The sequence below is a fragment of the Oncorhynchus keta genome, chromosome 31, assembly GCF_023373465.1.
Source record: "Oncorhynchus keta strain PuntledgeMale-10-30-2019 chromosome 31, Oket_V2, whole genome shotgun sequence".
In the NCBI taxonomy this organism is placed as follows: domain Eukaryota; kingdom Metazoa; phylum Chordata; class Actinopteri; order Salmoniformes; family Salmonidae; genus Oncorhynchus; species Oncorhynchus keta.
This window is the reverse complement of record NC_068451.1, coordinates 21,333,411-21,405,499: the sequence shown is the minus strand read 5'-3', so window position 1 is coordinate 21,405,499 and position 72,089 is coordinate 21,333,411. Positions and strand designations below refer to the sequence as shown.

Genomic DNA, 72,089 nt, shown 5'->3' with positions numbered 1-72,089 from the left:
ATTTCACCTTTTATTTAACCAGGTAAGCCAGTTGACGACAAGTTCTCATTTACAACTGCGACCTGGCCAAGATAAAGCAAAGCAGTGTGACACCAACAACAGAGTTACAAATGGAGTAAACAAATGTACAGTCAATAACACAATAGAAAAGCCTATATACAGTGTATGCAAATGAAGTAAGATTAGGGAGGTAAGGCAATAAATAGGCCGTAGTGGGAAATAATTACAATTTCGCAAAGAAACACGAGTGATAGATGTGCAGAACATTAATGTGCAAGTAGAGATACTGGGGTGCAAAGAAAAAAAAATATATAAATAACAATATGGGGATGAGGTAGTTGGATGGGCTATTTACAGATGGGCTATGTACAGGTGCAATGATCTGTAAGCTGCTCTGATAGCTGATGCTTAAATATAGTGAGGAATATGAGTCTCCAGTTGCTATGGTGACCAGTGAGCTGACATAAGGCAGGGCTTTACCTAGTAAGGACTTACAGATGACCTGGAGCCAGTGGGTTTGGCTACGAATATGAAGCGAGGGCCAGCCAACGAGAGCATACAGGTCGCAGTGGTGGGTAGGATATGGGGCTTTGGTGACGAAACAGATGGTACTGTGATAGACAGCATCCAATTTGCTGAGTAGAGTGTTGGATGATATTTTGTAAATTACATCGCTGAAGTCAAGGATCGGTAGGATAGTCAATTTTACCAGGGTATGTTTGACAGCATGAGTGGAGGGGATGCTTTGTTGCGAAATAGGAAGCCGATTCTAGATTTTATTTTGGATTGGAGATGCTTAATGTGAGTCTGGAACGAGAGTTTACAATCTAACCAGACCCCTATTTATTTGTAGTTGTCCACATATTCAAGTCAGAACCGTCCAGAGAGTAGTGATGCTAGTCAGGCGGGCAGGTGCGAGCAGCGATCAGTTGAAGAGCATGCATTTAGTTTTAATTGCATTTAAGAGCCGTTGGAGGCTACGGAAAGAGAGTTGTATGGTATTGACGCTTGTCTGGAGGTTAGTTAACAGTGTCCAAAGAAGGGCCAGAAGTATACAGAATGGTGTCATCTGCATAGAGGTACATCAGAGAATCACCAGCCACAAGAGCGAAATCATTGATATATATTATTATACAGAGAAAAGAGTCGGCCTGAGAATTGAACCCTGTGGCACCCCCACAGAGACTTCCAGAGGTCCGGACAACAGGCCCTCTGATTTGATACACTGAACTCTATCTGAGAAGTAGTTGGTGAACCAGGCGAGGCAGTCATTTGAGAAACCAAGGCTGTTGAGTCTGCTGATAAGAATGCAGTGATTGACAGAGTCGAAAGCCTTGGCCAGGTTGACGGCTGCATAGTAGTCTTTTGGCGATTATGATATCATTTAGGACCTTGAGCGTGGCTGAGGTGCACCCATGACCAGCTCGGAAACCAGATTGCATAGTGGAGAAGGTACGGTGGGATTCGAAATGGTTGGTGATCTGTCCAGATTGCCTAGCCCAGCTGATTTGTAGGTGTCCAGATTTTGCAGCTCTTTCAGAACATCAGGTACCTGGATTTGGGTGTAGGAGAAATGGGGGAGGCTTGGGCAAGTAGCTGTGGGGGGGTGCAGAGCTGTTGACCGAGGTCGGGGTAGCCAGGTGGAACGCAAGGCCAGCCATAGAAAAATGATTTTTGAAATTCTCGATAATAGTAGATTTATCGGTGGTGACAGTGTTTCCTAGCATCAGTGCAGTGGGCAGCTGGGAGGGGGTGCTCTTATTCTCCATGGACTTTAGTGTCCCAGAACTTTTGGGAGTTTGTGCTACAGGATGCACATTTCTGTTTGAAACAACTAGCATTTGCTTTCCTAACTGCCTATGTATATTGGTTCCTGACTTCCCTGAAAAGTTGCATATTGGGGGGGCTATTCGATGCTAATGCAGTATGGCACAGGATGTTTTTGTGCTGGTCAAAGGCAGTCAAGTCTGGAGTGAACCAAGGGTTATATCTGTTCCCTGTTCTACATTTTTTTGAATGGAGCATGCTTATTCATGATGGTGAGGAAAGCACTTTTAAAGAATAACCAGGCATCCTCAACTGACGGGATGAGGTCAATATCCTTCCATGATACCCGGGCCAGGTCGATTAGAAAGGCCTGCTCACAGAGGCTTTTTTAGAGAGCGTTTGACAGCAATGGGGGGTGGTCGTTTGACCGCGGACCCATGGCGGATGCAGGTAATGAGGTAGTGATCACTGAGATCCTGGTTGAAGACAGCAGAGGTGTATTTAGAGGGCAGGTTGGTCAGGATGATATCTATGAGGGTGCCCTAGTTTACGGATTTGGGGTTGTACCTGGTAGGTGCCATGATAATTTGTGTGAGATTGAGGCCATCTAGTTTAGATTGTAGGACGTCCAGGGTGTTAAACATATCCCAGTTTAGGTCACCTAACAGTACAAACTCTGAAGATAAATGGGGTGCAAGTAATTCACAAATGGTGTCCAGGGTGGAGCTGGGGGTTGAGGGGGGTCTGTAACAAGCGACAACAGTGAGAGACTTATTTCTGGAAAGGTGGATTTTTAAAAGTAGAAGTTCAAACTGTTTGGGCACAAACCTGGATAGCATGACAGAACTCTGCAGGCTGTCTCTGCAGTAAATTGCAACTCCACCCCCTTTGGCAGTTCTGTCTTGGCAGAAAATGTATACACATACATAGAGGCATTTTTCAGCTATGATTTTACCACTCAGAATCCAGAATGGATAAGACAATGGGGCCAACACAGGATGTAATACACCCTTACAACAATCTACTTTTTGTTCTTCTTGACTTGTTATCTGGTGAACTGCTACTATGTGTCAAGAAAAGAGCAATTAGGGGTTAGTGTGCTCCAGTAAAAAAGGGCTGTTTTAGATTAAAAACTATTTCCGTGTGTCCTCGTTCATAGGGCCATGAAAGGACTATTCAGTGGTAGAATTGAGTTGGCACTTTATTGGCCCAAACACCCATAGACCCACAAGGTTGAGGTTACTCATGGACAGTAAAAAAAAATGTTTTTGCATCAATGCATTTTGTCTTCTAACTGTCCAAGAATAGGATCCAAAGTGTTAGGAAATATTTGTTCCCATAAATACAAAGGAGGATGTCTCTCGTCATACCTCTGGCCCTTTAGTCAGACTGCCAGACTGTGCACCACAGAGCCTATCAGGAGAGAATTACATACAGGTCAAGGGTGCCAATTGAAAGTCTAGGGGTGTGTCTGTCCCTTTTGCATGACTTTCTCTTTACAGAGAACCCCTGTGGTTCAAGTCAAGAGCGACCCTTCCCATTTCAATCTGCTCTGCGCATGTCTGAAAGTGACAGAGCCAGCAGCCAAGAGAGTTTTTCACAGTATGTCATAAAAAATTTGTACACTTATAAATGTATGTAAAATGCTAATATGTATTAGATCCAGTACAATGGAATAACTAAGAACTGAATTTGGATACAGCGTGTTCCGATTCCTCCTTCTCTTTCTGTCCAGCAGGGTCAACCAAAAACACTTGGCCTGATGGTTCATGCAGATACTGGGGAAGCAATATAGAAATGTATTGATCCCTTAAATGATTTTACTATTAAGTGATCCATATCACAACCCTCATACCTAAATCAATTTTGGAAAAAAGATTTTACTCACAAAAGTCGTAGGAATTTATTTTTCCAGTTAGAAATAGTAGGCTATGCATCAAATAACTATTTTCATTAGAAAAACGAACCCTCAAATGCACAATTGAATATTGTAAGTTGTCTGCAGGTGGCTTGTTGTGAATACACTCAAATATCAAGTCACTATCAGATTATGTAAACTGCGTTCTAATACTCAACATAGAAGGATTTGTCTTAATGTACAGTATATGAAAGTGATGCTATGAAAGGGATTCTTTAATGTTATCAAGCTCACTCTAACTGACAAATCACTGCCTATTATTGTGATTTAAAAGAGCATATGAAATATTGTTTTTCGTGAGGCCTACCTGTGCGCCTTCCTTTAAGCACCTCTGTTCGAACACCCTGTCCTTGTTCCATACCACATACAGCCATTTGCAGATCTTTTCAGTGTCCATGTGAAAGATGTTTATTGCGAGGCTGGAACATTTGTTAACATAAAAAAAGTAAAATGAAGGTCTGCAAGCTTACACATGAATTTAGAAAAATTAATGTAAAAATATGTGAGATGAAAATGGACAAACTAAAGGGTGTGCAATATAGAAGGGTAGTCAGTGGACATTCTGAAACTTGTTTGAGTCAAGTAGGTCACATGACCAAGGAGCTATTGAAATTCAAATGTAAAAAAAAGTTTCTTTCACATTCCCTATTCAACTAGGAAAACAAAATGTTGCTCACATTTCCACATGTTTATTAGCTTTGGAAAGCGAATGAATGTCCAAATCGTGAAAATAAGACCTGTGCAATTTTTCCAACATCATGACACTTATTTGGAGTCTGTGGCTCAAGTGGTTTGAAAGGTATTGAGGTTTGAAAGCGCGAAAATCTGTCGAATATCCAACTTGAAACTGTCTTTACCTCGGTTCATTGGGACTGTTTTTTTGTTTTCTGGTCTACATCCGTGTGATTTGAATTTTTTTTTTTTTTTTTATATTGAACCTTTTTTAACTAGGCAAGTCAGTTAACTTCTTACGGCTAGGGGTTCTGCTAGCGGCACCCCTCAAACATTCCTCTGAAAAGGCAGTGCGTGAAATTCAAAAATATTTTTTTGAAATATGTAACTTTCATAATTACAAGTGCAATACACCAAATGAAATAAACTTCTTGTTAATCTACTCATCGTGTCCGATTTCAAAAAGGCTTTATAGCGAAAGCACAGTTAGGTCAGAGCCAAGTCACAAAAACACACACAGCCATTTTTCCAGCCAAAGAGAGGAGTCACAAAAAGCAGGAATATAGATAAAATGAATCACTAACCTTTGATGATCTTCATCAGATGACACTCATAGGACATCTTGTTACACAATACATGTATGTTTTGTTCGATAAAATGCATATTTATATCCAAAAATCTGTTTACATTGGCACGTTACGTTCAGTAATGTTTTGCTTCCAAAACATCCAGTGATTTTGCAGAGAGCCACATCAATTTACAGAAATACTCATAATAAACATTGATAAAATATACAAGTGTTATTCACAGAATTTAAAGATATACTTCTACTTAACTTCTTATGGTATAGGGGACGCTTGCGTCCCACTTGGCCAAAAACCAGGGAAAATGCAGCATGGCAAATTCAAATAAATTGATATAAAAATCAAACTTTTGTTAAATCACACATGTAAGATACTAAATTAAAGCTACACTCGTTGTGAATCCAGCCAACATGTCAGATTTTAAAAAGGCTTTTCGGCGAAAGCATAAGAAGCTATTATCTGATGATAGCACAACAGTTAACAAAGAGTAGCATATTTCAACCCTGCAGGCGCTACACAAAACGCAGAAATAAAATATAAAACATGCCTTACTTTTGACGAGCTTCTTTTGTTGGCACTCCAATATGTCCCATAAACATCACAATTGGTCCATTTTTTTGTTCGATTAATTCCGTCCATATATATCCAAAATGTCAATTTATTTGGCGCGTTTGATCCAGAAAAAAACAGCTTCCAAAATGTGCAACGTAACTACAAAATATTTCAACAGTTGCCTATAAACTTTGCCAAAATATTTCAAACTTCTTTTGTAATACAACTTTAGTTTTCTTTAAACGTTAATAAGCGATCAAATTGAAGACGGGTCTATCTGTGTTCAATACAGGAAGACCAAGCTTGCGCAACTCTCAACAGTGTTACGCAGTTCCTAGTTGGCCTTACTTCTTCATTGCACAAATGAATAACCTTATCCAAATTCCAAAGACTGGTGACATCCAGTGGAAACAGTAGGAACTGAAACAAGTTCCTAAGAAATATCGTTTGCCAATGAGAACTCAGTGAACAGACAGAGACCTCAAAAAAGAAAAATTCTGAACGGTTAGTCCTCGGGGTTTTGCCTGCTACATAAGTTCTGTTATACTCACAGGCATGATTCAAACAGTTTTAGAAACTTGTGTTTTCTATCCAAATCTACAAATAATATGCATATCTTATATTCTTGGCATGAGTAGCAGGAAGTTCAAATTGGGCACGCTATTTATCCAAAAGTGAAAATGCTGTCCCATATACCTTATGAACAAATCATTATTGACAATGGCGGCCTACCCCGGCCAAACCTGGACGACGCTGGGATAATTGTGCACCGCCCTATGGGACTCCCAATCACGGCCGGATGTGATACAGCCTGGATCAGTCAGTTTATTCCAGTTCAGAAAAAAAAGATGACTTCTATTTTAACATCAACAGCTCCAACCTAGACTTTCTTTTGACAATAATTTGTACAGTAGGCCTGATCATTTTTCATCATCTATACTGTTACTTAGGGTTGCACTATCAAAAAGCCTGCGTGTCTGTTCTGTTATGCATCTGTGTGATGTGATCAATCTGTTTGTTCCAGTTCAGAATGAAAAATCATTTTTTGAATGAACAGCAACAGTTCCAACCTAGACAGATGTAAGAGTTAATGGGGGAAATAAACATGACTAGCTATTTCATTATTTGTTTTTGTCTATATTGCATATGTTTTAGGCGTAAGGGCAATAAAATGTACCAATATGGACGTATAGTTGCATATGTTCCTAAGCTTGGGTCCCAGGAAAACACAGAATTTCACATTTGGGTCCCAGGCTCAAAAAGTTTAAGAACCCCTGCTGTATGGGGGGTGTATATTTACAGGAATTTATAATTATGTTAGTATTTTAAAACTCTTGGTATTTAACGCTAAGTGGTGGTTTATTTTCCCCCACGTGTTAAATTCTACCACACATGGTGCTGTTACAGCTATTTAAGCGTTCAAGTCCTTAACATTTCATTGGGAATTACTCTGGATTAGTGAACAATGGATAAATATTAAATCTATAGGCTCCCATATAATTATCCTTTCTTTTTTGTCTCAGTTGGATGGACATCTTGTGTCCCTGCCCCTGGGCCTGAACAGTCAGCTGATGGTGTTCTGCAGTGGCCAACGAGCGGTGGTGGAGACTGCTGTATCACGCTGACCTTTGACTGGCACAGCACGGTGCACGTCAATCTCCCCAGCCCCTACTAGGGGGCGGCCTGTGTGGCAACTGCAACGCCATGCCCCAGGACGACCTCACTATGCGGGACAGTCATCCCGCTACCGACGCCACCTGGCTGGGTAAGAGCTGGCGGGGGGCCCTTGTAACTGGCTGCTCCTCTGGATGCCAGGGGACACAATGCCAGTCCTGCTCTGACACAGAGAAGAACACGTACAGCTCCCGCTGTGGCATCATAGCAGACGAGGCCGGCCCCTTTAAAGAGTGCCATGGCAACGTGGACCCTGCTCCGTACCTGGAGGACTGTTTTCGATGCCTGTTATCATTTGGATCAGCTTTAATATTCCAGATTGTGGCTTATACACATGTTTGCTTAATTTCCCATCCTCAACGAAACAAATTGTGTATATACTTTTTTTCACTCCTAATCGGAGTAAACTACAATTCAACATTCTTCCTTGTCCTACAGTTCTCTCCTGTCCAGCCAACAGCCACTATAGCCTCTGTGCCCCAGGCTGCCTGCCACCTGTACAAGCCTCTCTACATGTCGCCAGTCCTGTTCTGAGGGCTGCCAGTGTGACAAAGGCTACCTGCTGAGTGGTGACGCCTGCGTACCCATGGCCCAGTGTGGCTGCTCTTACGAGGGGCACTACTACAGGAAGAGGGAGACCTTCTACCCCCAGGGTCTGGAACAGTGTACCTGTGGGGAGAACGGAGCAGTGGTGCCGGGGAGGCCTGTAAGGTGGTAAACTGGGTGTTGGGGTGCCACCCAATTGGGCAGGCCACGTGTTTGGCGTCAGGCGACCTCCACTACATGTCATTCGGACGCAGGTTCGACTTACACGCTGGCCAAGGTGTGTGAAGACGACAAAGGCAGACTGACCGGCTTCACCGTGACTCAAGGAATTGAAAAGTATGGCAATGGGAAGGTGGCTGTCACTAACATGATCGTGTCTGTCACACCTATGCCATCATCATGGGGCAGGGGATGAGCTGGAGAGTGATTGTAAGTGAACATCTTTTTGAACAACTTTTAGATTATTGTTTTTTTTTCCTATACTTAAAATAACCTGTAGTCCACGCCAGGGGTGGTGGCCCTGGGAGTTGTCCTTTCTGTGCTCCTGTTTGGTCTTGTCCTATCCAACACAGATGGATGAGGAGCTGGTGAACCTTTCTCTCTCTCTGTGCTGGTCGGTTATGGCGACCCAGGAGGGTTGTAACATTATCCTCCAGACAGACTTCGGCCTGCGGGTGCTCTATGACACCGTGTACTTCGTCAAAGTCATCGTTCCCTCCACCTACCAGAGCAAGATCTGTGGCAACTACAACACCAAGCCAGACAACGACTTCCGCCTACCAAATGGGCAGCGTGTATGAGTTTGGGAAGGCGTGGGTGCTGGACCTCCCTGGGGCAGTGTGTGGAGGCTGCGGCGGGCAGTGCCCAGTATGTGATCATGCCAAGGCATCCGAGTACGGTAGGCTAGACTCCTGCGGCATCATGGCAGCAGACAATGGGCCCTTCCAGGCCTGCCACAATCAGGTGAACCCGGCAGCATACGTGGCCCACTGTGTGTTTGACGTGTGTGCCATGGACGGGGACAGAGGGACTCTGTGAGAGCATCCAGGCTTACGCCATCACTTGTCAGCACGCTGGGGCCCGGATACAGGCCTGGAGGAGCAGCTCCTTCTGCTGTGAGTCTGAACCATCAGATGAGATTACTGTAACCTGTTTACATGTTTAATTACTACTGTTAGTTTCTTATTTTTCTGAGTAAATACCTCACGGACACTAGAGAAGCTTAACCATGTTTAATTCTTCCCAAAGGGTCGTTACAGCTGTATTCAGACAAAAAAAATAATTTCTCACCGTCACAGGTATATATAGCCCCACTTTGGACACTCCTCCTTCTCTCCAATCCTTACATCTTATGGTTCCACTTGAAGAGGGTAACAGGATACTAAACTCTTTTTACTTCCTCCAGGGGATCTGACCTCCTGACCTCAACCCCTCCTTGCCTAATCCACAGATGTCCATCTGCTTCCCCTATAGCAATCCTGTGATCTCCTCCCATCCACTCAGCACATTCCACAGCCACTCTGTCTTTCTACAGATCTTACTCCTTTATATACGTCTGATCTATCATGTCTTTAATATCTCAAATTTTAGAATCCAACACTACTTTAACCACCCTGCAGAACATTGTGATGTAGAAGTGATGTACTGTATTAGTCTTGCATATTTAAATCCACTGTCAACTCTCTCTCTCATGGTATTCCCCTGCAGCTGTCTCCTGCCCAGCTAACAGCCATTACGAGCTATGTGCCAACACCTGTGGTACTAGCTGTGCCAGCCTGGTGGACTCCTTCACCTGCTCTTCTAGCTGCTTTGAGGGCTGCCAGTGCGACGTGGGCTTCGTCTCTGACGGTGACAAGTTTGTCTTCATGGATATGTGCGGATGCGTCTCTACGACGGCCTGTATCTGATGGTGAGGAGATAGATCACCCTACTATGTCTATTGTACATGAATAGCACTGTTCTATATTTCCAGATTGGCCAACTGGTGGTAACCAAAGGCTTTAATACTGTGTGCCAGGCCTCGGCGAGTGAGGTGTGAGAAGCTGATCTGTGCCAGTGGAGAAGTCTGTGGGGTGAAGGACGGGGTCAGAGGATGCCAACTCAAACAGGGGAACTGCATGGTCCACCCTGGTGCCAACTTCACCACCTTCGATTGCATGAAGGGGGTTATGAGGTAGCCTCTGACCAGACCTCTGCCCAGTGGTTCAGGGTGGTGGTGGATGTCTGCAGTAACGGAGCCTATCCCAATACAGTCTACGTCTTCTTCAAGTATGTCACTGTCAACAGCCAGCACAACACCTGGGTGAGTAAGGCTGAGGAACGAGGGATGAGACCTCCACAGAGCACATTTACTGTAGCAGTTTGCGCAAAGAAATGTAGATATTTTTGGTTACCTATTTCTGTAATGGACATGACTGACTGTCTTCGTCCTCTTCCTGTATCTCCCAGGTGAGTCAGAATGTGTCCCTTCCCAGCACTCCAGCCAGACAGCTGTCTGTCAGCATCGCCAACAGGACAGTGGTCATCGAGAGGGATTCTGGTGTGCGTGTCACCTACTCCATCTCCCAGGAGCTATTCGTTACTGTCGACAACCACCTGGCTGGCAAGGTGTGCGGAGCCTGCGGCAACTACCATGGTATTGTCAAGGATGCCATGACAACATCCAACGGGAAATCCTCCACAGATGTGACTGTGATCGTTGGCTACTGGTGGGTTGGGGACTTCTCTAGCTGGTAAGTGGTTGGCCTGTAGAGTATAATGATCTGTAACTCTTCTTATAGAGCAGTAGTATAACGAGGTAATGTACATAGAACATCACTACAGTATTCCCTCACTGTCCAGTTATAATATTTGCTTTAATCCTATGCCTGTAGAGACTGTATACTGTAAACTACTTGCTGAGCCTCTACTTATCCTTGTTAAATTATTAATCTTAGTAATTTGACCGTTACAATAAGCATGAAGATATGGGTATGCAGCAACGCTAAGACCATTCAACCGCTTAGTATCTTAAACAAGGAGCCTGCCGAATCCTTTTAAGGGAATGAAAGTGTGGTTTTTAATTGCATTTCTTCCTATTTAATTAAACAACATAATTACTAGACAGGTTACACTGACAGGCTGGGCCATCAAAACGCTCCCAAGCTTGTCATGCCATCACTGCTCGTCATCCCAAGGCCACTTAAAAAACATACTAATTTGATCCTTCCATCTTCAATGTTCTGTCACTTGGGTTGGTGGTGGGTTGGGGGCTTCTTGTAGCTTGCTATGGCTTAATGTTAGCCATTCCCCGCTGCTTCAATGTGCTGTTGTCTTTGTTCCTCTGTTTTGCTACTTTGTGTGCTGGTCCTGATGATAAAATGGCACCGGAGGAAATGGCAGCAGCTTTACAGGCACCCAGCTAATTGTGCTATTATGTGTTTTTTTCACACATTATTTGTAACTTATTTTGTACATAATAGTTCTGCAACCGTATCTTATGGCAAAAAAGAGCTTCTGGATATCAGGACAGCGCTCACTCACCTCGGATTAGACAAAGAGCTTCTGGATATCAGGACAGCGATCACTCACCTCGGATTAGACAAAGAGCTTCTGGATATCAGGACAGCGATCACTACCTCGGATTAGACAAAGAGCTTCTGGATATCAGGACAGCGATCACTCACCTCGGATTAGACAAAGAGCTTCTGGATATCAGGACAGCGATCACTACCTAGGATTAGACAAAGAGCTTCTGGATATCAGGACAGCGATCACTACCTCGGATTAGACAAAGAGCTACTGGATATCAGGACAGCGATCACTCACCTCGGATTAGACAAAGAGCTTCTGGATATCAGGACAGCGATCACTACCTCGGATTAGACAAAGAGCTTCTGGATATCAGGACTGCGATCACTACCTCGGATTAGACAAAGAGCTTCTGGATATCAGGACAGTGATCACTACCTCGGATTAGACAAAGAGCTTCTGGATATCAGGACAGCGATCACTACCTCGGATTAGACAAAGATTTTTTCAACAACAAGCAAGACGCACAGGACATTCTCCAAACACCCGGCTGGGCCGACATCCCCGTTATTTGCAAGAGAAAACGACGCAGGTACAGAGGACAAAGAGCCGGATGCCTCGTGAGGACCCAGAGAAGGCGAGTGGGAAAGCTGCCATTACCGTCAATACTACTCGCCAACGTGCAATCATTGAACAATAAATTAGACGAGGTACGATCACAAATATCCTACCAACGGGACATCAAAAACTGTAATATCCTATGTTTCACGGAATCGCGGCTGAATGACGACATGGATATTCGGCTAGCGGGATATACGCTGCACAGGCAAGATAGAACAGCACACTCTGGTAGACGAGGGGGGTCGGTCTGTGCATATTTGTAAAATTCAGCAGCTGGTGCACGAAATCTATGGAAGTCTCTAGATTTTGCTCGCCTGAAGTAGAGTATATTGTGATAAATTGCAGGCCACACTACTTGCCTAGAGAGTTCTCAGCTATACTGTTCGTGGCTGTTTATTTACCACCACAGACAGATGCTGGCCCTAAGACCGCACTCAGTCAGCTGTATAAGGAAATAAACAAACAGGAAACCACTCAACCAGAGGCGCTGCTTCTAGTGGCCGGAGACTTTAATGCAGGGAAACTTAAATCAGTTCTACCAAATTTCCATCAACATGTTAAATGTGCAACCAGAGGGGTAAAAAGTCTAGATCACCTGTACTCCACACACAGAGACTCGTACAAAGCTCTCCCTCGACCTCCATTTGGTAAATCCGACCACAACTCTATCCTACTGATTCCTGCTTACAAGCTATAACTAAAGCAGGAAGCACCAGTGACTCGGTCTATAAGAAGGTGGTCAGATGAAGCAGATGCTAAACTACAGGACTGTTTTACTATCATAGACTGGAACATGTTCCGGGATTCTTCCGATGACATTGAGGAATACACCACATCAGTCACTGGCTTTATCAGTAAGTGCATTGAGGATGTCGTCCCCACACTGACTGTATGTACATACCCCAACCAGAAGACATGGTTTACAGTTAACATTCGCACTGAGCTAAAGGGTAGAGCTGCCGCTTTCAAGGTGCAGGACTCTAACCCGGAAGCTTACAAGAAATCCTGCTATGCCCTGCGATGTCTTCACTGACATTTTCAACATGTCTGAAATACCAACATGCTTCAAGCAGACCACCATAGTTCCTGTGCCCAAGAACACAAAGGCAACCTGCCTAAATGACTACAGACCCGTAGCACTCACGTCCGTAGCCATGAAGTGCTTTGAAAGGCTGGTAATCACATCAACACCATTATCCCATTAGACCCACTCCAATTTGCATACCGCCCAAACAGATCCACAGATGATTACATTTACATTTAAGTCATTTAGCAGACGCTCTTATCCAGAGCGACTTACAAATTGGTGCATTCACCTTATGACATCCAGTGGAACAGCCACTTTACAATAGTGCATCTAAATCTTTTAGGGGGGTGAGAAGGATTACTTATCCTATCCTAGGTATTCCTTAAAGAGGTGGGGTTTCAGGTGTCTCCGGAAGGTGGTGATTGACTCCGCTGTCCTGGCGTCGTGAGGGAGTTTGTTCCACCATTGGGGGGCCGGAGCAGCGAACAGTTTTGACTGGGCTGAGCGGGAACTGTACTTCCTCAGTGGTAGGGAGGCGAGCAGGCCAGAGGTGGATGAACGCAGTGCCCTTGTTTGGGTGTAGGGCCTGATCAGAGCCTGGAGGTACTGAGGTGCCGTTCCCCTCACAGCTCCGTAGGCAAGCACCATGGTCTTGTAGCGGATGCGAGCTTCAACTGGAAGCCAGTGGAGAGAGCGGAGGAGCGGGGTGACGTGAGAGAACTTGGGAAGGTTGAACACCAGACGGGCTGCGGCGTTCTGGATGAGTTGTAGGGGTTTAATGGCACGGGCAGGGAGCCCAGCCAACAGCGAGTTGCAGTAATCCAGACGGGAGATGACAAGTGCCTGGATTAGGACCTGCGCCGCTTCCTGTGTGAGGCAGGGTCGTACTCTGCGGATGTTGTAGAGCATGAATCTACAGGAACGGGCCACCGCCTTGATGTTAGTTGAGAACGACAGGGTGTTGTCCAGGATCACGCCAAGGTTCTTAGCGCTCTGGGAGGAGGACACAATGGAGTTGTCAACCGTGATGGCGAGATCATGGAACGGGCAGTCCTTCCCGGGAGGAAGAGCAGCTCCGTCTTGCCGAGGTTCAGCTTGAGGTGGTGATCCGTCATCCACACTGATATGTCTGCCAGACATGCAGAGATGCGATTCGCCACCTGGTCATCAGAAGGGGGAAAGGAGAAGATTAATTGTGTGTCGTCTGCATAGCAATGATAGGAGAGACCATGTGAGGTTATGACAGAGCCAAGTGACTTGGTGTATAGCGAGAATAGGAGAGGGCCTAGAACAGAGCCCTGGGGGACACCAGTGGTGAGAGCGCGTGGTGAGGAGACAAATTCTCGCCACGCCACCTGGTAGGAGCGACCTGTCAGGTAGGGCGCAATCCAAGCGTGGGCCGCGCCGGAGATGCCCAACTCAGATGATGCAATCTCTATTGCACTCCACACTGCCCTTTCCTACCTGGACAAAAGGAACACCTATGCTATTCAATGACTACAGCTCAGTGTTCAACACCATAGTACCCTCAAAGCTTATCACTAAGCTAAGGAACCTGGGACTAAACACCTCCCTCTGCAACTGGATCCTGGACTTCCTGACGGGCTGCCCCCAGGTGGTGAGGGTAGGTAGCAACACATCTGCCATGCTCCCCAGGGGTGCAGTGGTAGGCCTGATCACCGACAACGACGAGACAGCCTATAGGGAGGAGGTCAGAGACCTGGCTGGGTGCTACCAGAATAACAACCTATCCCTCAATGTAAGACTAAGGAGATGATTATGGACTACAGGAAAAGGAGCACATCCCCATTCCATTCTCATCGACGGGGCTGTAGTGGAGCAGGTTGAGAGCTTCAAATTCCTTGGTGTCCACATCAACAACAAACTAGAATGGTCCAAACACACCAAGACAGTCATGAAGAGGGCATGACAAAGCCTATTCCCCCTCAGGAAACTAAAAAGATTTGGCATGGGTCCTGAGATCCTCAAAAGGTTCTACAGCTGCAACATCGAGAGCACCTTGACTGGTTGCATCACTGCCTGGTACGGCAATTGCTCGGCCCCTGAGCGCAAGCCACTACAGAGGGTAGTGCGTACGGCCCAGTACATCACTGGGGCAAAGCTTTCTGCCATCCAGGATCTCTACACCAGGCGGTGTCAGAGGAAGGCCCTAAAAATTGTCAACGACCCCAGTCATAGACTGTTCTTTCTACTACCTCATGGTAAGGGGTACCGGAATGCCAAGTCTAGGACAAAAAGGCTTCTCAACAGTTTTTACCCCCAAGCCATAAGGCTCCTGAACAGGTAATCAAATGGCTACCCTGACTTTTCTTTGTGTGCCCCCCCCAACCCCTCTTTTATACCGCTGCTACTCTCTGTTTATCATATATGCATAGTCACTTTAACGATATGTACATTCTACCTCAGTCACCCTGACTAACCGGTGTCTGTATGTAGCCTCGCTACTTTTATAGCCCCGCTAATGTATATAGCCTGTCTTTTTACTGTTTTATTTCTTTGCTGACTTATTGCTTACCTTTGCTTACCTGTTGTTTTCGGCGCACCTGACAAATCAACTTTTGATTTGATTTCCCACTGTGGATTGCATCTCCATTATAGAAGACATTCTGCTGTGTAGTCTTAGGAATATTGTCCTGCGCTGTTTCTCTTGAGTGCCTGCATTAGGCTGGCTCTTCTCTTAATTTCAGTCCTGAGTGTTCTGCTGATTACGTGTTTTTATTCAATGCGATCGGTGGATGTTTGTCTTGTGGCTCGCTTCCAGTGGCCTGGAACTTGGAGTTATGTCTAATTGCCTTCTCTTTAATTGCAGTGGCCTGTAAGAATGCCGTTTCTCCATCTGTACTCAACTATACAATGAAGGACTGACATTTCCTCCTGAATATTTGAATATTGCACTTTGAAGAAATCCTGCATTTCCACTTGCTTAGAGCAATAGTAACAATTGAGGTCACTCAACTTTGGTTTATCATTTCTATGTACAGTGATTTGCAAAAATGAATTTGACTGTAACCATTTAGAATTTGTCAAATCTTACTATGAAGTTGAGCACTTTCACCTACATATGATGCAATGCAAATGTTGAAGTCTATTGTCCAACTCAAATTGCTTATGCACAAATAAAGTACTACTTTCAAATACTTTCTACTTCATCAAATCTTTTGTTCACATGTCTCAAGTAAATGTCCACTTCAGCTAATACAAAATGCAAATGTTTTACTACTTTAAAGATTCACCCATTATGATTTTTTTTTTTGTTCATCTGAGTTTTTAAATGTGAAAAACATTTTAAAACTCTTATGAAATTACCCAGGAATCCGTATGTATCTCTATTGCTATTCGAGCAGGCAAATATTCGGCCAGTATATGTAGCATTGTGATAACGCCATTCACTACACTGGCATACTGTGCTTTTTTCTACTTTAACACCAATAAACCATCCGTTTAAAAATTAATTCAGAAAATCTCAACCTAGCAAACCAGGCAACTAAATGCAATTTTCTGAATGTTTTGGTTCGTTGCAAGCTGGCTAGCCAGTTCTAATGACCCAGAGTACAGCTGACAACATTACTGTAGCTTTTAATTAATTATTAAAAGAAAATAAACCCACATTAATTACAAGGTAATGGCGAGCTTATAGAACAGCTTACTGCCACAATGTGACAAAATAAAAGTAGCTCATTCTATCTGAGAATTTTAGAACTCCTGCATCTTATCACAGGAGGATTTGGTCTGTTTGCTGTGGCAGTCTGGTAACCACGACAATGGACAGTTGCAGAGACTTGAACTTGTTTTCATGTCTGCAACAAGGAAACTGACAGTCGCAGCAACGGTCTACAGACAGTCCGCCGGAGCAGTGGCAATTTTAGCATGTAAATCTTGGTGGGGCTAATTCACCAATTCTGTTAGCCGCATGCCTGCAAAGCTACTATACAATACATTAATTGCACTAGAACTGTGACAAATGGTGCCTACATAAAGCTGTCCTGACAGCGGAGCTTTCCTTTCAGGACCATAGAGTGAATCCTTATCACCGCTACACCTAGATATCAGCGGAGCCTCGTCTGGCAGCGAGATAGTTAATTCAGCTTCATTTACTGCCTTTTTAAAAACCTTTGCTGATTTGCTTAATTAAATATGGTTTCTTCTGACTCCTTGTGGATTTGTGTAACTCGACAAGAACCGCATTCTCCTTATATAACGAATACCGACATGGGTTTTGACTTCTAAACCATACACAAACATTACATTTTATGTTCAGTAAATTAATGTTTGCTCTTATCAACACTTAGAGCGAAGTATACAGTACCGGTCAGGTTACCGGTCAGTAGGTGTCCAAACTTACTCGTTCAAGGGTTTTTCTCTACATTGTGGAATAATAGTGAAGGCAATTATTTTTTTATTTTTTTCACCTTTATTTAACCAGGTAGGCTAGTTGAGAACAAGTTCTCATTTGCAACTGCGACCTGGCCAAGATAAAGCATAGCAGTGTGAACAGACAACACAGAGTTACACATGGAGTAAACAATTATCAAGTCAATAACAAAGTAGAAAGAAAAAGAGTCTATATACATTGTGTGCAAAAGGCATGAGGAGGTAGGCGAATGATTACAATTTTGCAGATTAACACTGGAGTGATAAATGATCAGATGGTCATGTACAGGTAGAGATATTGGTGTGCAAAAGAGCAGAAAAGTAAATAAATAAAAACAGTATGGGGATGAGGTAGGTAAAAATGGGTGGGCTATTTACCGATAGACTATGTACAGCTGCAGCGATTGGTTAGCTGCTCAGATAGCAGATGTTTGAAGTTGGTGAGGGAGATAAAAGTCTCCAACTTCAGTGATTTTTGCAATTCGTTCCATGAAGTATGAAGTAACACAAGTATTAAATCAATGTTATATTTATGATTCTTCAAAATAGCCACCTTTTACCTTGACAGCTTTGCACTCTTAGCATTCTCTCAACCAGCTTCACCTGGTATGCTTTTCGAACAGTCTTGAAGGAGTGTCCACATATATTGAGTACCTGTTGGCTGCTTTTCCTTCACTTTTCAGACCAACTCATCCCAAACCATCTCAATTGGGTTAAGGTTGAGTGATTGTGGAGCCCAGGTCATTTGATGCAACACTCCACTCTCCTTGGTCAAATAGCCCTTACACAGCCTAGAGGTGTGTTGGATCATTGTCCTGTTGAAAAACACCAGATATTCCCACTAAGCACAAATTAGATGGGATGGCTTATCGCTGCAGAATGCTGTGGTAGCCATGCTGGTTAAGTGTGCCTTGAATTCTAAATAAATCAGTGTCACCAGTAAAGCACCATCACACCTGCTTCATGGTGGGAACCACACATGTGGAGATCATCTGTTCACCTAATCTGTGTCTCAAAAAGACAATGGTTGGAACAAAAAATCTCAGATTTGACACTCATCAGACCAAAGGACAGATTTCCATGTCCATTGCTTGTCTTTCGTGACCAAAGCAAGTTTCTATTTATTGGTGTCCTTTAGTAATGGTTTCTTTGCAGCAATTCAACCATAAAGGCCTGATTCACGCAGTCTCTGAACAGTTCCAAATCAAATGTTATGTCACATGCGCTGAATACAAAAGGTGTAGTGAAATGCTTTCTTACAAGCCCTTAACCAACAATGCTTTAAGAAGTTAAGAATAAAAAATACATTTTAAAAAGTAACAAATAATTAAACAACAGCAGTAAAATAACAAGCGAGGCTATATACAGGGGGTACTGGTACAGAATCAATGCGCGGGCGCACTGGGTAATTGAAGTAAAATGTGCATGTTGGTAAAGTTAAAGTTACTATGCATTGATTATAAACAGAGTAGCAGCAGCTTAAAAGAGGGGTCTGGGTAGCCCACTGATTAGCTGTTCAGGAGTCTTATGGCTTGGGGATAGAAGCTGTTAAGAAGCATTTTGGACCTTGATTTGACACTCCAGTACTGCTTGCCATGCGGTAGCAGAGAGAACAGTGATGTACTGGGCCATACCCTCTAGTGCGGTCGGAGGCCGAGCAGTTGCCATACCAGGCAGTGATGCAACCAGTCAGAAATCTCTATGGTGCAGATGTAGAACATTTTGAGGATCTGAGTACCCATGCCAAGTTTTTTCATTCTCCTGAGGGGGAATGGGCTTTGTCGTGCCCTCTTCACGACTGTCTTGGTGTGTTTGGACCATGATAGTTTGTTGGTGATGTGGACACCAAGGAACTTGGAGCTCTCAACCTGTTCCACTACAGCCCTGTCAATGAGAAAGGGGGTGTGCCCGGCCCTCCTTTTCCTGTAGTCCACGATCATCTCCTTTGTCTTCGTCACATTGAGGGAGAGGTTGTTGTCCTGGCACCACAAGACCAGGTCTCTGATCTCCTCCCTTAAGGCTGTCTCATCATTGTAGGTAATCAGGCCTACCACTGTTGTGTCATCAGCAAACTTGATGATAGTGTTGAAGTCGTGCCTGGCCATGCAGTCACGAATGAACAGGGAGTACAGGAGGGGACTGAGCATGCACCCCTGTGTTGAGGATCAGCGAGGCGGATGTGCTGTTTGAACTACCCTTACCAACTGGGGGCAGCCCATCAAGAAGTCCAGGATCCAGTTGCAGAGGGAGGTGTTTAGTCCCAGGGTCCTTAGCTTAGTGATGAGCTTTGAGGGCACTATGCTGTTGAATGCTGAGCTGTAGTAAATGAATAGTATTCTCACATAAAGTTGAAGTCGGAAGTTTACATACACTTAGATTGGAGTCATGGAGTCATTTTTCAACCACTGGCAATGTCATGGCTTTAGAAGCTTCTGATAGGCTAATTGACATAATTTGAGTCAGTTGGAGGCCTACCTTCAAATCTGAAGATGCTGGAAGGTACAAAAGTATCTATATCCACAGTAAAACGAGTCCTATATCGACATAACCTGAAAGGGCGCTCAGCAAAGAGAAACCACTGCTCCAAAACTGCCATAAAAAAGCCAGATTTCGGTTTGCAACTGCACATGGGGACAAAGATTGTACTTTTTGGAGAAATGTCCCCTGGTCTGATGAAGCAAAAATAGAACTGTTTGGCCATAATGACCATTGTTATGTTTGGAGGAAAAAGGGGGAGGCTTGCAAGCCGAATAACACCATCCTAACCGTGAAGCACGGGGGTGGCAGCATCATGTTGTGGGGTTGCTTTGCAGCAGGGTGGACTGGTGCACTTCACAAAATAGATGACATCATGAGGGAGGACAATTATATGGATATATTGAAGCAACATCTCAAGACGTCAGGAAGTTAAAACTTGGTCGCAAATGGGTCTTCCAAATGGACAATGACCCCAAACGTACTTCCAAAGTTGTGGCAAAATGGCTTAAGGACAACAAAGTCAAGGTATTGGAGTGGCCATCACAAAGGCCTAAATGCTATAGAAAATCTGTGGGCAGAACTGAAAAAGCGTGTGCAAGCAAGGAGGCCTACAAACCTGACTCAGTTACACCAGCTCTGTCATGAGGAATGGGCCAACATTCACCCAACTTATTTTGGGAAGCTTGTGGAAGGCTACCCAAAATGTTTGACCCAAGTTAAACTATTTAAAGGCAATGCTACCAAATACTAATTGAGTATATGTAAACTTCTGACACACTGGGAATGTGGTGAACGAAATAAAAGCTCAAATAAATCATTCTCTCTACTTTTATTCTGACATTTCACAATCTTAAAATAAAGTGGTGATCCTAACTGACCTAAGACAGGGAATTTTTACTTGGATTAAATTTCAAGAATTGATATAAACAGAGTTTAAATGTATTTTGCTAAGGTGTATGTAAACTTCTGACTTTAACTGTAGGTGTTCCTTTTGTACAGGTGGGAAAGGGCAGTATTGAGTGCAATAGAGATTGCGTCATCTGTGGATCTATCGGGGCGGTATGCAAATTGGAGTGGGTCTAGGGTTTCTCTGATAATGGTTTTGATGTGAGCCATGACCAGCCTTTCAAAGCACTTGCTACAGACGTGAGTACTACTGATCAGTAGTCATTTAGGCAGGTTAACTTAGTTCCTGTGCCCAAGAACACTTTTATTTTACCTTTATTTATGCAGCTTTTTTGTCATTGAGATAACATCTCTTTTCCAAGAGAGACCTGGTCCAATAGCAGCAGAGGGAACAACGTTTCAGACAAAACAATGTACATACACTAACACAACATTAAACAAAACTATAAACAACAACAAAAACATTGTACATTAAAAACACAAATGTCTTGACTAAATACAGCTGACCTAAAAACAATTACACTCTATGATATGTACATCGAACAAGTGTGTAACGATTGTCGTCGGGAGAAGAGGACCAAAGTGCAGCGTGGTACGTATTCAAAATATTTTTTTGCCGAACAGTTCTGTAAGGTGCAACAAAAACACTGAACAGAAAATAGGGTAGGTGCTGAGGCCTGCATATATATAACATCACGAAAATCTAAAACCAACAGTAATGTACATCGTACCAGCTCCTTCCTGGCCTCAAAAGAAAAACAAGTCTTATGCCATTAATACAATCCTATTTTAAGCTTGAGCTTCCTTATCAAGTTCTCTGCATGCACAGAGAAGCTCAGCTTATCATCAACCCACACACCCAAATATTTGTACACTTTAACTTGCTCTATAGTATTTCCAGCCAATGTAGCAATGCCATGATTTGTAACATGCCTGCCATTTGAAAATATCATGCATTTTATTTTACCTGAATTTAGAATCAGCTTTAAATCATACAGATTCTGTTGTATGATGTTAAATGCTCTTTGAGCATTTTCAAAAGCTAAAGATAAACTAATACCACTTGAATTAAGAACAGTATCATCAGCATAAAAATGAACATCCGCTGTTTCAATAAGATCCCCAATGTTGTTGATATACAAATCGAACACCTTGCGGAACAAGGTGGTCTGCTTGAAAAATATGGGTATATTGAAAAATATTGGTATTACAGACTCGAGTCAGGGATAGATTGAAAATGTCAGTGAAGACACTTGCCAGTTGGTCAGCGCATGCTCGGAGTACACGTCCTGGTAAACCGTCTGGCCCTGCAGCCTTGTGAATGTTGACCTGTTTAAATGTCTTACTCACATCAGCTACGGAGAGTGTGATCACACAGTCGTCTGGAACAGCTGGTGCTCTCATGCATGTTTAAGTGTTATTTGCCTCAAAGCGAGCATATAAGTAATTTAGCTCGTCTGGTAGGTTTGTGTCACAGGGCAGCTCGTGGCTGTGCGTCCTTTTGTAGTCTGTAATAGTTTGCGAGCTCTGCCACATCCGACGAGCGTCGGAGCCGGTGTAGTACGAATCAATCTTAGTCCTGTATTGATGCTTTGCCTGTTTGATGGTTCGTCGGAGGGCAGAGCGGGATTTATTATAAGCTTCCAGGTTATAAGCTTCCAGGTCAGGTCAGATTTGCCAAAATGGAGGGTGAGGGAGAGCTTTGTATGCATCTCTCTGTGTGGAGTAAAGGTGGTCTAGAGGTTTTTTTCTCCTTTGATTGCACATTTAACATGCTGATAGAAATTAGGTAAAACTGAGTTGAGTTTCCCTGCATTAAAGTTAGAATTGGTCTACGGTGGTATATAGACAGCTACGAAAAATATTTGTAAACTCTCTTGGTAAATAGTGTGGTCTACAGCTTATCATGAGATACTCTAACTCAGGCGAGCAAAACCTTGACAAACCGTGCACCAGCTGTTGTTTACAAATAGGCATAGGCCGCCACCCCTTGTCTTACCAGAGGCCGCTGTTCTATCCTACTGAAAAAATCTTAAAACCCGCCCTCTGTATGTTAATCATGTCGTCGTTCAGCCATGACTCGGTGAAACATAAGATATTACAGTTTTTAATGTCCCGTTGGTAGGAAATACTTGCTCGTAGTTCATCTATTGTATTATCGATTGATTGTACATTGGATAATAGGACCGATGGCAAAGGTAGATTACCCTCTCGTTGAAGAAGAAGAATTCCTCCAGTACGGGGTGAGTAATCGCTGCCCTGATATCAAGAAGCTCTTTTCAGTCATAAGGTGGCAGAAACATTAGGTACAAAATACGTTACAAATAATGCAAAGAAAACATACACAGTAGCACAATTGGTTACGGGATCATAAAACGGTAGCCATCTCCTTCGGCACCATTATTATGTCCAACTGGGACATCAGGAGTGATCAGCCGAACGTGAAGAAGACAGTTGACTGCTCAATGGCGCTGCCCATGTTGTCACAAATGCTATAATGGCACAGATACAAAAATGAGTTCCCTATCTATCTCTATGGAAGGAATAGATAGAAAAGGTGTGTGTTCAATTAGTAAGCCTAACGAAGCCAACTGTTGATGAAAGTCGGCAAGTGAAGTTGGAGAGGTGCATCTGTGACAGCCAAAAGTCGGACACTAGCTAGGTTTCCATCTAAAACCTGGCAACAGATTTTCATGGGAATATTCTAAAATCCTCATAAAGTAAATGTGCACATTTTCCCACCAGTGGTATGTTTCCAGCAAACTGACACGTTGAGGATAAAAGTCAGTGTGTGATGACACATTGCACACACTTTTTAGTTTTCATGTACCAAATAAAAATTGAACGTTCAATGTGTTTCCATTGCATTTTCAACTCTGCCTATAGTTTTGTCACAAACTGTTGCATGTGCTTACTCTTGGCATGTACTCTCTAGCCAACAGCTTGCAGATACAGTGCGGGTAGGTTAGTCTACATGATGAGATTATTGTGGATAAGAGCAAGAATATTGTTATTTGTCAAACGACAGTCAAGCATCAATCATCATGTCACCAGAATAAGACCCCTCAACATTTATTGGAAAGGAGCATAAAGTTCATACTGTGCACTTTCACCACCCTGTGACGTTCATCATTTATTTAATCTGTAGCCTAATAAAGTAATGCTTTCCAGAGTCTTAGTGGGAGGACCACACACCATGTCATCACGACTCCAAATTTACTTCAATGATGATTATTCTTTCAATATTTGCACATAAAGGCATTTCCACCATAATTTCTCACATAATTAAGTTTATTGACACAAACAGATCCCACCATGTCAAACCAACAAATTATGTCGGCATTTGTAAAATTGTACCGAAACTTCCTGTTTCCATGACAGCTGTCATGATTTATTTTAATAAGGTATGACTTTACTCCCATAAAAACTGGATGGAAATGTGGTTAGTGTCACCAAACTGCATTACACTCAAAATAATTTGAATTCAGATTCTAATCTGGTTGACGACACCAGTTAGCTAGCTAACCAAAACCATTATGATTGATAGCTAGCATGCTGGCTAGCTTTACTGCTACATACAAAATAATTGTTTGCAACAATAAGAGTCAAGTTTACTCTTAATGAATGTCTTAAAAACAGTCCAAAACAACATATAAGCCTGTTAGAAAAAAAGTATATTATGAAATGTACAGGCAAAATGCAAACCACCACAGAATCTGTCGAGATCTGGTTACACTTCCGCATCCAGTTGAGCAGTGGCTCTCCCTGACGGAGACATCCTTGAATCCCGCTCAACATCCACTTGAGGGCTCCAAGATAGACTGTATAGTGCACCTGGACAGCCCGCAAGGGGGAGCCCTCGAGTGGATGTTGAACTTTATGCAGAAGTTGAATGTACAGCTCACCTGGACAGCCCCGCCATGGTGAGCCCTTGAGTGTATGTTGAACTGGATGCGGAACTTTCGCCTCTAGTTCAACATCCACTTGAGGCTATTACTCAATAACTCGAGGGCTAGGCAGGCTACTCACTGCAGTAGGCCTACATGGAAAAGTCTTGATGTGTGGTATAGCATGTAGCTGACTTTTTAGGGCCCAAGCCAAGTTGGCATAACCTATAATCAAGCATAGCCTTTTGGTTTCTTTCCAAGGTTTGTAATTTTATTGTTTTGTTCTAGCCTAATTCCCACTAACCTGGAACTGACTCTGTTCTGTTGCCTCCGTTCGAAACTGCTGGGCCAAACTTACAGCTGCTGGGCCAACCTTACAACTGCTGGGCCAACCTTACAACTGCTGGGCCAACCTTACAACTGCTGGGCCAACCTTACAACTGCTAGGCCAACCTTACAACTGCTGGGCCAACCTTACAACTGCTGGGCCAACCTTACAACTGCTGGGCCAACCTTACAACTGCTGGGCCAACCTTACAACTGCTGGGCCAACCTTACAACTGCTGGGCCAACCTTACAACTGCTAGGCCAACCTTACAACTGCTGGGCCAACCTTACAACTGCTGGGCCAACCTTACAACTGCTGGGCCAAACTTACAGCTGCTGGGCCAACCTTACAACTGCTGGGCCAACCTTACAACTGCTGGGCCAACCTTACAACTGCTGGGCCAACCTTACAACTGCTGGGCCAACCTTACAACTGCTGGGCCAACCTTACAACTGCTGGGCCAACCTTACAACTGCTAGGCCAACCTTACAACTGCTGGGCCAACCTTACAGCTGCTGGGCCAACCTTACAACTGCTGGGCCAACCTTACAACTGCTGGGCCAACCTTACAACTGCTGGGCCAACCTTACAACTGCTGGGCCAACCTTACAACTGCTGGGCCAACCTTACAACTGCTGGGCCAACCTTACAACTGCTGGGCCAACCTTACAACTGCTGGGCCAACCTTACAGCTGCTGGGCCAACCTTACAGCTGCTGGGCCAAACTTACAGCTGCTGGGCCAACCTTACAGCTGCTGGGCCAACCTTACAACTGCTGGGCCAACCTTACAACTGCTGGGCCAACCTTACAACTGCTGGGCCAACCTTACAACTGCTGGGCCAACCTTACAACTGTTGGGCCAAACTTACAGCTGCTGGGCCAAACTTACAGCTGCTGGGCCAACCTTACAACTGCTGGGCCAAACTTACAACTGCTGGGCCAAACTTACAACTGCTGGGCCAAACTTACAGCTGCTGGGCCAACCTTACAACTGCTGGGCCAACCTTACAGCTGCTGGGCCAAACTTACAGCTGCTGGGCCAACCTTACAGCTGCTGGGCCAACCTTACAACTGCTGGGCCAACCTTACAACTGCTGGGCCAAACTTACAACTGCTGGGCCAAACTTATAGCTGCTGGGCCAACCTTACAACTGCTGGGCCAACCTTACAACTGCTGGGCCAACCTTACAACTGCTGGGCCAACCTTACAACTGTTGGGCCAACCTTACAACTGCTGGGCCAACCTTAGAGATAGAAAAGACCATACCCCACTTTCTGCATGCTTAGGAAATAATTTGACTCCCACTGAATGTTACCTCACTCAGACCTAACATACAGTGCTAAACTTGTTTTGAACTGTGAAATAATTATATGGAAAATAGTCTCAAAATGCCAAATAACTGCGCACATTTTGTATTTTATTAAACAGACTAAAACCGATTCAGGGTAGCCTAAACAGTCGATAGTGGGCGCTATATCTGCACTATTGTCTAGGATTGACGTGCCTTCCCGGTAATACACTCGTGTCCCCCATGGACCGGCTTGTAGTTGCACATAAAGCATCATCAAATGTTTGTATAACTAACCCAAGATAGACCACAGACTCTCGTTTCAAATGGGAGCAAATTAATCGTAGTGGGCAGAACAAGCAAGCGTTATAGCATGTATTTTCGTTTTAGGATGGTGCACACCCTAAACTGAACGTGGTGTACAACAAATTGTCCGAAAATGTGAAAATGGTGGTAAAAAAAACAAAAAACATCAAAATAGAGTTGGTGGTGAGGTTGTTTACCCCTCAGTAGCAGGGTAATTCTGGAGGGCAGGTTGCATTTCTTCTCAGACCAACCCCCAACCCCCTCCCCCTTCTTTCCCTCGCCAGACGTTCAAATATATCCGACTACGAAAACTTTGCTGGATGTTTCAGGAGAAACATTTCAGGACCAGATTTTCATTCATTTCTGTACATTAAGTACGCTCATTAAATCGTGTTTTATCAGTTTTGCAAAAGCGGACTTTTTGTGTCGATAAATTAGAACACTAGAAACATTGTTTCTGAAGGAGCGGAGGCAAGGCAGCGACCTAAGCGTTTTTATTATTCATCTAATCTCCACAGTCACCTATTTTCCATTAATTGGACTTCTGACAGGTAATTTGTTTTCATTTGCAATACATCTTTTACCAAGAGGCAATTTCCCCGTCAAAACATGTGAATAACTAACAACACGTGTTTTAGGGAAGAAAACAGTTTTTGACCTGTGCGCATAGCTTTAAAGTTTGTATAATTTGCTACATTAAGCCATGTTTTCCGTTGGTTTAAGAACATTTAGTCTATAGAAAGTTCCCCATATCATTACATTTAAACGATTTCTAAATATCTTTTGAGAGCACGTGACCATATATTTTGTATTTATTTATTTCACCTTTACTTTATCAGGGAGTCCTACTGAGACCAAGGTATATTTTACAGATGAGTAGTCCTGAATTACAGAAAATACACACATCAAAATATTAATTCACATTTTTTTCAATTTATGGTGAAATGCTTACTTACAAGCCCTTAACCAGCAGTGCAGTTCAAGAAAGAGTAAAAGTATTACCAAATAAAGTACAAATGTATACAAAACTAACACAATAAAATAACAATAACTAGGCTATATAGAGGGAATACTGGTGCCGATTCAATGTGCAGGGGTACAGGTTAGTCGAGGTCATTTGTACATGTATGTAGGGGTGAAGTGACTATGCATAGATAATTACAGCGAGTAGCAGCAGTGTAAAAACAAATGGAGGGAGGGGTGTGTTAATGTAAATAGTTTGGGTGGCCATTTGATTAATTGTTCAGCAGTCTTGTGGCTTGGGCGTAGAAGCTGTTAAGGAGCCTTGTGGTCATAGACTTGGCGCTCCGGTAACGCTTGCCGTGCGGTAGCAGAGAGAAACGTTTATGAATTGGGTCACTGGAGTCTTTGACCATTTTTTGGGCTTTCCTCTCACACCGCCTGGTATATAGGTCCTGGATGGCAGGAAGCTTTGCCTTACGGTCAGATGCCAAGCAGTTGCCGTACCAGGCAGTGATGCAACCGGTCAGGATGCTCTTGATGGTGCAGCTGTAGAACTTTTTGAGGATCTGGGGACCCATGCCAAATCTTTTCAGTCTCCTGAGGGGGGAAAAGGTGTTGTGCCCTCTTCACAACTGTCTTGGTGTGTTTTTTTACACCAGGGAACTTGAAGCTCTCTACCCGCTCCATGTCGATGTTAATGGGGGCCTGTTCGGCCTGCCTTTTTCTGTAGTCCACAATCAGCTCCTTTGTTTTGATCACAGTGAGGGAGAGGTTGTTGTCCTGGCACCACACAGCCAGGTTTCTGACCTCCTCCCGATAGGCTGTCTCATCGTTGTCGGCGATCAGACCTACTACTGTTGTGTCGTCAGCAAACTTAGTGATGTTGTTGGAGTCGTGTTTGAACAGGGCGTACAGGAGGGGACTAAGCACGCACCCGTGAGAGGCTCCAGTGTTGAGGATCAGCGTGGCAGACTTGTAGTTGTCTACCCTGACCACCTGGGGGTGGCCCGTCAGGAAGTCCAGGATCCAGTTGCAGAGGGAGGTGTTTAGTCCCAGGGTCCTTAGCTTAGTGATGAGCTTTGTGGGCACTATGGTGTTGAATGCTGAGTTGTAGTCAATGAACAGCGTTTTCACATAGGTGTTCCTTTTGTCAAGGTGGGAAAAGGCAGTGTGGAGTACAATTGAGATTGCTTCATCTGTGGATCTGTTGGGGTGGTATGCAAATAAAAACATTTTGAAAATCTTCACATATTCAAACAGTCCATTTATAATTTCCAACGGGCTATACATTTTGGTGAGGTTTTTTCTCGCCTGAGTAGCCTCGTAGCCTTCACTGCCAAAAATAAAATGAAACTATCTAGTGTTCAGCAGAATAACAACACAATTTCAAATACAGCTAGCCTAGTCAAATAATTAACATCCAATCACGTTAACCGTTACTCTCTTGTGGGAATTCCACTAATGGTCCGTATGTAGCCAAACGCAGCTGCTGCTCATTCCGTTTGCTCAAAAATGGATAAATGTTTTTAAAAAGTAAGGCCTCGTCCATGGAGACACATACCAGCTCTACTGGTAGTACTGCTACAACCAGCAGTACTACACCTGCACCTGTCGATGACACAAGTTGTCCTGCTTCCACGAGCACATCCAATGATAACACCAGTAATTCTACATTTGTTGTTAACCCAGCTACCATGGACACTGACAGTTGTGAATCTGATGCAGCCCGGGAAAGTACCGAACAACAGACAGGGACATTGGACCATCAAGAGGCGCAAATATTAAATATGATGAGAACTACATTGATTTGGGGTTCACTTATATTGGGAGTAGTGCTTTTCCTCTGCCACAGTGTGTTAAAAGTACTATCTCACAACTCAACGAAACAGGCATTTAGAAACAAAACATGCCAATTTGAAAAATAAGCCAAGGGAGTTTTTTGAGCGAGAATAAAGATGACTTTCAATTAGTAAGACATGTATAAAAGCAACAGATACCATTCATAAGAAGGGCTAGAAGCGTCTTATATGGTGAGCTACCGAGTGGCTAGGGCAGGCAAGCCCCATACTATTGTGGAGGACTTAATTCTTCCTGCTGCCACGGATATGGCTGGCACAATGCTGGGGGGAAAGGCCCAAAAAACTATACAGACAATTGCTTCATCAAACAGCACTGTTTCACAACGCATCAGTGACATGGCAGGAGATGTTTTAAAACAATTACTGCTTCACATACAAGCCATATTTGCGGCAGTGTCCGCGTTACTGCTGTATGAGTCAACAGACGTGGCGGGCCTGGCACAGCTTTTGGTATTTGTCTATTACGTTTATGGGGGGGGTCAATTAAGGAAGATATCCTCTTCTGGAAACCAGGGCAACGGGAGAGGATATTTTTTAAGTATTGGACAGATTTGTGACATCAAATGTTCTTTGGTGGTCAAGATATGTTGGTATTTGTACTGACGGCGCAAAAGCCATGACAGGGAGACATAGTCGAGTGGTAACGCGCATGCAAGCAGTTGCTCTCAACGCCACTTGGGTACACTGCAGCATCCATTGAGAGGCTCTTGCTGCCAAGGGAATGCCTGACAGCTTGAAATACGTTTTGCACACTACAGTGAAAATGGTTAACTTTGTTCAAGCAAGGCCCCTGAACTCTTGTGCATTATCTGCACTATGCAATGATATGGGCAGCGACCATGTAACACTTTTACAACATACAGAAGTGCGCTGGTTATCAAGGGGCAAAGTATTGACACAAGCTTAAAGTTCTCTTTACTGACCATAATTATCTCTTGTCTGACCGCTTGCATGATGACGGAGTTTCTCACACGGCTGGCCTATCTGGGTGATGTTTTTTCTCGTCTGTATGACCTGAATCTAGGATTACAGGGACTCTCCACAACTATATTCAATATGCGGGACAAAATTGAGGCTATGATTAAGAGGTTGGAGCTCTTCTCTGTCTGTATTAACAATAACAACACACAGGTCTTTCCATTCTGTGCTTCCTTTGTGGCAACAGTTTGGGGAATGCTCTTTCCTGTTTCAGCATGACAATGCCCCCGTGCACAAAGTGAAGTCCATACAGAAATTGTTTGTCGAGATCAGTGTGGAAGAACTTGACTGGCCTGCACAGAGCCCTGACCTCAACCCCATTGAACACCCTTGGGATGAATTGAAACTCTGACTGTGAGCCAGGCCTAATTGCCCAAAATCAATGCCCGACCTCACTAATGCTTTTGTGGCTGAGTAAAAGCATGTCCCCGCAGCAATGTTCCAACATTTAGTGGAAAGCCTTCCCAGAAGAGTGGAGGCTGTTATAGCAGCAAAGGGGGAGCCAACTCCATATTAATTCCCATAATTTTGGACTGAGATGTTCAAAGAGCAGATGTCCACATACCTTTGGTCATGTAGTGTATAATATTTGAGGTAAACATAATTTCAAACCTTTCTTAAATTTATATATGGTCACATATCTCTTCATTATGCGTGGGAACGAGGACGAGATTTACAAAATTAAAATCACTTGGAGCTGATTTGCTTTAGTTTTTACAGTATTTTATGTCCAATAAAACTCATTTTAGATACTTTTGTTTCTTTGCTCAGAAAACTTGGGTGGTCAAATAAAATCACCCGCGAGCCAAATTCAGTCGCAGGCCACCAGTTGGCGTAGGCCTGCTGTGCCATAACTTTTCAAAACTGACTGGCTTAACAGTTTCAGTGGTTGTAGTAGGTAGGTCTACTTTTCTTACTTTGTATTTGTCCTTTTCAGTTCAGGCAAAGTGCAATAACCTCACAACTCTCTAGGCATGAGAAGTAGCTATCTGTAGCCTAATGGGCTAGATGAAAACCATGACTGAGGTTTAAAGTATTTTCTAAGAATAACTTAGTTTAAACTTTGTTTACTTGAGGGTGAGCCTAGTCTACTTTAAAGTAGAATGCTGTAACAAACATGATTATTGGCCTTTGCTATAACTCTTGCAGCATTTGGCAGATTAAGATATTGATTGGCAGTCCTTTGTTGTTAGTCCTGTTCTTAAGCCCTGGTTTGAGTGTTTAAAACCCTGCATCTCTCTAAACCATGCCACACTGCTCCAACTCAGAGACCATAAGTATGAATAGTTATAGTCGCCGTATGGGAACAGCTTTTCTATGCCTTGGGCTAGGGATGGAACAGATAGGGTCTGTGCCAAAAGATGGGGTCTGATCAGAGTCATTGGGGCTAATCGTTTTAATGGCTATGTCAAATGATTATGTTAACTACAGTGACGGCTATCTGATGCGCATTACTGTATGGTATTTCTTCATACGGAAATCTACATAATGTATAGTATGAGTTCTGTCACCTCATCTGCTGCCGGAGTAGTTCTTAATTATCATATTTCAGTTGTACAGAAGTCCCGAGGACAGTGACTTAATCTGACAGGTGATGTAATGAATACATAATTAGATATATAATATGGCTAATTTGAATGTTCACCGTTCAATTCTTCCAAAATCGCACAATCATGTTCTGCACATGAATAAAATATGCTCACAGTTCCCTAGAGATCAGTGTCAGGTGAGTACATTCTTCTGCAGCACTCCAACAAACAAGATTTTGTTTAAAGAAACATTTAGGCTTATCTGCTGTCTGTAACAAAACTCGGGACACTTTCTGCCGAGGGTGCCAATGCCTCCACAAACAACACTCCAGGCTGGGAGTTTGGTGTAAGAGCCACGGCCAGTTAACACTTGATGTGAAAATCTAGAAGGGCTTGGAAGAACATCTGTAGAAAGAATGGCCTATGTGTGAAAAACAAACTGTAGCGGTATGCGGCATACCGTCGTGAGCAGTGACTGCACATTCGGGCTGAGAAAAAAAACTGCTGAGTTACAGTGCCTTCAAAAAGTATTCACACCCCTTGACATTTTCCAAATGTTGTTGTTACAGCCTGCATTTCAATTGGATGAAACTTAGATTTAATGATATAATGTCAGTGGAATTATGTTTTTCTAAAAAATAAAAAAATAAAACAAAGATTCAAAGAAATTAATAAAAGATGAAAAGCGGAAATGTCTTGAGTCAATAATTATTCAACTGCTTTGTTATGGCAAGCCTAAATACGTTCAGGAGTGTAAAATGTGCTTAACAAGTTGCATGGACTCACTCTGTGTGTAATAATAGTGTTTAACATGATTTTTTTAATGTCAACCTCATCTCTCTAACCCACACATACAATTATCTGTAAGGTCCCTCAGTCGCTGGGAGTGAATATCAAACACAGATTCAAACACAAAGACCAGGGAAGTTTTCCAATGCCTCGCAAAGAAGGGCATCTATTGGTAGATGGGTCAAAACATTTATTTAAACAATTAAAAGCAGATGATGAATATCCCTTTGAGCACGGTGAAGTTATTTATTACACTTTGGATGGTGTATCAATACACCCAGTCACTACAAAGATACAGGCGTCGTTCCAACTCAGGAAGGAAACCGCTCAGGGATTTCACCATGAGGCCAGTAGTGACTTTAAAACAGTTACAGAGCTTAATGGCTGTGATACAGTAGGAGAGAACTGGGGATGGATCAACATCATTGTGGTTATTCCACAATATTAACCTAATTGACAGTGAAAAGAAGGAAGCCTGTACAGAAAAAATATATTCCAAAACATAATCCTGTTTGCAACAAGGCACTGAAGTAATACAGCAAAGAATGTGGCAAAGCATTTCACTTTTTGTCATGAATACAACATGATATGTTTGGGGCAAATCCAATACAGCACATTACTGAGTACCACTCTCCATATTTTCAAGCATAATGGTGGCTGTATCATGTTATGGGTATGCTTATAATCGTTTAGGACTAGGGAGCTTTAAAGGATAAAAAATTAATGGAATGGAGCAAAGCACAAGCAAAATTCTAGTGGAAACCTGGTTGTCTGCTTTACACCAGACACTGGGCGAGGAATTCAGCTTTCAGCAAAACAGTAACCTAAAACACAAGGCCAAATCTACACTGGAGTTGCTTACCTAGAAGAAAGTATATGTTCCTGAGTGGCCAAGTTACAGTTTTGACTTAAATCTACTTGAAAATCTATGGCAAGACCTGAAAATGGTTGTCTAGCCATAACCAACAACCAATTGGACAGAGCTTGAAGAATGTTGAAAATAATATTGGGCAAATGTTGTACAATCCAGATGCAGATAACTCTTAGATATGTACTGAGAAAGACACTCAGCTGTAATTGCTGTGAATGGTGATTCTAACATTTATTGAGTTAGGGGTTTGAATACTTACCTAATCCAGATATAATAGTAATTTATTTCACAATTATTATTATTTTTTTTACAAATGTTATAATTTGTCTTCCACTTTGACATTACATAGTATTTTGTGTAGATCGTTGACAACACATTACAATTAAATAAATGTTAACCCCACTTTGTAACTTAACAAAATGCAGAAAACGTAAAGTGGTGTAAATACTTTCTGAAGGCACTGTATGTCTTTAACCCACTGACCAAATATCAAGTGCAACTCAACCCGGGTCTCTCTTCCCTGCACCCCAATACTGCCAGGACAGGACACCCATGTTCTACGGTGCAGAGACTGAAATAGCCCCCTCTTCCCTTACCCCGAGTCAGGAGCTAAAAACATAAACCGTTCTCCCATGATCTCTTTAAGTCTAGCAGCAACAGACCATGGCCTCCATAGCAGGTCAGCTATAAGATCACAAGATGTTGGGATTATTTGAACGCGTCACCTCAATGTTTAATTCCTCCCCACGGGTCAGAGGCACAAACAAGGAATGTGAAGTCAAGAATAACTCTATAGATGAACCTTTCCCCTGTAGTTTCATTTCTTGAGAGAGATGGGTGTGATTTCAAGAACAGTGCTTTCTTTGATAGTGAAGTGTTAAAGTTGCAGGGTGTTGTGACTAGCTCTGCTGGTCCCCTCCATTACAAAGCTGTATGTGTTCAGTAACAAGGCTGATGTTAAACCACTGGGATCTGCACCTATTTCTCCCACAACCAGACCTGTCAGACACTGGTGGTGGGAGAACTTCAACACTCCTCTGGCCAGGACAACTGAATCCTACAGACGAAGAACCATATATGTGACATTTAAAAAATGTACAAAAAGAGATACATGAAAAATCATTATTGGACACCCTTTTTCAATAGTGAACTGGTCTTCCACAAACTGAGATCATCACTGGAGATATACTGTTCTTCCACAAACTGAAATCATAACTGGAGATATACTGTTCTTCCACAAACTGAAATCATCACTGGAGATATACTGTTCTTCCACAAACTGAAATCATCATTGGAGATATACTGTTCTTCCACAAACTGAAATCATAACTGGAGATATACTGTTCTTCCACAAACTGAAATCATAACTGGAGATATACTGTTCTTCCACAAACTGAAATCATCACTGGAGATATACTGTTCTTCCACAAACTGAAATCATCATCCACAAACTGAGATTATCACTGGAGATATACTGTTCTTCCACAAACTGAGATCATCACTGGAGATATACTGTTCTTCCACAAACTGAGATCATCACTGGAGATATACTGTTCTTCTACAAACTGAGATTATCACTGGAGATATACTGTTCTTCCACAAACTGAAATCATCACTGGAGATATACTGTTCTTCCACAAACTGAAATCATCACTGGAGATATACTGTTCTTCCACAAACTGAAATCATTATTGGAGATATACTGTTCTTCCACAAACTGAAATCATAACTGGAGATATACTGTTCTTCCACAAACTGAAATCATAACTGGAGATATACTGTTCTTCCACAAACTTAAATCATCACTGGAGATATACTGTTCTTCCACAAACTGAGATCATCACTGGAGATATACTGTTCTTCCACAAACTGAAATCATCACTGGAGATATACTGTTCTTCCACAAACTGAGATCATCACTGGAGATATACTGTTCTTCCACAAACTGAGATTATCACTGGAGATATACTGTTCTTCCACAAACTGAGATTATCACTGGAGATATACTGTTCTTCCACAAACTGAAATCATCACTGGAGATATACTGTTCTTCCACAAACTGAAATCATCACTGGAGATATACTGTTCTTCCACAAACTGAAATCATCACTGGAGATATACTGTTCTTCCACAAACTGAAATCATCACTGGATATATACTGTTCTTCCACAAACTGAAATCATCACTGGAGATATACTGTTCTTCCACAAACTGAAATCATCACTGGAGATATACTGTTCTTCCACAAACTGAAATCATCACTGGAGATATACTGTTCTTCCACAAACTGAAATCATCACTGGAGATATACTGTTCTTCCACAAACTGAGATTATCACTGGAGATATACTGTTTTTCCACAAACTGAGATTATCACTGGAGATATACTGTTCTTCCACAAACTGAAATCATCATCCACAAACTAAGATTATCACTGGAGATATACTGTTCTTCCACAAACTGAGATCATCACTGGAGATATACTGTTCTTCCACAAACTGAAATCATCACTGGAGATATACTGTTCTTCCACAAACTGAAATCATCACTGGAGATATACTGTTCTTCCACAAACTGAAATTATGACTGGAGATATACTGTTCTTCCACAAACTGAAATCATCACTGGAGATATACTGTTCTTCCACAAACTGAAATCATAACTGGAGATATACTGTTCTTCCACAAACTGAAATCATAACTGGAGATATACTGTTCTTCCACAAACTTAAATCATCACTGGAGATATACTGTTCTTCCACAAACTGAAATCATCATCCACAAACTGAGATTATCACTGGAGATATACTGTTCTTCCACAAACTGAGATCATCACTGGAGATATACTGTTCTTCCACAAACTGAAATCATCACTGGAGATATACTGTTCTTCCACAAACTGAAATCATCACTGGAGATATACTGTTCTTCCACAAACTGAAATCATCATCCACAAACTGAGATTATCACTGGAGATATACTGTTCTTCCACAAACTGAGATCATCACTGGAGATATACTGTTCTTCCACAAACTGAAATCATCACTGGAGATATACTGTTCTTCCACAAACTGAGATCATCACTGGAGATATACTGTTCTTCCACAAACTGAGATCACCACTGGAGATATACTGTTCTTCCACAAACTGAGATTATCACTGGAGATATACTGTTCTTCCACAAACTGAAATCATCACTGGAGATATACTGTTCTTCCACAAACTGAGATCATCACTGGAGATATACTGTTCTTCCACAAACTGAGATCATCACTGGAGATATACTGTTCTTCCACAAACTGAGATTATCACTGGAGATATACTGTTCTTCCACAAACTGAAATCATCACTGGAGATATACTGTTCTTCCACAAACTGAAATCATCACTGGAGATATACTGTTCTTCCACAAACTGAAATCATCACTGGAGATATACTGTTCTTCCACAAACTGAAATCATCACTGGAGATATACTGTTCTTCCACAAACTGAAATCATCACTGGAGATATACTGTTCTTCCACAAACTGAAATCATCACTGGAGATATACTGTTCTTCCACAAACTGAAATCATCACTGGAGATATACTGTTCTTCCACAAACTGAAATCATAACTGGAGATATACTGTTCTTCCACAAACTGAAATCATAACTGGAGATATACTGTTCTTCCACAAACTGAAATCATCACTGGAGATATACTGTTCTTCCACAAACTGAAATCATCATCCACAAACTGAGATCATCACTGGAGATATACTGTTCTTCCACAAACTGAAATCATCATCCACAAACTGAAATCATAACTGAGATATACTGTTCTTCCACAAACTGAAATCATAACTGGACATATACTGTTCTTCCACAAACTGAGATTATCACTGGAGATATACTGTTCTTCCACAAACTGAAATCATCACTGGAGATATACTGTTCTTCCACAAACTGAAATCATCATCCACAAACTGAGATCATCACTGGAGATATACTGTTCTTCCACAAACTGAAATCATCACTGGAGATATACTGTTCTTCCACAAACTGAAATCATCACTGGAGATATACTGTTCTTCCACAAACTGAAATCATCACTGGAGATATACTGTTCTTCCACAAACTGAAATCATCACTGGAGATATACTGTTCTTCCACAAACTGAAATCATCACTGGAGATATACTGTTCTTCCACAAACTGAAATCATCACTGGAGATATACTGTTCTTCCACAAACTGAAATCATCACTGGAGATATACTGTTCTTCCACAAACTGAAATCATCACTGGAGATATACTGTTCTTCCACAAACTGAAATCATCACTGGAGATATACTGTTCTTCCACAAACTGAAATCATCACTGGAGATATACTGTTCTTCCACAAACTGAGATTATCACTGGAGATATACTGTTCTTCCACAAACTGAGATCATCACTGGATTTATACTGTTCTTCCACAAACTGAAATCATCACTGGAGATATACTGTTCTTCCACAAACTGAAATCATCATCCACAAACTGAGATTATCACTGGAGATATACTGTTCTTCCACAAACTGAGATCATCACTGGAGATATACTGTTCTTCCACAAACTGAGATCATCACTGGAGATATACTGTTCTTCCACAAACTTAAATCATCACTGGAGATATACTGTTCTTCCACAAACTGAAATCATCATCCACAAACTGAGATTATCACTGGAGATATACTGTTCTTCCACAAACTGAGATCATCACTGGAGATATACTGTTCTTCCACAAACTGAAATCATCACTGGAGATATACTGTTCTTCCACAAACTGAAATCATCACTGGAGATATACTGTTCTTCCACAAACTGAAATCATTATTGGAGATATACTGTTCTTCCACAAACTGAAATCATAACTGGAGATATACTGTTCTTCCACAAACTGAAATCATAACTGGAGATATACTGTTCTTCCACAAACTTAAATCATCACTGGAGATATACTGTTCTTCCACAAACTGAGATCATCACTGGAGATATACTGTTCTTCCACAAACTGAAATCATCACTGGAGATATACTGTTCTTCCACAAACTGAGATCATCACTGGAGATATACTGTTCTTCCACAAACTGAGATTATCACTGGAGATATACTGTTCTTCCACAAACTGAGATTATCACTGGAGATATACTGTTCTTCCACAAACTGAAATCATCACTGGAGATATACTGTTCTTCCACAAACTGAAATCATCACTGGAGATATACTGTTCTTCCACAAACTGAAATCATCACTGGAGATATACTGTTCTTCCACAAACTGAAATCATCACTGGATATATACTGTTCTTCCACAAACTGATATCATCACTGGAGATATACTGTTCTTCCACAAACTGAAATCATCACTGGAGATATACTGTTCTTCCACAAACTGAAATCATCACTGGAGATATACTGTTCTTCCACAAACTGAAATCATCACTGGAGATATACTGTTCTTCCACAAACTGAGATTATCACTGGAGATATACTGTTTTTCCACAAACTGAGATTATCACTGGAGATATACTGTTCTTCCACAAACTGAAATCATCATCCACAAACTGAGATTATCACTGGAGATATACTGTTCTTCCACAAACTGAGATCATCACTGGAGATATACTGTTCTTCCACAAACTGAAATCATCACTGGAGATATACTGTTCTTCCACAAACTGAAATCATCACTGGAGATATACTGTTCTTCCACAAACTGAAATTATGACTGGAGATATACTGTTCTTCCACAAACTGAAATCATCACTGGAGATATACTGTTCTTCCACAAACTGAAATCATAACTGGAGATATACTGTTCTTCCACAAACTGAAATCATAACTGGAGATATACTGTTCTTCCACAAACTTAAATCATCACTGGAGATATACTGTTCTTCCACAAACTGAAATCATCATCCACAAACTGAGATTATCACTGGAGATATACTGTTCTTCCACAAACTGAGATCATCACTGGAGATATACTGTTCTTCCACAAACTGAAATCATCACTGGAGATATACTGTTCTTCCACAAACTGAAATCATCACTGGAGATATACTGTTCTTCCACAAACTGAAATCATCATCCACAAACTGAGATTATCACTGGAGATATACTGTTCTTCCACAAACTGAGATCATCACTGGAGATATACTGTTCTTCCACAAACTGAAATCATCACTGGAGATATACTGTTCTTCCACAAACTGAGATCATCACTGGAGATATACTGTTCTTCCACAAACTGAGATCACCACTGGAGATATACTGTTCTTCCACAAACTGAGATTATCACTGGAGATATACTGTTCTTCCACAAACTGAAATCATCACTGGAGATATACTGTTCTTCCACAAACTGAGATCATCACTGGAGATATACTGTTCTTCCACAAACTGAGATCATCACTGGAGATATACTGTTCTTCCACAAACTGAGATTATCACTGGAGATATACTGTTCTTCCACAAACTGAAATCATCACTGGAGATATACTGTTCTTCCACAAACTGAAATCATCACTGGAGATATACTGTTCTTCCACAAACTGAAATCATCACTGGAGATATACTGTTCTTCCACAAACTGAAATCATCACTGGAGATATACTGTTCTTCCACAAACTGAAATCATCACTGGAGATATACTGTTCTTCCACAAACTGAAATCATCACTGGAGATATACTGTTCTTCCACAAACTGAAATTATCACTGGAGATATACTGTTCTTCCACAAACTGAAATCATAACTGGAGATATACTGTTCTTCCACAAACTGAAATCATAACTGGAGATATACTGTTCTTCCACAAACTGAAATCATAACTGGAGATATACTGTTCTTCCACAAACTGAAATCATAACTGGAGATATACTGTTCTTCCACAAACTGAAATCATCACTGGAGATATACTGTTCTTCCACAAACTGAAATCATCATCCACAAACTGAGATCATCACTGGAGATATACTGTTCTTCCACAAACTGAAATCATCATCCACAAACTGAAATCATAACTGGAGATATACTGTTCTTCCACAAACTGAAATCATAACTGGACATATACTGTTCTTCCACAAACTGAGATTATCACTGGAGATATACTGTTCTTCCACAAACTGAAATCATCACTGGAGATATACTGTTCTTCCACAAACTGAAATCATCATCCACAAACTGAGATCATCACTGGAGATATACTGTTCTTCCACAAACTGAAATCATCACTGGAGATATACTGTTCTTCCACAAACTGAAATCATCACTGGAGATATACTGTTCTTCCACAAACTGAAATCATCACTGGAGATATACTGTTCTTCCACAAACTGAGATTATCACTGGAGATATACTGTTCTTCCACAAACTGAGATCATCACTGGATTTATACTGTTCTTCCACAAACTGAAATCATCACTGGAGATATACTGTTCTTCCACAAACTGAAATCATCATCCACAAACTGAGATTATCACTGGAGATATACTGTTCTTCCACAAACTGAGATCATCACTGGAGATATACTGTTCTTCCACAAACTGAGATCATCACTGGAGATATACTGTTCTTCCACAAACTGAAATCATCACTGGAGATATACTGTTCTTCCACAAACTGAAATCATTATTGGAGATATACTGTTCTTCCACAAACTGAAATCATAACTGGAGATATACTGTTCTTCCACAAACTTAAATCATCACTGGAGATATACTGTTCTTCCACAAACTGAAATCATCATCCACAAACTGAGATTATCACTGGAGATATACTGTTCTTCCACAAACTGAGATCATCACTGGAGATATACTGTTCTTCCACAAACTGAAATCATCACTGGAGATATACTGTTCTTCCACAAACTGAGATCATCACTGGAGATATACTGTTCTTCCACAAACTGAGATTATCATTGGAGATATACTGTTCTTCCACAAACTGAAATCATAACTGGAGATATACTGTTCTTCCACAAACTGAAATCATAACTGGAGATATACTGTTCTTCCACAAACTTAAATCATCACTGGAGATATACTGTTCTTCCACAAACTGAAATCATCATCCACAAACTGAGATTATCACTGGAGATATACTGTTCTTCCACAAACTGAGATCATCACTGGAGATATACTGTTCTTCCACAAACTGAAATCATCACTGGAGATATACTGTTCTTCCACAAACTTAAATCATCACTGGAGATATACTGTTCTTCCACAAACTGAAATCATCATCCACAAACTGAGATTATCACTGGAGATATACTGTTCTTCCACAAACTTAAATCATCACTGGAGATATACTGTTCTTCCACAAACTGAAATCATCATCCACAAACTGAGATTATCACTGGAGATATACTGTTCTTCCACAAACTGAGATTATCACTGGAGATATACTGTTCTTCCACAAACTGAAATCATCACTGGAGATATACTGTTCTTCCACAAACTGAAATCATCACTGGAGATATACTGTTCTTCCACAAACTGAGATTATCACTGGAGATATACTGTTCTTCCACAAACTGAGATCATCACTGGAGATATACTGTTCTTCCACAAACTGAAATCATCACTGGATATATACTGTTCTTCCACAAACTGAGATTATCACTGGAGATATACTGTTCTTCCACATTCTAAAAATTAAAACGGCAATAACAAAAGTATTTTTTGAAATAACAAAAAAATATAAATTGTTGTTGGAAGATAAGATATTCTTCCACAAACTGAAATCATAACTGGAGATATACTGTTCTTCCACAAACTGAAATCATAACTGGAGATATACTGTTCTTCCACAAACTGAAATCATCACTGGAGATATACTGTTCTTCCACAAACTGAAATCATCATCCACAAACTGAGATTATCACTGGAGATATACTGTTCTTCCACAAACTGAGATCATCACTGGAGATATACTGTTCTTCCACAAACTGAAATCATCACTGGAGATATACTGTTCTTCCACAAACTGAGATCATCACTGGAGATATACTGTTCTTCCACAAACTGAGATTATCACTGGAGATATACTGTTCTTCCACAAACTGAGATTATCACTGGATTTATACTGTTCTTCCACAAACTGAAATCATCACTGGAGATATACTGTTCTTCCACAAACTGAGATTATCACTGGAGATATACTGTTCTTCCACAAACTGAAATCATCACTGGAGATATACTGTTCTTCCACAAACTGAAATCATCACTGGAGATATACTGTTCTTCCACAAACTGAGATTATCACTGGAGATATACTGTTTTTCCACAAACTGAGATTATCACTGGAGATATACTGTTCTTCCACAAACTGAGATTATCACTGGAGATATACTGTTCTTCCACAAACTGAGATCATCACTGGAGATATACTGTTCTTCCACAAACTGAGATTATCACTGGAGATATACTGTTCTTCCACAAACTGAAATCATCACTGGAGATATACTGTTCTTCCACAAACTGAGATTATCACTGGAGATATACTGTTCTTCCACAAACTGAGATCATCACTGGAGATATACTGTTCTTCCACAAACTGAGATCATCACTGGAGATATACTGTTCTTCCACAAACTGAGATTATCACTGGAGATATACTGTTCTTCCACAAACTGAAATCATCACTGGAGATATACTGTTCTTCCACAAACTGAGATTATCACTGGAGATATACTGTTCTTCCACATTCTAAAAATTAAAACGGCAATAACAAAAGTATTTTTTGAAATAACAAAAAAATATAAATTGTTGTTGGAAGATATGGGTATGGTGAATTATTTGTCAACCATAAAACACGTAATGTGGTACACACAATTAATAATATAAAAATAACTTAAAATGGAAAAATTGTCACATATATGGTTCTTCATCTGTAGGATTCAACTGTGTAAGCCTGTTATGTTTCCTCATTATGAGCCCAGAAGTCTTTCCATTACGTTATGCTTGAAATATGTAATTGTCATGTATCAACTTGAGTCCCCCCAGGTGATTGAACTTGGTTCTCAACTAAAGTATTTGCTTTCTGTCTTGTCATGTTTCTGGTGGTTGTTTCCCTTTGTCTCCAGGTGACATGGATCTCTCTCTGTTGGTGGCATTCTGCTCCTGTGTTCCTCCTGCTTTGGGTGAGCTTTTTTCCTTTCACTCTTTTTCTTGTTTGAGCTTCTCTCTCAAATACTTGACACCAGCACTTGAATGGTGACTGAGGAGCGTCACAGTGTGGTTGAGGGAAGTGTAATGTTTTATTCAGAGTGCCGGTGATTAAAGAATGAGCTGGTCTGTCTGTACTAACAGGGTCAGGATTTGGCAGGGAGATGCCAGGTAAGTTTGCAGTGCATTGGATGCCTCAGTTGTGTTAAAGGAATGAGAAATGTAGTCTGTCTGCCTTGGAATGGACACAGTATGCATGGCCATCTTTGTTGTTGGCTTATCAGTTGCCCTAGAGCAGTGTTTCCCAGCTCCAGTCCTCGAATAACCCCTTGTTTTTTACAGTACACATTTTTATTGTAGCCCTGGACTAACAAACCTGATTCAACTTGTCAACTAATCATTGAATCCTCGATGAGTTGAATTTGGTGTTTTTGTCCGGGGCTTCAAGACAGCCATACTCTAGAACAGGGTTTCCCAACTCTCTCCGCTGCCCCCAACCCCCAGACATTTCACACTTTTGTTTTAACCCTAAATGGGCACACCTGATTCAATTAGTCAAAGGCTTGATGATTAGTTGACTAATCGAACCAGGTGTGCCCATTTAGGGTTAAAACAAAAGTGTGAAATGTCTGGTGGGGGTGGGAAACCCTGTCCTAGAGTATGGCTGTCTGTAGAGAAACTGGAAAGGTCATTCACAATGCAGTGTTTTTCAGCAGTGTTAGGAAGGGGGTGTTCCTGGGGCATATGTAATTTATTTATTATTTTACAGTGTTAGCCAATGCATGTATGGGAGACACTGCAGTGTGATAAAGGAAAGTTTGTAGTGTCATATTTTAGAACTTGTAGTGTCTTAAGAGTGCCAGTGATTTTAAAGAATGAACTGGTCTGTCTATACTAACAGGGTCATCTATAGGCAGGGACATGCCAGGTAAGTTTGTTTTATTGGATGCCTCAGTGTTGTCATAAAGGAATGAGAAACACGGTGTCTGTTTTGGAATGGGCACTAAGAATGCACAGCCATATTTGTTATTGTCTGGTCAGTTGCACTAGAGAAGCTTTTCATCAAACTCAGTCTGGGGGTCTCCCCTGGGTGCACATTTTGGTGCACTACACAGCTGATTGAAATATCTCCTCATTGGGGTGTCAGGAAACTCTGCCATAGAGCACATGTGTCGAACCCATTTCATGGAGGGCCGAGTGTCTGTGGGTTTTCACTCAACTCTAATTAGTTAAGAACTCCCCTCGCCTGGTTGTCTAGGTCTTTAATTGAAAGGAAAAAGCAAAGACCAGCAGACACTAGGCCCTCCATAGATTGAGTTTGATACCCCTGCCCTAGAGTATGACCAGCTTTGCTCTGTCTGTACTTACATATTGCACAACTATATTTATTTAAATACTATTGTGGAAGGATTTCAAGTTATGATGATTAAATCCAGTTGATTTGAAATGGGCTCATGGAGACTGGTGTAAGAAAGAGCCTTTGCTTTCCTGGCCAGGATTAGCCTTTTTCTCATGTGAAGGATTTTAGTAATCGGTCATTTGGTGTGCAGCCAAGCCTCCCATATTGCAGTAGCATGTGGTGCTAGGCAGTCCTACACTGCACTTTGGGTTGTGTTGTGCTGTCTTGTTCCTGAGCAGATTGTGCTACATAAGTAGTTTTTCTCCACAGTCAACAGGGTGATTTGGGCAGGATATGAGTTCCCCTGGTAATGGAGAGGAATGACACCAAACGGAAGTGTTTGTCGGACATTAGGCTTATCTACTGCACCATAAAAAGCCCTGCTGACTCGGGTTGTCATTCTATGACATCCTTTAGAAGAGAATTTAAATGTCAGCCGATACAAGATGAGCCAATCAGAGGAGCATTTCGTTGTTAGAGAGCTGAGCAGTGATTAATGTATTACACTTTGGAACTTTCTAGAAGTGGTTCTCTATTACTTCTGTACTAAACAAAGCAGGAGTCATTTATTTGTTGTTTGGTGATCCAGATAGTGTGACATCCATGTGATTTAGATTCTTAATCTTAATGGTATTGTGAGGACCGATGTGACATTTGGTTGATTCTCAAACGGTTACTCGCTCTGCGTGCGCGTGCACACAGTGAAGTCTGCTTTATAACAGCACCTACCTGAGCTGACATGGGTCACTGGCCTTAGGAAATGACTGCAGAGTGGGGATGGTTAGTAATGCATCAGGAATCTGTGGTGTCTTGCATCATTGTAGCATTAGCATTTCTACTGCTTTCAACAGAGCTGCTTATGGTACACTGCATTTTGCTGCTTCTCCTTTACTGTTCTAAGGAGGGAGCCACCTGAGTGTTGCCAGGTTGTATTTAAAAGCATGCACTGTGTATCGCATCACCCAGTGGTGTAATCTGTAAGTGCATGCCCCTTTCCTAAACTTTCAGTACAAGTGGACATTTTTTTTTTTAAGCATAGAACACTACAACCAGTCTTTACTATCATGTGTACAGTAGTCACTATTGACATTCAATGTACACCTCTGGAACACTTGACTACAGTTCTGAAAGTCAACAGAGCCTCAAACCAGTTCTGAAAGCTTCGTAGTTCACACCAAGCACACAGTCGGAGCTAATGCCTGTCAATCACTAATGCTTTCGGTCTTTTGTTTTCCAGCATTGACGATGGATGAAAAAGGTAAAACTTTCTTGTTTCAAATTAACATTATTGTACCAATTGTATTTCACTTTAAAGAGCATGTGGGCAGAGTTAAATCACAGTTTTTGGTCACTCAGCTTTTTCACTCCAGTTACACTCAACCCCGTTGACGTTTGAACTGGTTTAGCTCCAAACATGGTGTGTAAGTTTCTATTGAAAAGGACCACTATGAATGCGTGTGATTTTAAAGGAGATGTAATTCCCACTAGGGACACAATGTTTTAGAAGTCTCCCAGTGGATCCTTTACAATGCATTCCATCTGGCCTCATGCGCAGCTCTGTCTTCAATCTGCTCTGGCTGGCGATGGGACAAGTGGTCTAATGTCCTTTTTTTTATACAATAGCTGCAATTTCAATCGAGATTGAATAACTGTGAATAATAACATTCTACAAAATGCGGTCCCTCACTAAATGTATCTGGTTTTCATGTATTCCCAGACTATGACGCTGCGTTTCACTACGGTGAGTGGGGGATGGATCAACATGGACTAACCCCACTGGGGGCAAACGTGACACTTCTCAGGGAATATCAGGGAGGTCAAGACGGGCTCGTGTTTTCCCTCCATTTTTCCAGGAGCGTCGGAAAACATTGACCCTTCGGGCCACACTTCCGGAGTTCAACTGGCAAACCGTTCTAGTCCCTCCCACTCTGCTGTAGTCTCATTTCTAAACACATCACAACCATAATAGAGATTCTGTCATCAAACCTGTTCATTGCTCTATCCTGTCTTCAGTAGGTCTATGCATTCAGACATATTATAGGATATATCCAGCTCTTACAGTGAATAGCCTTCCATGTTTGAGGCAGTAATATTAATCAGAATATAGATATCTATAGATGTGAACCTGATGGATTCATCAATCGTGGCATATACAGTAGGCACATATGTTTGAATTGTCTCAGGAATGTGATTGATTGTCATAATTGCATAGCTTTGTTATGCTGTATCCACCCTAAGAGGGTACAGTGCATATGTATGTACTGAATAAGATGTTTTAAGTTACACTGTGCCGTGCACATATTCTGCAGTAGTGGGCCTTAGTGTGTAGGGATAAAAATGTATTTCTGTTTCAGACTATGAATCTCTGAGGATCGGTGGATTGATCTTCGCTGTGGTACTGTTTGTCATGGGCATTGTCCTCATCGTCAGTAAGTCTGTCGGCCCAACTACAGTTATATTTAAAATACCATTTGAAGTATTACACTTCCATTGAAATAAAATGTGATTAGTCCCATAAGTTTATTTCTACTGTACCAATCTCATTCCATATTATTGTAGTTCTGCACTGTTCAACATGTTGATCCATTGGACAGCCCCTCTTTACCAGTCCAGTCCTTATATTTTTATTTTATTTAACCTTTATTTTACTAGGCAAGTCAGTTAAGAAAAAAATCTTATTTTCAATGACAGCCTAGGAACAGTGGGTTAACTGCCTGTTCAGGGGCAGAACGACAGATTTTGTACCTTGTCAGCTCAGGGATTTGAACTTGCAACCTTTCAGTTACTAGTCCAATGCTCTAACCACTAGGCTACCCTGCCGCCCCATAAACAAGCCTGGGATCAGTTACTTGCTGGCATGCAGGCCAACATGCCTTGCACAACGCCCAGGACACCCAACACCTCTCTACCCTGTAGACATCTTCACATCTAGGGCACTGACTAAAACTGGCCTGGACACTATGCAGCCTTGTCCCCTCCCTCCTCATCTCCTGCCCTTGCCCTCATCCACCCCATCCCAGGCATAGCTGGAGACCTCCACCCACCCTAACTCTTACTCCAGGCATCCATTACATTAATCAGCCCATACATTAGTCATAGATATCACAGGGGACAGAGGGAATGCCCCCTCCTGCTACTGCACATGTGCAAAGAGAAGGCTTTGGGTCTTTAGTGTTCTGTCCAAGCTGTACAAATAATAATTTAGAATAATCAAGCAGTTTGTATATGTTTTACTGGATAGGGTCTTGTAATAAATATTCCAACTTCTATACACATCAATTACTGAAGTATCTTCATTCTAGTGTTAGTTTAGCAGGCGGTATCTTCATTCTAGTGTTAGTTTAGCAGGCGGTATCTTCATTCTAGTGTTAGTTTAGCAGGCGGTATCTTCATTCCAGTGCTAGTTTAGCAGGCGGTATCTTCATTCCAGTGCTAGTTTAGCAGGCGGTATCTTCATTCCAGTGCTAGTTTAGCAGGCGGTATCTTCATTCTAGTGTTAGTTTAGCAGGCGGTATCTTCATTCCAGTGTTAGTTTAGCAGGCGGTATCTTCATTCCAGTGTTAGTTTAGCAGGCGGTATCTTCATTCCAGTGTTAGTTTAGCAGGCGGTATCTTCATTCTAGTGTTAGTTTAGCAGGCGGTATCTTCATTCCAGTGTTAGTTTAGCAGGCGGTATCTTCATTCCAGTGTTAGTTTAGCAGGCGGTATCTTCATTCTAGTGTTAGTTTAGCAGGCGGTATCTTCATTCCAGTGTTAGTTTAGCAGGCGGTATCTTCATTCCAGTGTTAGTTTAGCAGGCGGTATCTTCATTCCAGTGTTAGTTTAGCAGGCGGTATCTTCATTCCAGTGCTAGTTTAGCAGGCGGTATCTTCATTCCAGTGTTAGTTTAGCAGGCGGTATCTTCATTCCAGTGCTAGTTTAGCAGGCGGTATCTTCATTCCAGTGCTAGTTTAGCAGGCGGTATCTTCATTCCAGTGTTAGTTTAGCAGGCGGTGTCTTCATTCCAGTGTTAGTTTAGCAGGCGGTATCTTCATTCCAGTGTTAGTTTAGCAGGCGGTATCTTCATTCTAGTGTTAGTTTAGCAGGCGGTATCTTCGTTCCAGTGTTAGTTTAGCAGGCGGTATCTTCGTTCCAGTGTTAGTTTAGCAGGCGGTATCTTCATTCCAGTGCTAGTTTAGCAGGCGGTATCTTCATTCCAGTGCTAGTTTAGCAGGCGGTATCTTCATTCCAGTGCTAGTTTAGCAGGCGGTGTCTTCATTCCAGTGCTCGTTTAGCAGGCGGTGTCTTCATTCCAGTGCTAGTTTAGCAGGCGGTGTCTTCATTCCAGTGCTCGTTTAGCAGGCGGTGTCTTCATTCCAGTGCTCGTTTAGCAGGCGGTGTCTTCATTCCAGTGCTAGTTTAGCAGGCGGTGTCTTCATTCCAGTGCTCGTTTAGCAGGCGGTGTCTTCATTCCAGTGCTCGTTTAGCAGGCGGTGTCTTCATTCCAGTGCTAGTTTAGCAGGCGGTGTCTTCATTCCAGTGCTAGTTTAGCAGGCGGTGTCTTCATTCCAGTGCTAGTTTAGCAGGCGGTGTCTTCATTCCAGTGCTAGTTTAGCAGGCGGTGTCTTCATTCCAGTGCTCGTTTAGCAGGCGGTGTCTTCATTCCAGTGCTCGTTTAGCAGGCATGTGTCTTTGACATCTAGGATGGAGAGAGTCCTGTCAACTCAAGCTATCCTCAGAGTATATCAGCTTTCCATCATAGTAGCTCTTTCACACTAATTTCTCTCGCTCTCTCTGCAGGCCGGAAATGCCCATGTAAATCAAGTCCGAAGTCACGGTAAGTTGGGCAAAGAAGAGCTAGTGTTGATTAAACATGGCAGAGAAGACCTTGACTGAGTTCATTGTAAGGCTATTAAAGTGTTATCTCTAGACTCTTAATGAGAGGAGCTTTTAGAATATTCTTAACAGTTAGAAGCTTCAGTACTCAGTTTGATCTTTAATACATTTCCCCCCTATGTTTTAGGGTTTAGATGGCTTGGTTTGGTACTGTATACTTTTTAATCACTGGCCAAGTGGTGGTTTACCTGTTTCCCATGTTCATCTCTCAGGCCTGCTGGAGTACCTGAGGCAGAGGCAGGGGCTGTGACAAGTAAAAATCATCTATCATTGTTTTCATTTCCATGTTGGTCTTTATCAAATGTCTGATTTGTGTATATAATTTGTATTTATGAAACCAATACATCTCATCATGACACCTATCTGCTCTCAGGTCCCAAGTGATGTGAAGTCTCGCCACCAGGCGGCAGCATCGGACTGTAGAGTGCTACTATGGCCGTCTCCCAGAGCACGAGGCTCCTTTTTTAAATTCCATCCTGCTGATATGTTCTCTTGGCATCTTTTTTTGCTTTTCTCTTTTTTTCTATATGAATGAATCTACAGCGACAGTATTTTGAGGACATAATTGGTTGATGCAGTAAGGTTGTTTTAATTGTAGGCTATAATTACACCTGTCATACGTGATAGACACATTAACAAGCGATTTTGTTATAACTTGACTAACTATTTTAAATTGTAATATTTCCACACTGAAATAAAGTGATGTACATGGGTAATTGTGTATTGTGTTCCAACTTTTCCCACTGTCAATCACTGGCACGGTCTCATCCCAGTAGCGCAGTTCTAATGGTTATGCAGCACACCTCTTTTGCTGACGTTGCACCTTTCTGCAGGCAATAGTAGACAAAATCATTCAACCTCCTAACAAGTGCCGCAACATCAACAATGCTGTAGCCTATTGTTTAGAACCATTGTTTCATGCTAATCTGTGGCCTATCATTTTATAATGAAAGTAACTCTATTGATATATTCTTGGCCAAAGGAGGTCTAGCTGCAGGATGGATGAGGGAGGGGACCTTTCAATAGTGTCAGATTTATTTCCTTTATCTCGGAAAGTGGCAACATTCAAAAGAAAAGGGGGGTTGACTTCATCATGAACCTTTTTATCATGCCATTAGAAAAATACTTGAAATCATAATTCCCATTTGAAATTAAGAATTTCACTAAATTCTTGGTCACTCAAATATAGGCTAACTAAGGCATTATTTGTGAAATAATGTAGCTTATTAAACTAGAGGCTAAATTATTGCATAACATATCGCATGCATTTTCTGCCTACACCACCACCAGGGACTTGCGGATGTTTTTTTTACTATACATTTACTCTGTATTTGTATATAGATGAGAAGACGGGAAACCTCTCCCTTGTTGCTCTGTTGCTAGGGATGTCTTCCCTCCTCGTGCCGCATTACAGGAGGAGAGACCTGTTAGCGTATTCCTCCCCTCGCAGTTTCCCACGCCTCCTCGGGGCATATTGATAGTAGTCTACTCGAGTGCGGTAGAATACCGTCGGCAGTGGAAGGCACATTTTTCTTCACGGCCTGGGGGATACCTCAATAGACTGAGGCTGCAGCAATGAATAGCCTATAACCGAATGCAGTGCCTGTGCATCACCACCAGAGGACTCTCGTGCGTTCTAAGTGTTTGTGCAATTGACTTTATTGAGCCGCAGTTTCCTTTTCTTCCTATCCTACTCCACACCTCAAAAGTGCGCGTCTTCCCATTTTCCGTCCGCTGACCTGAAAACCTGCATCAGGGCGCAAGAGAAACTCAGCAGACAAAGACACAGTATATCCACACTGCAGTCATGTCAACTGAAGGAGGTTTGTATTTTTCTGAATGTAGCTTATGCTAAGCGATCTTTAAATTGAAATAGAACAAAACAATTGAAACTACTTGTGCGTTTCATAATGTTTTTGTTGTTCTTCAGTTCAGTGTTTTAGGTACAGGTTCTTTGCTCAGGCTGTTCTTGCACATCAATTATTTAGGCTAAGCTTGCTCCTAGACTCATCCCATCAATTTCTATTTCGTGGAATTGATGAACAATTGGTGCATTGCTGCTAGAGCGCCATTACAGTCTAGGCTACTTTTCCCATGTGTTGGATCACTTTCAATTTAATCTATCTATTGCTTATTATTTTTCAAAATACGTAATACTCACTGTATTTTTTGTAAATGTATGGTTTTCTTATAATTTGTGAATGGTTGTGTTGGCTTGCCCATCGGGGTGCAAGAGGGGAGGGGTAGAGCGCTGGGGAGAAGTTGAAAGCGCCAACTAAGCCATTACATAAAGTGGGGGTTCAGCAACATAAAGCCGCATTGTTGACGCTCGGATCTTATAGCCTACTGCTCGTTAAAGTCCAGATTTGGCATATTTACTTGGACTATGTCTGCGAGCTCTCATCTGAAGATGTTGGAGCACAGTTCATCACCAAGGGTGTGGACAACACTTTAGTGTATAAAATAAAATATTGTATTAACAATTATTAGGATTGTTCTATTTTTTAACACATCCGATATGGATAATCGGTACAAGCAACTTGATTGATTGTCTTGTAAATCGCGTTGTATTGAACGCCTTTCGTGCGCTTCTAACCCACTTTCTGTGGGCGGTCTTTTCTGCTGAGCAAAGACTCTGCATTGATCAGCGCTCCGCAGTCAAGCAGCACGGAGACAGCTGTTGTCGTCTTTAAGATAACGCCTAGTAAACTGGAAGATTTACGCATAAGATATTCCTTTTTGTGTAGTGCGTTGATTTTATTTACAGTTGGTCTATTCGTGTGATCACATTAAGCAAAAATAACGCACTAACTCAAATTGCAATTGCTTTCATCGCTATCAACGAGTATGCCAATTTAGAAGCAGTGATAAATACGAGAGCAAAATCTGTCCACATTAGGCTACTTATATCAATGTCGTTTTCCCAAAACCGTCGCGTTCTGCTGTCCATGGTGCTGAACCGACTCCCATCCCAAAAAGGGCGTTCCCATGAGTTTGGACTCGGTCTATTGGCTGTTTACTTCTCCAGCACTGCAAGATTCTGACATTTTTTACAACTTACATTACATCATGTTAGCACCTTGTTATTAGGCCTAATGTTGATAATACATGGTTGTGTGTTCTGGTAAATCATTTGTGTTTTATTTACAGAATCGATTTTACATGATCAAAGTGACTTCGAATATGGTTAGTGAATTCACCCAAATGGATTCATTTGTTATTTGAGTCACACCATACATGGCATGTGAGTTGTACCATGTGACTACTACTAATGGTCATGATTATAGATTTTTTTTCTGGTTTCAGATTATGAGACACTTCGAACTACAGGGGTCATCATTGGGGTGATCTTGTTTGTGTCGGGTATCCTAATAGCTCTTAGTGAGTATGCTTGCACACACTCTGCCTAGTCTGTCACATGCTCACCTGTAACTCTCTGAAGGTTACTGTAACTTTTTGATCTCTTCAACAGGTAAAAAACTCACATGCTCAAAATCGTCTTCCAAGTAAGAGTTTGTACATGCCTTGGCAGTTGCTCCGCCTGTGCATGTGGAATGCATCACACTTTGGAAGAGGAGTCCCCACCAAATACAGGATGGCTTTACTAATACTATTTTACTGTTACCATGTCTGTCCTTTCCCCCTCTCTCCCCTCCCACAGTGGAGCCCGTGTCTGAATGCTGCCTATTGGTTAAGATATTACAGTCCCGCCCTCCCTCTCTAAATCCAATAATACTGCCCACCCATTCAACTAATTAAGCAGTCACCCTTATACAGAGCATCATATTACTGTCAAATATCTCAAGATAGTCTAGTAGTCTAACTCTGTGCCATCTTTGACATTTTGAAAATCAAGTGTTCTTGTCAAACAAGCAATATTAAGGACATGTCCTGCATTAGGGCTTTTTGGGGCCCCTGGTTGAGAATGGGAGCTGTTGTTGCATGGGTTGGCAGTGTGGGTGGATGGCCTCAAAGAGTGTATGTTTACAGCCAATGGCATGCCGACCCAGTCTCTCCCTCTCGCCTACCCTTTGAGAGAGGACACTGATTGGGAAGATCCTGACAGATCACTGCATTTTGCCCCAAATTGAATCCTATGATTGTTAAAGCTTTGTGGCCCCAGCCCCTTCTGTGCATGGATACGGTTGACCTAATCCATCTAAAATACCTTCTCTTTGGTCAGAACACACATGATCTTGTGGTCCTTCTGTAGCTCAGCTGGTAGAGCATGGCGCTTGTAACGCCAGGGTAGTGGGTTCGATCCCCGGGACCACCCATACGTAGAATGTATGCACACATGACTGTAAGTCGCTTTGGATAAAAGCGTCCGCTAAATGGCATATATTATATTATTATTATTATCTTGGTTACATTGTGGTTGTTTCCACAAAGCTTTGAGGAGAACTGAACTGTCGGAACTATCCAGGATTGCTTCCTTTAATTCCCTTTCTCTCCTTGTGTCAGAGTGAATAACTGTTCTCTTGTCTTCTCGTCTTCAGCTCTAATACAGCAGGCACCCAAATACCAAAGACAGATGGTGAGTGAGTGAGTGAGTGAGTGAGTGAGTGAGTGAGTGAGTGAGTGAGTGAGTGAGTGAGAGAGAGAGAGAGAGAGAGAGAGAGAGAGAGAGAGAGAGAGAGAGAGAGAGAGAGAGAGAGAGAGAGAAAAATAACACACTGTCCTCTATCTTGTGTTGCAGTGCCACCTCCAACAGTATAGGCGAAGTATACATGGAGGCGAGGGAGAGTCATCATGGGAGGTGCCGCTGAGAGGCCAACACACACACTCACTTGTTTATGGCTGACACACACCAGCGCCCATTGGAACATCAAGTAATGGTGCACACCCAGCCCAAGCTGACCAGAAGAATGACGGAATTGTCATTCTTGATTTAAATTAAATGTATATCAAGCCAAGATGAAGATTTGACTCTTAACCGTCTTTGTTACTTGTGTATTAGGTGCTATCAATCTACCTTGCCCAGCAAAAAAAAACATACCTGGCCCAAGATCAGCTTTCAGGTGCGCTGTAAATGTATATCATGATGTGGGTAGTGTTGAAACAGAACTGAATGCTGTGCTCTCTCTGTTCCTTGCTTTTGACTTCATGCACACCCAAGACAGTTGATTGCATGTCTCATTTTACAGTATAGTACTCTCAATGAACTTTAGAAATCTACAACTTTATTATCCAGTTGTGTGAGAGGTCTTTAACGTTTACGATTTCACATTGGACCTGTATTAATAACCTCAAGCATGAATTAAGATATCAACCCAACCCCATTATCCCACTCTGTTTTACTGAGGGTTGGCTCAGGATCTATCTACTGTCATGTTTGATGGCATTAAGTGGATTGTCGTGGGTGGTTGTGTTCTAGGTAGCAATTAGAAGAATGTCAACCCCATGTCTAATGTTAATTTTACAGCAATTTGAAACAGAAGCAGGAATGAAGTCTCCTGTCATTCTCTGTGGTCTGTAAGAGGGTGCCACCAGTATAGTATTGTATGTCAATGGCCTTTTCCTTTCTCCTAATGCATTCTAAGTTACATTGCACGAGTAGAATCATTCAAAGCACTAAAAAAAGTATTAACTTGGGTTGAAGGAACGGGCATTTTAAAAGTGTGTGAGTTTAAGCTTAATGAAAAGATCAATACATTAAGATAAGAAGGCACAGTAACTACCTGCAAATAAACGTTCTATGTTATCATTATTTAGAGCTGTTTCTAACTTGCTGAAAGTACAATGTCTGTTAACTTCAGCTCTTTTTATTTCCCGGTATGCAGCACTAGTAATGCCTGATACTGAGCCAATGGCGTAACAGTTAACCAAAAGCAAATGAGTGATTCTCACCAGAGCTAACCAATAAGACAGCTGCTGCAATAAAAATCACCCTGGATACAATGGTCTTATTGATGTATTGTTTACAGTTATTTCCCATATCTTTTAATCTCAACCTTTATCAATACGTACATGTGATGTAAAATGGAGTATAAAATAGATGACAAATAGAGATATTTGAAGAACAGATTTAATGCCAGCGTTAAATTCAGTAAATCAGGCAATTCAGTAAATCAGAAGGATACATTCAGTGAAAAGTAACAGCAATATTACACTGTTACAAATGGTCTAAGTAGTATATAGTCCAGAAACTTTGAGCCAAATGGAACCAAACAGCCAAAATCAACAGATTCTCTCGTACCATTTTCAAACGATAACACGAGGGAGGATAACTAATGTTAACTCACCTATGATTTAGACCTAGGAACATACAAAGAACATCTCTGTATGTTCCTAGACTAAGACTGCCCAGGTTCCAAAACTAGGGGAAATCACGATTGAAAATAATTTATTCTATAAGTTTGGGGAAATCTTGTGTCATATCTCCAATGAGATGGGTTTTTTTTATTACATTTTTTATGCCATTGGCAGTGATGAAGTGGTATATTCACTACAACAATATTTCAAAGGGCACATGCATGCTACCTCATTGGAGATTAAAAAGAAGAAAAAAACAGTCATAAAAGGAATAAGTGATGGATGTTTTCTTGTCACCACAAAACATGTTGTGGTATTTTCAACCATGAGTCATGTTTGAAAATACCTGATTGGTTGAAGGTGAAACGAGTCATAACTGAAATACTCCTCCTATAATGCCTTTTAAGAAATACATACTACTGGTACTACATTGTATACACTGTTGATATGTTATCTAATTTTATATAGCATGTGTTACAAATATCAACATATTCCCTTAAAACATCAAATGTTCTTTCCATAAGTCATAGTATGAATGAGACAATATACAGTGGTGTAAAGTAATTAAGTAAAAATACTTTAAAGTACTGCTTAAGTTGTTTTTGGGGGTATCTGTACTTTACTATTTATATTTTTGACTACTTCACAATATTCCTAAAAAAAAAAATGTACTTTTTACTCCATACTTTTTTTCTGACAACCAAAAAAACTCATTACATTTTGACAGGGAAATGGTCCAATTCACGCACTTATCAAGAGAACATCCCTGGTCATCCCTACTGCCTCTGATCTGGCGGACTCACTAAACACAAATGCTTTGTTTGTAAATTACTGTCAGAGTGCTGTAGTGTGCCCCTGGCTATCCGTAAAAACATTTGTTTAAATAAATAAATAAAAGTGTTAGCAATTCAATTGACTTTTGATACTTAAGTATATTTACTTTTACTCAAGTATTTTTTAACTGGGTGACTTTCACTTTTACTTGAGTCATTTTCTATTAAGGTATCTTTACTTTTATTCAAGTATGATTTTTGAGTACTTTTTCCACCACTGACAATATATTAGCTATTCAATGAGCGTTGTGAGTATATCAAATATAAAAAGAAAAGACCTAGTTAAGTTATAAAAGACATTGAAAGCATGAGCACAATGGTACACTGTGTCACATGCTTAGTGAAACAACAACCACCTTTCAACAAACCAATATGATTTCTAACCATGGTGGGAAGTTTTGACAAGAGAATGAGTGGGGGTGGGAGCCCAGAAACCCTCCTCAGATATACCTCTAAAGAGGGCTTCCCGGCTGGGGGGGTACTCACACAATGAGTCTGTGCAGCTTTGAATATAATGTCAACGATTTCATAGAAATCAAGGTTGTACTGAGTGACAGTAATATCAGGGGGGACTGGAATGCCACCTGTTACCATTGCTCATTACTAGCTAGCCATTATTAAATTCAGAACTTAATTCAGATAGTGACCAAAATCATGTCAATCAAACATATAGTTTCAAAGTGAATGCCCTAGTATATATTAGAGATTTGCCGTGTTTGAAAATCCTCACATGAAGATACGCTAGAATCCCTCCCTCTTGGAAGTACAGATGTCTGGATTCAACCTACAGTGCAGACCTTCAGTACTTCCTCTGAAAAGAGGTGGAGGGATACACAGGGACATAAAAACTAGTCCGGGTCACTCTTGGTCCTGTAAGGACATTACACGTCGACGAGAGGAAGCACTTCGCTTCTTCAGGATGAGCTTGAGCTGAAAACAGATGGGACACGGATAGGTGAGCTGAGATTATATGAATGAAACAAAATGGCCATTTGTCTGTCTGTCTGTCTGACTGCTCACCTGTTCCCCGTGGGGTCCACTCTGCAGCAGGTGTGCAGGCTGGTCGTTCTCCAGGTTGCGGATGCTGGGGTCGGCCCCTCTGCTCAGCAGCAGCCTCAGCATCTCCTCCTGGTGTGGGCTGCCATGGAGACCAGCAGCCATGTGCAATGCGGTATGACCATGGGCCTGCCGGTGAGGAGGTAAAGGGAATCATGAAGCTGTGAGTATTGACCAACACTAAGGCAATAATTAGATATGCACAAACTGTCGATGAGTCTCCCTTTCTTTTCACTCTTTTCCTTTCACCTTTTCACACACTGCTGAAGATGTTCTACCTCTCCTTTCTCTTTTCATGGAGTCTCAGGACACAGGTCTGTTTCTCTACACCTTTGAAGAGCGGACAATCTCACAGCAGAACTGACCTTCATGTTGACAAAGTCCCTCATGTTGTCTAGGGGGGTCTTCAGCAGATGGCAAACCAGCTGGATGTTCCCCTCCTTCACAGCCAGGTGAAGAACAGTCTTGTTACTTTTGATTTCCTGGAAACAGAGGAAAACACTGTATGAAGCCTCCAAATGAAACTGCAACGCGCCGAAGTGAGGAAAATATTCAAAACCCATTCAAGATTTTTGCAGGTGTGAGGTTGGGTAGACAAAAAGCTGACTAATAGCTCCATACTTGATTTATTTTCTACCAAAACGAACCATGCCATTCCCTCGGGAGGACGGAGTGGCACCACTTGTAGAACACTGGCTCTAAAATACTAACTCTTGTATGTTACATTTAAGTAGTGCATTCAGTACCTGGCTGGTCAGGGAGGCTCCGGTGTTGAGTAGCATCTGCAGCCAGGAGAGCTTCTCCTCTGCCAGGGCATGGAGGCTGGCATCACCCAGCCCGGTGGAGGAGAGGGAGGAGAGAGTCTTCATGGTGTCACTGTGGGAGATGGCTGCACAGTGCAGAGGAGTCAGACCTGAGACAGGAGTGGGAAAATAGTTTATTCTATTGTTATTACTTATTCTGTTGTCTTATTATATTGTTTGTCATGTCTTTTGAGTAATGGTTGTGTTGTTCTCATTTGACATAAGCTGGATGTTACCTTCAAAATTGCGAGCCTCCAGGTTCACTCCAGGCCCAATGGAGAGAATAACCTACAAATACAGATCCAAAGATTGAAATTGGTTATTCACATCATTCTGTTATTTATCTAGATTAAGCCCTAACAGATGACAACTTTGGTTGAAGGCAGTGCTGCTGGTTTACCTGCATAACCCTTGGGAAGCCATAGGTAGCAGCAAGATGAAGTGCTGTTTGACCTTTGACATCACAGGCATTTATATCCGCTCCTAAAGACAACAGATCCTGGACGATTTCCGGATGGTTAGCAGTCACCGCCACCAGCAAAGCAGTCTGGGATACAGGAGAGGAGGGGGGTAATGCTATTAAACTAAGGCTCAGTATGTGTGGCATACACACATTTATTTTAGAGGAAGCATCTCATTTGTGTTGAACTCAATCCTGTGTTCTCTAAAGAAGAAGTGTCTTCTTAGTGCATACCTTCCCCTTGTGTTCCTTGGAGTCTAGCCTGCCCAGCTCAGCAAGCCTCTCTGCTGCAGCGAATGCATACTCCCTCAGGCCCTTGGCTGTATAGATGTGCAGAATCCTGACAAGACAATACAAAGTGACAAATTGGTTTCAGGTGACACCTACAGTCGAAAATGTAAAAAGTCATGAAACATAAGACATTTGCCAAGTTTCTCTTAACATTTTCCTAAACTTAGACAGGTCTACTTTCTCAACATCAGGTCACAAGCTGATGTCACAAACACACACTTACGTGTCTCCATCGTCATCCTGCCAGGTGGTTCTGCTGTAGTCCATCCCTCTGAGGAACATCCTGGCTTCCTCCAGCTTAATGACATCCATCTGGCCACTAAACACCTGCTGGACAGGTTCTGTGGGGCCCAGGGCCCCGGACGACCAGGAGAAGACAGCAGACTGCAGGGGCCCTGAAGGAACCAAACTAGACACAGCCTCGGTCACTGGACACTCCGTCTGTAACGGTAAAATTGGTATCATCATAAATGCTATAGCACATACTGTTCATGTACTTAATAGCAAGCGAACAACAAGTAGTCAAAAGGACGATGTAATGTCAAATTGCTTCTGCTCGAGAAACCAGTCCTCCTTACATAACACTGGGGCATCCTGGTGTCTGGGTAGTCCTGAATCTGCTGTGTGCTGTAGCTGGAGGCCATCTGAGTGCTGTAGGCCGGAGTTTGGCTGTAGTCCATTGAGGAGGATGGGCTGGAGAAGTAATTGTTCCCCATAGGGGAGAATGGACCTTCATGTATGGCCGAGAGGGCTTGGTGCTCATCCATAGGACCCCATCTCTCATACCCCACTGCCATGTCTGAGTAGCTGCTGGCTACACCTGGGAGGGTCACAAGTAAACCCATCTGTCAATGTCAATGGAAAAGTATTTGAATGATTTGACAATGTACTTGACCCAGGTCTGGTTAGGTTGCAAAGGTCTTACATGGGTGCTTCAAGCAGTACTCACCTGTTGAGGTAGACTTCTCTGGTGTTGACACCTGTTGGGAGAGGACAGTGGCAGTGGAGACACCGGTACTGGTTGTTGCCGTCGAGGAGGTCTCCCTCTTCCTCTTCTGCTCCAGGAGTTTCTTCACTGTGGGAAGAGTGTAACACGGCTTCTCCTTCGGTGCTGTGGAGACAGAGGTGATGTTGCAATGAATGTTCTTTGGTGGATAGTAATGAAGTCGACTGTGACATTTGTTCTCTATTACGGTGCTTTTCTACAATGGTCTACTATTATTATCAGACATGTATTACTACAGAGCGACACAGCTAAAGCTCTTGGTATAGTGTTATGACATAATATGAAGTAATGTGGTAATTTTGGATAACGCTTCATTCTTTAGTCTTTGGATTGAAAGGATTGGCAAAAAGAGGCCATTCTCCTCCAGCTCTGTGATTTCCCATGATTCATCTATGATATCATGTTTACTCTCTTTCCCCATCACTTTCTGTTCCATTCAGCAGCCAGAGGAAAGAGAGATAGTGGTGAAAAATATAGGTATCTGAGGTTTCCAGCTTGATATTGCTTGTGTGCGGCAAAGCAGGGTAGTTTTTCCTCGAAGTCATCACCCCGCACGTGAAAGACAAAGCGACATTTCCACCGAGGAGCATAAACAGGTAGAGAGAGAGAGCTCTGAGGAACCTATTCCATTAGGAAAACAGGCTGTGAGGTCAGAACTAACAGATAGATTCAATAGAACCACTACCTTGTGGAGGCTTGCCACTGCACATTTTCTGTGACTCTTTCCTGTCTAGCTCCGTTACGCTGGCTGTGGTAAACCACAGCACCTTCCTGTCGCTGCTGTGTGTGCCGAGAGCACGTTACACAGCCAGATGTGAAGAGTGAACATAGAAACGTGGGCCATGTCTGCTCTGCTGTGTGACTGGGCTGGCAGCCATAACGTAGTGTCTGACTATTAGCACGATGATTCATAAATGTGGTCATGGAGCAGATAGTTTCTCACAGACATCTCACATCACCTGTCCTTTCCTTAGAAGACAATCAAGCCATAGAAAGGGGGCTTTTTGGGGTGTGAGCCTGAGTTTTTGGTCTAGTTGCAATAACATATTTGAATGCTACAGGAGTCTCATATATTCCCCAAGGGGGTTCGGTGAACAGAGTGATAAAAACACACTTTTGTAGTGCCATCAACACAGTTTCAGTGGAACGTCAAAATCTCTGACTTGAGAGCGAGAATATAGTGAATGCCTGGGTGAGGGTTGTGTTGCGTTTTCACTTTAAGTATCCCTCTCACAACGAGCAAAGTTTGGTATCACTTGAAGCCACTCAAATGGATACAAAGGAGGAACTGCCTTTCTGTTCTGCAATTGTGGAAACTCCAGAAGTTATTAACATTCTGTTCCTTGTCTCTCTCTTCTCTTGGACCTGAGTTTTACTTGTCTCTCTCTTCTCTTGGACCTGAGTTTTACTTGTCTCTCTCTTCTCTTGGACCTGAGTTTTACTTGTCTCTCTCTTCTCTTGGACCTGAGTTTTACTTGTCTCTCTCTTCTCTTGGACTTGAGTTTTACATGTCTCTCAATTTTTTCCCTAATTTATTTTCTCTTTCCTCAGTTACCTGTCTTGCTGAGTAAGGAATAAAAGACAGACTACTGGCATTTGTAATACTAAAAATAAGACAGATGCCAAGGATTTTTAGTTAAGCTAAAATTACACCAATTACATGTGCAATTTTCATACCTTTATTTTTTCTTTATTTAACTAGGCAAGTCAGTTAAGAACAAATTCTTATTTTCAATGACGGGCCTAGGAACAGCCTGTTCAGGGGCAGAACGACAGATTTGTACCTTGTCAGCTCGGGGGTTTGAACTTGCAACCTTCCGGTTACTAGTCAAACGCTCTAACCACTAGGCTATGCTGCTGCCCCATACCTTGTAACAATGATCATAAACATTACTGTAAGAGACTCCTATTGTATTATATTATTATTTAAAATCCATTGCTACTACTGTTATAGGCCAAATAAGAATACATTTGCTAAACTATGACGTATTCGTAAAATGAAACTGAAAACGGTTGTGACCATATCAATACTTTATTCCAATGTATCTAATGAGTTCATCTTCATACAATACATCATCGGATACTGTAAAGTCATTAGTGAATCACCCTGACGTCATTTCTCAACCTTCACCATAGTGTAGGAGGGATGAATACCAATTGAGGGGATGCCTCACAGGGGTGAGAAAGAAAGGGTGATCTACACACGGAAGGGCAGCTCTGGCCACTGGTGCATACTGTAGACAGCAGGTGTGCCTACCCAAAAATAATATAATGCAAATATTTGACTAGTAGTGCATGTTGGGGGATAGAATAACCCCCATACATATACATGATAGGCTACAGTTGGGTGTTAACCCTTAAAGGCAGTCTACTATCCATGTCCAAAATCAGTATTTATTTTAAAACACCCACAGAGAGGGAGAACCGTCCTCAATAGTTGTTCTTTGTCACCAAGCAAGCAATAAAGGTCCCAGCTGTATTCTGTAATATTACCTACACAGTGATGTAGTGCTCTATAAAGCATATTGCTACTTGAGTTTGGGTATAGAATAATTCACGTAGTACTCTACAAGTCCATTTGAACCTAGAGTTACAGTAAATCATTAGGCAGACAAATAATTATATCAGTGCATAAAGTTATTTACATCAGCCTATTGCACTAAACGTATTCAAAGGTCGATTTTTACAGTTGTCAAAGTTGGGACGTTAGTTAAACGATCCATGACAAGGAGACAGAGCTGCTGCGATACCCTGTCTGAACGCTGTTGCAAGGTAATATTTAAATCGCGGAAACCCCTGGCCATTTAGTCATGCGCGTGGGCGGCGGGGATTCCGACGACCTTTCAATTTGCTGGCTCGATATGCTGCGGTACGGAGCAGAGAAAACGAAGTGAACTTCCTCAATGACTGTGGCACTGTGTAGAGTGTACACTGTAGACTACCATATTGCATATAGTTGACTGCTACACTATGCCCGTCGCCGGCAGTGGGAAATCACGTTCATTATTGCGTGTGTAAAATAGCCTATCCGGGTTCCCCCTTTACACCCAGCATTAAAAGGGTGCCTGAGATGTAGCGAACATGGGCGAGGGTTGAGAGAGTTTCCCCACTGTCTGTTTTCACGCAAAAGTGGGCTATTGTTTTCATCATTGGCTGTAAATGTTGACTTAACTTCTTAGTATTAACGTTTTAATAATCTCACATTCGTTTGATGCACTCAATTGTATGGTATGATATAGGCCTACACACTTTATAACAACCCTCATTTATTTTGAATGTTAGTCCTGACTTGTAGGCTATTGTCTAAGCCTACTTGCCACTTATTCATCAAAACAATGATGTAACTTAGACATTAGGAATGGATGTTCAAACTGAGCAGCAAGAGAATGTAAAAAATAGCATTTGATTGTCAATGTCACAACATCCGCTATATGATCACAATATTCGTATCTATGCGTATTAGTAGCCTGCAAGTCAATGTCATATTCACCATCAACATAATAAACACTCACATTTCTGCCAGTGCATGTCAGAATCCCTTTTTCTTTGTAACACCTTGTCAGCTCCTCTGGTCTCTTCTTCAGGGTTTGAATTCGCAGCGGTTCCTGGTCCTTTCTCTAAGTGTCAGACTTGTATGATGTGACTCGTGTGTCTCATCTGTCAAAGGCTCGTTGTTGTCTTGCTACTATGTACACACAGAACACGTTGCCGGTGACGCCATCCCCATTGCCAACACCACGCCCACTATAGTCTGTGAAAATTGGGGGCGCAAGAGCACCACATCAATGCGCAGCGCAACGCTCCACTTGCTCAGAGATGGAGGGAAGAGGAGGGTGGAGACAGAGATAATATTTGTTATGTTAGACAACTAACTTTCCTGAATATTTCCTGAATTAACAATGCATGTTCTGATTCAAAGAGTGGAGAAGATTCTAGCGACCAGGTTACATTCTAATTTGTTTGTATGTGTTTTGTGTGTGTCAGTGGCAATTGTAGCATTTGCCCCACCAATTATATCTTGGTGGGGCAAACACTAAAAAGTGGGATGCATGCCAGCAAAGCCACTACACTACACAACACTAAACAATACATTAATTGCAGTATAACGGTGACAAGCTGTGATCACAAACGGCCTCCATAAAGTTGTCCAACAGCAGTCCCAACATCTTCCCACTGCTACACCTGGCTATCAGTGGAGCCTTGTCTGGCAGCGAAACAGTCCGTTCAGCCTCTTTTACTGCCTTTAAAAAACACACAGCTGATATGGCTGACTTGCTTAAACAATAAGAGCGGATTAGAGCCAACCCGTCCTTTCCATTATGCCCCCCCTCCCCAAAAGGCACCATTCTGCACTAACTGTAATTGTTTTTGTCAAAAGACTGTATATATCACTAAAGATAAAAAAAAATATCATCATAAAATTGACTTATTTTAATTTAGCCTACAGCATTGGAAATTCCCCTTGCTGAATTCAGGACCTAGTCAATACAATCACAGAAAACCTTTATGATGTCACCTCAATGAAAGTTAACCAAATCAATAATGTGCTAGTTAGGTTGTAATCGTTTTGCTGCAGGCTACACACATTATCATGATGAAACTGTGTGCAATTATATCCAAGCTAGTTGTAAGCTAGTTGGACAGAAAACGGAATATTGTCCCCCTATGTGTGATAGTAGAGCAAGCAACATAGGCTAACAAACATAAGTGTTATACTAGCCTATTTCATTTACATGCATAATATTATACTCATAAAGAGATGACATAGCTGCATACCTTTATCTTTTGCACGTTTCTCCTCTTCTTCTTTCCTCTTCTTCCTAAACTGGGCATCTGACGCCTTAGACCTTTTCTTATCCATTTGTGTTGATTTGTCACTCCAGCAATAATACATTACCCATCCCACAACACTGTTAACCAAGAGTCAAGACTAAACTAATTCACCTTGGTGGTGTGCAGACTGCTTTTATATTATTATTAAAGATTTTGCACAAACCAGAAAAAAAATGCAACAATATGTCTGTGAAACTAAAGTTGAAGTCGGAAGTTTACATACAACTTAGCCAAATACATTTAAACTCAGTTTTTCACAATTCCTGACATTTAATCCTAGTAACAATTCCATGTTTTAGGTCAGTTACGATCACCACTATATTTAAGAATGTGAAATGTCAGAATAATACTAGAGAGATTGATTTATTTCAGCTTTTATTTCTTTCATCACATTCCCAGTGGGTCAGAAGTTTACATACACTCAATTAGTATTTGTTAGCAATGCCTTTAGAAATATTAACCTGGGTCAAATGTTTCGGGTAGCCTTCCACAAGCTTCCTACAGTAAGTTGGGTGAATTTTGTCTCATTCCTCCTGACAGAGCTGGTGTAACTGAGTCAGGTTTGTAGGCTTCCTTGCTCGAAAAACACTTTTTCAGTTCTGCCCACAAATTTTCTATAGGATTGAGGTCAGGGCTTTGTGATGGCCACTCCAATACCTTGACTTTGTTGTCCTTAAGCTATTTTCCCACAACTTTGGAAGTATGCTTGGGGTCATTGTCCATTTGGAAGACCCATTTGCGACCAAGCTTTAACGTCCTGACTGATGTCTTGAGATGTTGCTTCAATATATCCACATAATTTTCCTTCCTCGTGATGAAGTGCACCAGTCCCTCCTGCAGCAAAGCACCCCCACAACACGATGCTGCCACCCCTGTGCTTCACGGTTGGGATGGTGTTCTTCAGCTTGCAAGCCTCCCCCTTTTCCCTCCAAATGTAATGATGGTCATTAAGGCCAAACAGTTATATTTTTGTTTCATCAGACCAGAGGACATTTCTCCAAAAAGTACAATCTTTGTCCCCATGTACAGTTGCAAACCGTAGTCTGGCTTTTTTATGGTGGTTTTGGAGCAGTGGCTTCTTCCTTGCTGAGCGGCCTTTCAGGTTATGTCGATATAGGACTCGTTTTACTGTGGATATATATACTTTTTTACCTGTTTCCTCCAGCATCCTCCAGGTCCTTTGCTGTTTCTCTGGGATTGATTTGCACTTTTCGCACCAAAGTACGTTCATCTCTAGGAGACAGAATGCTTCTCTTTCCTAAGCGGTATGACGGCTGCGTGATCCCATGGTGTTTATACTTTCATATTATTGTTTGTACAGATGAACGTGGTACCTTCAGGCATTTGGAAATGGCTCCCTAGATGAACCAGACTTGTGGAGGTGTAACGATCGTTGTTGGAAGGCTTGGACCAAGGTGCAACATGGAAGGCGTTCATCAAGTTTATTAATGTGAACCAGCAACAAAACAATAAAGAGTAACAAACCGAACGTGCAGCTTTGTAGAGCAAAACGGCTACATTACAAAAACAAGATCCCACACACAACAGATGGAAAAAGGCTGCCTAAATATGATCCCCAATCAAAGACAATGATAGACAGCTGCCTCTGATTGGGAACCATACCAGGCCAACATAGAAATAGAAAAACTAGAGTACCCACCCTAGTCACACACCGACCTAACCAAATAGAGAATAAAAGGCTCTCTAAGGTCAGGGCGTGACAGGAGGTCTACAAAAAAAAATCGGAGATCTTGGCTGATTTCTTTTGATTTTCCCATGATGTCAAGCAAAGAGGCACTGAGTTTGAAGGTATGCCTTGAACTACATCCACAGGTACAGCTCCAATTTACTCAAATTATGTCAATTAGCTTATCAGAATCTTCTAAAGCCATTACATAATTTTCTGGAATTTTCCAAGCTGTTTAAAGGCACAGTCAACTTAGTGTATGTAAACTTCTGACCCATTGGAATTGTGATACAGTGAATTATAAGTGAAATAATCTGTCTGTTAACAATTGTTGGAAAAATGACTTGTGTCATGCACAAAGGAGATGTCCGAACCGACTTGCCAAAAATATAGTTTGTTAACAAGAAATGTGTTCAGTGGTTGAAAAACGAGTTTTAATGACTCCAACCTAAGTGTATGTAAACCTCCAACTTCAACTGTATATATTCACAGTATTATGAATGAATTGTTGTTTATTTGGTAGCATTTCGTAGTGTGACTGGTTTTACTAATTGCATTAGTACTGTACAAAGTTAGAGTTGTGCAATTTGATAGATTCCCCTGCTCCCCATACCTCTGGCTTCCAGTGGGGAGACCTGAGGTCAACCTACCCCCACCCCCCTCCCCATCTTGTACTTCTGAGTGGGTAGACCTTCCCAGTAGCCTGCCTAGCTCACAAACTAGAATTAGGGTGCCAACTACGCCAAGGTTAATTAACCCACAGTCCCACACGGTGACATGATATCATTAACGTGACGTACAAATGAGCGAAAGAAAACCGATCACGCAAATGTCACCATTCCGAATTTCTTTGTGAGGGCAAGATGCCGCCTGGGCGGCTGTCCATGTCGCTTGTACCTAAATCCGCCACTGGATGTAGTCAATATAACTATTTGTTTAGGACTTTTGAAATCTACAGCGACAGAAATCAGAACATGGGTCATTCTTACAGTGTTCTCTGTCCCAGGTCAGAACAGTAAGATAAACAAAGGGGGCATATAAGCAGACAATGGAAGCTTTTAGAAGGTCGAGTCATGATGATGTCATTGATCTTATGGTCATAGCTCTAAGAGGCCAGATTTACAATTCCGAGTTGGATGACCATTCAAAAGGTGTTTTCCCAGTCGGAGCTTGTTTATTCATGAATTCCCAGTTGTCTTGAACTCACTGAAGTCAAGTTTCCGCAGTTCCACGTTAACAGTTGTTTTGAGCATGGCACAAATCATGCTTCATTGACAGCATGCCCAATGTTGAGTGTTTAGCATTTTAAACTTGGAAAAGAGCTCCTTAATCCCAGACTTGGGACCAGACAGCCACTCCCCTGAATAGCAGGCTAGTGATTGCTTTGCAATGATTGCAGTTAGCCACTGTCACTGATTCCTTCCAAACCACTCATTGTTGAATTTGTGAATTACGATATGTTTTATCTAGAATTTCTCTTCATTATTTATCCTCATATGACAAGGATTAAAAATAATTTGACAGTAGATTGTCGACCTGATTCATGATGATGACTGCTATCTGAGATTTTGAAAGTGTTTATTTTATTTTTATTTAACAGGGCAAGTCAGTTAAGAACAAATTCTTATTTACAATGACAGCCTACACCAGCCAAACCCAGACGACGCTGGCAGAGACAGAGTGAGGGAGAGAAAGAGAGGGAGAATAGAAAGAGAGATTTCCTTGATGTAGTAGGAATATTCCTATATGCCATCATCACGGACTACTGTATTATTTAGAAACCTTTAGTTCCTCTTCCTCTCCACTGCAGCGGTTGGTATCTGCATGAGGAGGAAATCTAACTGAACAGTCTTATTGGCTGCTTTGGTCTCAAACCAATGAGAGGAGGGGAATCCAGCATCAAAGCATACACCCACTATTCCTTATCAAACTGATAAGCGTCTACATGCATACTAGGAAATACATGAATCTGGCTTGTCTTATTTTAGCACAATGTGTTTCTATTGACATGTTTAGCATTTCTCATTCGTGGTTGAGAGCAAGTCCATTGGAAAATAATTAAGTCAGTCATTTATTTGAACAATCTGCATATATTCTTTATTTTAATGCCAATTTATCCTAGATTGACAAAATCGAAGGGTTATTCAACCCATACCCTGTAGCCTACTAGCAGCTCTTGTTAGCTTTTCAGGACAGGACAGAGCCTCCAGCATAGGATTTGAGCATTTTTTATACAGCTGATTCAGTGTTTCTTTGTCTGTGTGGAAAGGCTATGAAGCCCTCTAGCGTCTGTTTGATACACTTTAATACACTCACCCCATCTAGTGTAAAGCAAGTTCAACTACCATTTTCCTCTGTGTTAGGAGGGCTGAGGAGCGGTCTTGACAAGGACAGCCCATGGAGTCTTTTTAACTTCATTAATTCATTGAAGTCTTAATTAAGACACATGATAAGTATCATTGGAAGGTTTGAACGGTATGATTTGAAAATAAGGTGGCATCTGTGTAGCCTATCCCAACTCAGACTTTTTAAAGAATATACAACTTTTTATCAGCAAGTGACCTATGTTCACAATGGCAAATACACTTATTTTTTTTTAAATGAACACCCACAACCTCCTGTGAATGATTATTTTATAGGTGACCTTTTTCACTAAATAGTCTGAAGGGAAAAGTTTCCAATCAAGCTGCTCCATTTCTGCACTACTGTAATGTCAGTCAGATGTGTATACCTGCTGTTTGTAGACAAGGTGGATACAATGATGAGTTATAATTGTTTGACTGATGAGAGTGTTACAGCAGGTGAAGGGCCTCAGTAAGTGTTACTGACTCATTCAACATGCTAATCCCTGATTCAGACAGAGGCAGTATCCACTGTAACAGAGTCCTTCACTGGTAACACCTTCAGAGGATGGAGAATACAGTGATTCCTGATGTATGGAAAGACTCTCTCAGTGAAAGTGTGTGAATGTGTATATATGTGTGTTATTATCTGGGTCAGAGAATGACAGCTTTCCTCTGTACCAGTCCAGCTGCACTCTGACCCTCTTGGGTTTCTGTCTCACGGTTAGGCGATCGAGTCTGTGAACACGTGGCACCATTAGAACATACGTTAAATACCTATCCTTTAAAAACCACACACCCCATGATCCTCTACACATGCTGAAGTCTCCCTTCCTCCGGCATGACTCTGTGATCACACCCACGATCCGTCCTGTACTGTCCCCAACCTCATCGTGTGTTCCTGAGTTAAAGCCCTCAGAGGCCAGGACCATTGTATTGTAGTCATCAAATATCTCTGGGTTGTCAGGAAGTTGCAGTATATCACTGTGGTTAGATCATCAGACAAGATTAGATGTATGTTTTCAGTGCTGGGGTCAAGAGTCATTGGAACTGACAACACACACATACCATAATTAAATAAAAATTGAGGTAGGGACATAATCTTATTATTCAGCATAAATTTAATTCACTAAGCAAATTTCTTGTTTTCTGTGTTGGAACCTTTTAGTGTCGGTAAAGTTTTATCCCAATTGTATCTAATATTCACTGTATTGAATTATTGCCTGCATCTTCTCCCAGACCCTATAGTGCAGGGTTCTCATGTGCTTTACCACATCGATCAGTCCTCCTGAAACCCTCTCACGGTCCAGCAGTGTGCACTAGGTTCTGGAAGAACAGTCAGGAGTCAGTGGGGTTGGATACAGGACCACTGAGAAGAGAGAGACCGGAGGCAGATCACTTACCTTTCCAAGATGGCCCTGTAGCGCTGCAGAGAAACAAAATACATTTTTATCCTCTTCTATGGCTCTGATTGTGTCTGAAAGTGATGATCTCTCTCTCTCTGCTCATCTGCTCAATCTTCTCCTTCATCTTCTGACTCTTCTGCTTTTCTTCCTCCCTTAGTGCAACTATCCTGACCTCTTCCTCTTGTAGGTACAGATGAAGCTTCTCAAACTCCTCCTTCTGCCTCTGTGTGCTGAGCCTGGCTCTGGAGATAGCAAATAAGAATGTGTCGATAGTGTCGATAGTAACATCAGTCTGCAGTTTATCATCCCTAATTCCGCAGGGTAGAAATGTGGCTGTGATCATTCTGCATTCTTACCTTAATATGCACTGCTGCTTGATCACAGATCACATCTCCTTTGTGCATGATCACAGGTCAGTTTAACGTCACTGAAGACATTCAGCTTCTCCTGAAATGAAAAAACATAGAAGTTGGGTGTAAAACATTGAATTATCAAAGACATAAAATGTCACAATTTTGATGTATTGACTGATTATTTTCAGTCCATGAATAAGTCATACAATGTAAGTTAGTTAAATGGTGAATAGCTGAATGTCACAGGGCTGTTCTGTTCTTTAATCCATTTTACTTGGATCTCTCTTGCTCAGGTGACTCAGGGGTGGAGATATAAAAAATAGCAGTACAAGGGTCATAGATTTCTGCAGTTATACTCTTCTCTCAATACTTATAATTAGTGTGCTTGGTTCACCATGAATAATACTGTGCTCTTGCATGCTTATTGTTTGCTTTGTAACTATAAACATCAAACCAACTTCAAAATGTGCACGCTGGAAAAACTACAATCTAACTTTCTGAATTGTAAAGGCCTGCAAGCAGGCAATGGAGTGCATCCGATATACAGTGCCTTGCGAAAGTATTCGGCCCCCTTGAACTTTGCGACCTTTTGCCACATTTCAGGCTTCAAACATAAAGATATAAAACTGTATTTTTTGTGAAGAATCAACAACAAGTGGGACACAATCATGAAGTGGAACGACATTTATTGGATATTTCAAACTTTTTTAACAAATCATAAACTGTAAAATTGGGCGTGCAAAATTATTCAGCCCCTTTACTTTCAGTGCAGCAAACTCTCTCCAGAAGTTCAGTGAGGATCTCTGAATGATCCAATGTTGACCTAAATGACTAATGATGATAAATACAATAAAT

General features: G+C 41.8%; 4 protein-coding genes across 14 annotated transcripts in view; 3 read left to right on the top strand and 1 right to left on the bottom strand.

Moving 5' to 3' along the window:
- LOC118364605 (IgGFc-binding protein-like) overlaps positions 1–16,029 on the top strand; it is a 21,498-nt gene extending 5,469 nt beyond the window's left edge. For 2 of the 8 annotated variants that reach the window (XM_035746293.1, XM_035746295.2), the window contains exons 2-8: positions 7,017–7,258; positions 7,606–8,828; positions 8,962–9,011; positions 9,119–9,622; positions 9,731–10,015; positions 10,162–10,445; positions 15,702–16,029. In XM_035746293.1, coding sequence (XP_035602186.1) covers positions 9,806–10,015; positions 10,162–10,445; positions 15,702–15,711 — 504 coding nt within the window. In that variant the 5' untranslated portion in view covers positions 7,017–7,258; positions 7,606–8,828; positions 8,962–9,011; positions 9,119–9,622; positions 9,731–9,805 and the 3' untranslated portion in view covers positions 15,712–16,029. The remainder of the gene's footprint in view (positions 1–7,016; positions 7,259–7,605; positions 8,829–8,961; positions 9,012–9,118; positions 9,623–9,730; positions 10,016–10,161; positions 10,446–15,701) is intronic. The other 6 variants (XM_052489933.1, XM_052489932.1, XM_052489930.1 and 3 more) reach the window with 6 other exon arrangements.
- Positions 16,030–26,678: 10,649 nt separating this feature from the next.
- On the top strand, positions 26,679–50,625 carry LOC118364604 (FXYD domain-containing ion transport regulator 6-like). 4 transcript variants are annotated; one of them, XM_035746288.2, is made up of 10 exons: positions 26,679–27,009; positions 43,555–43,611; positions 43,781–43,807; positions 44,538–44,564; positions 46,273–46,293; positions 46,753–46,776; positions 47,390–47,464; positions 49,814–49,850; positions 50,122–50,162; positions 50,283–50,625. In XM_035746288.2, exons 2-10 carry the CDS (start codon positions 43,560–43,562, stop codon positions 50,291–50,293), a joined length of 315 nt encoding a protein of 104 aa, XP_035602181.1. In that variant the 5' UTR covers positions 26,679–27,009; positions 43,555–43,559; the 3' UTR covers positions 50,294–50,625. The 4 variants fall into 4 exon arrangements, with proteins under 4 accessions (XP_035602181.1, XP_035602182.1, XP_035602184.1 ...); XM_035746289.2 differs by lacking the exon at positions 44,538–44,564 and having other exon boundaries at positions 26,683–27,009; XM_035746291.2 differs by lacking the exons at positions 43,781–43,807; positions 44,538–44,564 and having other exon boundaries at positions 26,690–27,009.
- Positions 50,626–51,289: 664 nt separating this feature from the next.
- On the top strand, positions 51,290–55,815 carry LOC127914323 (phospholemman-like). The gene is made up of 5 exons (XM_052489936.1): positions 51,290–51,732; positions 53,060–53,095; positions 53,216–53,290; positions 54,409–54,446; positions 54,609–55,815. The coding sequence occupies exons 1-5, from the start codon at positions 51,717–51,719 to the stop codon at positions 54,711–54,713; spliced, it is 270 nt and encodes an 89-aa protein (XP_052345896.1). The 5' UTR covers positions 51,290–51,716; the 3' UTR covers positions 54,714–55,815.
- Positions 55,816–55,952: 137 nt separating this feature from the next.
- LOC127914321 (NF-kappa-B inhibitor delta-like) lies at positions 55,953–64,266 on the bottom strand. The gene is made up of 11 exons (XM_052489926.1): positions 64,126–64,266; positions 60,557–60,718; positions 60,186–60,427; positions 59,831–60,048; positions 59,551–59,656; positions 59,257–59,403; positions 59,093–59,144; positions 58,800–58,966; positions 58,419–58,535; positions 58,018–58,182; positions 55,953–57,927 (listed from the first exon to the last, which is right to left on the bottom strand). Exons 1-11 carry the CDS (start codon positions 64,139–64,141, stop codon positions 57,856–57,858), a joined length of 1,464 nt encoding a protein of 487 aa, XP_052345886.1. The 5' UTR covers positions 64,142–64,266; the 3' UTR covers positions 55,953–57,855.
- Between the last annotated feature and the right edge of the window lie 7,823 nt (positions 64,267–72,089).

Bases quoted from the DNA above. Each gene is read 5' to 3' on its own strand.
- LOC118364604 (XM_035746288.2), top strand. From the start codon at position 43,560: ATGGATCTCTCTCTGTTGGTGGCATTCTGCTCCTGTGTTCCTCCTGCT. The intron at 43,612-43,780 runs GTGAGCTTTTTT...CTGTACTAACAG, and splicing joins CTGTGTTCCTCCTGCTTTGG to GGTCAGGATTTGGCAGGGAG. The intron at 43,808-44,537 runs GTAAGTTTGCAG...CTATACTAACAG, and splicing joins ATTTGGCAGGGAGATGCCAG to GGTCATCTATAGGCAGGGAC.
- LOC127914323 (XM_052489936.1), top strand. The intron at 53,291-54,408 runs GTGAGTATGCTT...TCTCGTCTTCAG, and splicing joins GGGTATCCTAATAGCTCTTA to CTCTAATACAGCAGGCACCC. The intron at 54,447-54,608 runs GTGAGTGAGTGA...CTTGTGTTGCAG, and splicing joins CCAAATACCAAAGACAGATG to TGCCACCTCCAACAGTATAG.
- LOC127914321 (XM_052489926.1), bottom strand. The intron at 60,428-60,556 runs GTGAGTACTGCT...TGACCCTCCCAG, and splicing joins AGAGAAGTCTACCTCAACAG to GTGTAGCCAGCAGCTACTCA. The intron at 59,404-59,550 runs GTATGCACTAAG...CCTGTATCCCAG, and splicing joins CCAAGGAACACAAGGGGAAG to ACTGCTTTGCTGGTGGCGGT.